Here is a 72089-nt window from a genome sequence, read left to right as displayed (position 1 = left end):
AAATTTCATATCTTTTGTGTAAAAGTCTAGAGTGATTATTCAATCATCTAAGGTGTCTTAGCAATCGTTGTTTAGGACAAACACTTATCATTTCTAGAATTAGAAAGGAGAGGCTGAGTACTCGGTTATAGTACTCAGCGAGAGATTAGGATTGAGTAGAGGTATAGAGGAAGGTACTCTTGTTATACTCAGTTTCTAAGATTGTAAAAGGTTTGATGCTCTACCGTTAAAGAGCTTAGTAGATAATTCGAAAGCTCAGAACGTGTTCCGGGGACAGGACGTAGGCTTAGAGGCTGAACCTGGATAAATCTACTAAGTAACATATTTCTAACCTTAAACTCCTTTATATATATATAGCTTGCTTAAACAAAAACTGACCAAGTAAAGAGGTCAAGCTGAGTTGTGCGCATTGAATATCTGAGCTCAGGAATAGACTCTAAGTGCTATCTCCTGACTCAAGTAAAGAAACTGACCTAGTCACCAGTTGACTAAGCCAGTATCTTGCTATTCACTCAGCGCCGCTGTTAAAACCTTTTTCTCACGAAAAAGAAGTCTGCCCTAACAAAAAATTTTAAATAGTTCCTAACCCCCCCTTGGAACTATACTTGTAACGTTACAAGGGACCAACAAGTGGTATCAGAGCTTAAAAGCTCACTGTAAAAGGTTTAACCACCTTGAGCTGATCCCCACTATGGGCGAAAACAGCACTCGGTTTCTCCTAGGAAACCAAACAACTCAGATCTTACCTGAGGGGCTGTCCATTACTCGGCCTCCCCTATTCTTCGGGTCTAACTATACCTTCTGGAAGAATAGGATGAAAAATTTCATTCAGGCTACAAATATGAGTGCCTGGCTATCCATAGTCCAAGGTCCATTTGTACCTGTCGAAGTTGTGGCTGGCCAAACAGTTGTTAAAGCTGAGGCCAAATGGACAGAGGATGATCTCAAGAAGCTACAAAATCATGCTTTGGCTATAAACATGCTTCACTGTGCGCTCGATGCTGCAGAATATAATAAAATTTCAGGTTGTGAGTCAGCGCAAGAGATCTGGAAGAAGCTGGAGGTCACCTACGAAGGAACCAATAAAGTAAAGGAGTCCAAGGTGAACCAGCAAATGAGACTGTACGAGCTGTTCGAAATGAACAATGACGAGGGAATATCTGACATGAATGCAAGGTTTACAAACATCATCAATGAGCTCAAGAGACTTGGGAAGATCTTCACTGAGGAAGAACAAGTCAAGAAGATACTCAGGAGTCTTCCTAAAGACTGGCAAGCAAAGAAGACCGCTGTTGAGGAAGCTCAGGACTTAACCACCTACAAATATGACGAACTCATCGGCTCGCTGCTGACCCATGAGATATCAATGAAAAACTTCGAGGTGAAGGAAAAGTCTGAGGACAAGAAGTAGAAGTCCCTTGTCATGAAAGCTGACTCCACTGATGGAAACTCAACAGACGACGAAGAGATGGCTATGTTCACCAGAAAAATGAAAAGGCTATTCAGAAAGAATGACAAATATTCTAAGAAGCCTTACAAAAAGTTTGATAAGTATAAAGCTGACTCAAGCGACAACAAATACAAAAAGGACAGCTCAAAGCCTATTACATGCTTTGAATGTCATCAAACTGGCCATATCAAGTCAAGCTGCCCCATGCTGAGGAAAGAAAAGAAGAACGACAAAAAGGCAATGGTGGCAACATGGAGCGACATTGATGAGTCTTCATCAACAGAAGCTGAGGCCACCGAGTCAGCGAAGATATGCTTCATGGCTGATGAACTTGCTGAGCCGTGCGTCTCTGAGCATGCTGACCCCTCCATTGCATCTGACGATGAGGAGCAATCAAATGAGGTAATATCACTACCCTTGCTCAGAACTGAAATGGTTAATGCCCTGAGTGATCTCTATACACTTGTCAAAAAGTGTAATAAAAAGGTTAGAGCACTCATCAGGCGATGTGACGAGGTTGAGGAGGTCAAACTAAGTGACCTTCGATATCTTCTTCAGGACAACTCAGATTTGCATAGTAACATTGGAATTATGCAAAAGCTTGTCTCTGAGGTCCAATCAGATTCTAAAAAACTGAGGAAGGACGTCACATCCATTCAGAACCAACTAAAGGTTACAAACAAAAGAAATATTCCTCTGAATACTCAGTACCGAAGTACTGGTCAGCAGAGATGGAATCCTCAGCGGAATGTCCAGTGTGACTTCTGTGGGAAGAAAGGACACACCACAAAGGTGTGCTGGCACGCTCAGCACTGGGGTGCTGACCAATTAGTGAGAAATCCTAAACGGAAGGTCAGCTGTGACTTCTGTGGAAAGAATGGCCATATTGTCCAAGTATGTCGCCATAAAATAAAATATGATGCTTTACCTGTTGAACCTAACAAGCAAGGACCCAAAAAGAATTGGGTACCTAAAAGTAACTAGTTACAATGCAGGTAAGTCTGAGGTGTGCTGAGAAGTCAAAGATGTGGTATATTGACAGCGCATGCTCGAGGCACATGACTGGTGATGAAACTCAGTTCATCACGTTTGAGCGTAAACGAGGAGGAAGCGTAAGTTTTGGAGACAACAAAAAGGGTAAGATAGTAGGGTCAGGAACCATCGGAGGTAATCCTACTATTGAGTCCATCTCCCTAGTCAGCGGACTTAAATATAACTTACTCAGCGTAGCTCAGCTATGTGACAATGGGAGAAAAGTTATATTTGATGCTACTGGATGTAAAATATACGAGGGAAAAACAAATGAGTTAATTTTAACTGCCCCTCGGATTGATAATGTCTTTATGCTAGACTTAGAGAAAAAGTTTTCAAAAACTGTATGCTTAGTTTCAAAGGAAGAAAATTCCTGGCTATGGCACAGGAGACTTGGTCATGTAAGCATGGACCTCCTGGCCAAATTAGCAAGAAAGCAATTGGTTGAGGGACTGCCTGAACTTAGATTTGAAAAAGATCAATTATGCCACGCTTGCCAAGCTGGAAAATAAACCAAACAATCTTTTCATAGCAAAAACATTGTCTCAACTAAGTGTCCGTTAGAATTACTACACTTGGATCTCTTCGGTCCAGTCCAGCCACTAAGTCTGGGTGGAAGAAGATTTTCCTTGGTCATTGTAGATGACTTCTCTCGGTACACTTGGGTCATCTTGCTGAGTAGCAAGGATGAGACCTTTGAGACATTTTCAAATTTGGTTAGAAAACTTGAAAATGAGAAAGACCCAAAACTGGCTCACATCCGAAGTGATAATGGTGGAGAATTCAAAAACCAACAGTTTGTTGAATTCTGTGAAGCCAGCGGCATTGACCATAACTTTTCTGCTCCTAGAACGCCTCAACAAAATGGGGTTGTTGAAAGGAAAAACAGAACACTGGTTGAAATAGCCAAGACAATGTTGAGTGAGTATAGGCTTCCAAAGTATTTTTGGGGAGAGGCTGTTAACACAGCGTGCTATATTCTTAATAGGGCTCTTGTTAGACCTATACTAAAGAAAACCCCCTACGAACTTTGGAAAGGACGAAAGCCCAATATTGGATACTTTCGTGCCTTTGGCTGTAAATGTTTTATTTTAAATACCAAAGATAGCCTAGCTAAGTTTGACTCAAAATCTGATGAAGCTATCTTTTTAGGCTACTCAACAAACAGCAAAGCATACAGAGTTTTCAATAAACGAACTCAAATTTTAGAAGAATCAATATATGTTGAGTTCGACGAAACTAACCCTGCAGGAAGATATTTGCCGCTGACCGAGGATGATCCACACTCAGTATCTGCTGATCAAGATACAGCCGCTGAGTCATTCCCTCAAGGGCTGACCAAAGGTAAAAGTGAACCTCAAATTGTTTTCACTGACCAGTCTACACCTGCAGAGATTGTTGAAACACAGACAGCACAAGACATCAATCTACCCAAGGAGATAATGATTCCAAGAGGGCACTCAGAGAGTGCAATCCTTGATGCCGCTGAGAATACCCTGATGACAAGAAATCAACTCAGGAGATACCTCAGCAATGTAGCTTTCGTCTCAGTTCAGGAACCAAAGAACTTCGCTGATGCTGAGCACGATGAATTCTGGATGAGCGCAATGCAAGAGGAACTTGACCAATTCAGAAGAAATTATGTATGGGAGTTAGTGCCACATCCAAGAAGTCAGAAGACCATTGGAATAAGATGGGTCTTCCGCAACAAGCTGGATGAACAAGGGAATGTAGTCAGGAACAAAGCAAGGCTTGTAGCTCAGGGCTACAGTCAGCAATAAGGTATTGACTACGGTGAGACCTTTGCCCCAGTGGCAAGGCTAGAGGCTATTAGAATCTTATGCGCTTATGCAAGTTATATGAACTTTAAGCTGTTTCAAATGGATGTTAAGATTGCATTCCTTAATGGAGTTATAAACGAGGAAGTTTATGTAAATCAACCTCCAGGGTTTGAGGATTCAAAATTTCCAAACCACGTTTATAAACTCAAAAAGGCTCTGTACGTCCTCAAGCAAGCACCACGTGCTTGGTATGAGAGGCTGACCAGTTTCCTGCTGACTAGAAATTATGTCAGAGGCAAAGCTGATACAACCTTATTCATTAAGAGAAAGGGTAAAGATACCCTGCTGGCTCAAATATATGTTGATGATATTATTTTCGGTGCTACTAATGAGTCAATGTGCAAGGAATTTAGCAAGCAAATGCAGACTGAGTTTGAAATGTCAATGATGGGAGAACTCAACTTCTTCCTTGGACTTCAAATCAAACAAGGCAAAAATGGCATCTTCATCAGTCAAGCTAAATATGCCAAGGAGATATTGAAGAAATATGAACTTGAAAATTGTAAGCCAATATCCACTCCTATGGGCACTGACACTGTCCTCTGTGCTGACGAGAATGGTAAGTTGGTAGACAGCAAATTATATCGAGGTATGATAGGCTCTCTACTTTACTTAACAGCAAGTAGACCGGACATTCAGTTCTCAGTATGCTACTGTGCTAGATATCAATCTAACCCTAAGGAATCTCATTACATAGCTGTAAAAAGAATCCTTAGATATTTGCAAAGCTCAGTGAACGCAGGTTTATGGTATCCCAACACTCATGGCTTTACACTCGTTGGATACACTGACGCTGACTATGGATGAGATAAGCTTGAACGAAAAAGCACCTCTGGAGGATGTCACTTCTTAGGAAGCTGTCTTGTATCCTGGTTCAGCAAGAAGCAGGCGTCAGTAGCCTTGTCTACCACTAAAGCTGAGTACATTGCTGTTGGACACTATGTTGCTCAAGTCCTATGGATTAAGCAACAGCTTGAAGACTATGGTGTTCAAACAAAGACAATTGAGGTCAAATGTGACAACAAAAGTGCAATTGATCTATCAAAGAACCCAATTCAACATAGCAGGATGAAGCATGTCAGCATAAGACATCACTTCATTAGAGACCATGTACTCAAAGGTGAGATAAAGCTGACCTATGTCCCAACGGATGAGCAGCTTGCGGATATCTTCACGAAGCCACTGGCTCATGAGCAGTTCAGCATACTGAGAGAAGCTATTGGTATGTTTAATCCTCTTCAGTAAATTCCTGTTCTAAACGTAAATTTATGCTGAGTGAATTACTACGCTGAATGATTTATGCAAATGCATGCTGAGTGATTGTTATGCTGAGTACTTAACGCAAAATATATATCAATACTGAGTGTTAGATCCGTTGCATTAAATGCAAAAGCACGCAAATAGCCACCTAGGATAACGTATGCGCCGAATGTGTCATAAAAGCTAGGATCTTTGTCGGTTGACAATCCCAAGGCAAAACTGACACATGCTCTTCACCGCTATAAATAATGGGTAAATCCCCATTTTTATTTTCTTTACACTTATCGAATTCTCTGGCAAAGCACTCTCTCTCTAAAAACTCTCAAAGCTTCCCAATCTTTTTCTGAAACTATGACTAAGGTTTCCGTTAACATCTCCGGTGCCGGTCACCCCAAGACCAGTTCTGATGAACCTTCCAGACAAGCTATTTCGCCTGAAACTACAAAGGTCACTACGCCGAGCAAAGGCAAAGTTGGCCAAGCCACCTCATCTAAGGGAAAGCCGACCAAGGTCAGAACCTACACCAAAGTTTTCGCAGACGTTAGAGAATGGAAGATAGACTTCTCTAGATGGGTCTCAGAAGCCTTCGTAAAAACTGAGCAACCCTTCTGCGAATGGATATCAAAGAATGGCTGGACCGAGCTGTTCTCCATTAGAGATCACACCTACCCTGACCTAGTAAGGGAGTTCTACCACAACCTCCGAGTTGCCAATGATAACCAGGACTATCTGGTAACTGTGGTAAAGGAAAAGTCCATTTTTATAAACCCTACCTATCTTGCTAACTTGCTGAAGTTAAAGAATGAGGGAAAAAAACTGAGGCGGTCTGGGGATCACGAAGGAACTGGGTACAATACCACCTTCTGTAAGCCCCTGGCCACTCTAGAGAAATCTCCAGCACCTCAATGGGTCAGCACCAAAAAATGGCCCACTATCTGTTGACCTACTTCATTTATCCCAAGATCAACTGCACCACCTCAGCAATGAATTTTGAGCAATGCTTCATATGGCATATGCTGACATACAAACCGATCAACATGCCAGTATTCTTGATTGCTGGTTTCCAAAGGAGCACTGGAACTCTCAGGCTGGGTTCGCTCATCACCAGAATCCTCTTAGATCATCAAATTGATCTATCTGAGGAAACTAAGGCTAGAGGATCTGAGATAACCGCTGCTTCGATGAGGGCTTTAAAGTACAATCAGCCAATTAAGAAAGGGAAAATTACTGATGAGGAGTCAACTGTCCCAAAGAAGGGCAAAAGGACAAAGGCTCCAGCTGCCCGAAAGAGGAAAGCTGTTGGGACTCCTTCAAAGAAGGCTGAGCCTCAGGCCAAGAAGCCTAAGGCAGCTGCTGAAAAAGGTCAGGAGAGACCTAAGTCAGATGAGAAGAGAAGCAGACAAGATGAGCCTGAAATAGAGGAAAGAATATATGCTGATGAGCAACCTCAAAAGAAGCAAAAGTCTTCTATGCTGACCCCTATTGATGCTATCCCCGCTGACATCATCGTTCCTGGTGATTCTCACTACAACAAGATGAGCCTAAAATAGAGGAAAGAATAGATGCTGATGAGCAACCTCAAAAGAAGCAGAAGTCTTCTACGCTGACCCCTATTGATGCTATCCCCACTGACATCATCGTTCCTGGTGATTCTCACTACACTCAGTGTAAAGGAACTGAAGCTGAGTATCAAGAAGATGATGTGGAACTGGATGATCACTTCATCACACAGGTGGAAGAAGAACTAGATAACGATGATCAAGATGATCAGGAAGCAGAAGAAGAAGCAAGCGGTCAGGATGACGCTGAGGACGCTGAGGAGACAGCTAGTGAAGAAGAAGCTGCTGACCCAACTAATACTGAGCTGGGTACAGATAAAGAACAAGAACAAGCTGACCAGCTTACTGCTGATCAAGAAGAAACTTCTCCCTCTCACTCAGGAGAGTCTATCCAAACTGACACTCCTCCTCGCAAAAGAAGATTAGTTAAGGCAAGTCAGAAGTCTGTCATTGACCTTCCTATTCAAAAACCAACTGTCCCTGACCTTGTTATCCAGAAGCCGACCAAGGATCCTTCTACACTCAAAGCTGAAATTTTTCAGAAAACAAACATCTTCTACTCCACCGGATTCTCTTGAAAAGCAAGCCTCTGTTTCTTCACCAAAGGAACACGCCGACTTGAATGCTTCCGCTAACTCTACAAGCCAAATGGAGCAAATTCCCGTCAATGCTGTTACTCCAAGCATTGTGCTGACTCAGGACATTCCTGCTCCAGTCAGCACAGACAGCATTCGGATTACTTCTTCTCTAATCAACACTTCTGTCGATCAATCAGCTCTACCCGAAACTCAAGTGCAGATTGAAAACACACTTCCAGTCACTGACCATGTTATTCCTCTGACTCCTCTTCCAACCGGTCATACTGAGGAAACTAGGCAAGTTAATGAAGGCTCTCTCAGCTACTTGCATACCACCGAGTCTGGTAAAAGAATCATCGACTCGGTGCAAACATTAATTAAAGACCTTCATCAAACCACTCCACCTGCTGCTGGGTCTTCTACTGTTGAGACAAGTCAGCTCTCCCACGTAACTCAGCTTCTCAATGAAGTTAAGGGATTCAAGGATTTGCTAAGTGTTATAGTCTCCATTCAAGCACAGCAACCTAAGCAGGATTCCATCACAAAGCTGGCTGAGCTCCAGTTGACAATAGTTCAACATCTCAACACTCTTCAAGGTCAAGTTCAGACCTTGTCAGCTGCGAACACGCGATATGCAACTTCTGATAAAGTCAAAATGCTCTTTGCTCAGCTTCACACTGAGAAAATCAAGACCAACGAGCAAATGGTCTCCTATTCTCAATGCTCAGTGGAGTAAAGTGGAGAGGCTGTTCGATTGCTGAACTTGAACAAACAAGATATGGACACTGACGCCATGAAGCAAAATGAGATATTGTCTGTCACCAAACAAACCTTCAACCATGTACGTCACAGCAACATTCAGCGTCAATACTACGACTCAGCCTTGTTGAAGACATTTCATCTAGTAGTTGCTGGTCTGTCAGATACAATTACATGGATAGGTAAATCTCAAGCTTTCTTAGTAAGCATGCTCAGCGCTGCTGAACTCAATATACCCAAAGAGGTCTCAGATGATGGAGTTGCTGTCTTTGATGGCATCAATGAAAGCGCCGATAGATTTAAGGTGCTGTCCACGGAACTGACCAGAGCCGTCTTAACCGACACCTTTAGGATTCCTCCTCCCGATGCTGACAAAACGGGGGAGAAAGAACAAGCTAGAACACAGCATGAGCCTAAGAAAAAGAAATAGAAATTAGGCTAGCTCAGTTATGCTAAGTTTGTAGTCTCTATGTTTTTACCTATCTTTTGTTGTATACGCTGACTACTTCTATTACTATCAATACTTGCATCTTTTTCTCCAAAACCTGAGTTATTTTATACGATGCTGAGTATTAAGTTATTATGTATCTTCAATTACATCAACTATGTTTAATGCTTATAAAAACTTATTGATCGTACCCAATACTGATAATATGTTTGACATTGACTTGTATGTTTATAAAACATTGTCTTATAAGACTCATTGAACAACAAATTACTCAGCGCCCTCTGAATGTTAAAACTTCCGCTTAAACACTGAGTAAAATAGAATATGTTTCATGAGCTGACCTATATCTGAAAACTGACCTTAGACTTACTCGATTAAACCTTTAAATGTTTAGAGTAAAACTAAGTCAGTAGCTCAACCCTGACGGGGGAGTTTGCTAAGTTATATTAGGTCAACTATCATGGGGGAGCTCAATACTGAGTTCTTCGCTGAATAGTTTTGCCAACATCAAAATGGGGGAGTTTGTTGAAACACCTTTCCACATAATTTTGATTTGACAAAATTGTTTAAGAGTAATTAAAAAATATTCTAAACACACTAAGTTTAAATGCTTTGATTTATTCTACTAATGTGTTTGTTCAATGTTGAGTTAAATTGGTTATAAGACACAAAGATTAAAAGGCCCAAAGCCCAATACGGAAGTCAAAGCCCAAGTCAAACAGTTTAAGGCAACTCGGCCCGTATATGTCAAAACGCTATCGTTATATACAAAACGCAGCTCAGCGGAAGAAGGATCTAGAAGACCTTCGTTGAGCAACTTCGGGACGAAGCTGCTGAGTTGATTCGACAAAGAGTACAAGACAACAGCTGAGCAAGAACAACTTCCAGACAAAGTGTTTCCACTTTGGGTAAAGTTCAGAAGACACAGAATGTTGTTTCCCTCCAACGGTTATTTTGAAATTCGAAATGACCGATGCCTCAGACGTCTCTATAAATAGAGCCCTTCAGTTGCTTCATTCAACACAGAACTTGATCAAGCCATTACGCTGGCCAAAATTCTACTCAAAGTTCTGCAAGAAAAAGCAAAGCAATCTTACACTAAATTTCATATCTTTTGTGTAAAAGTCTAGAGTGATTATTCAATCATCTAAGGTGTCTTAGCAATCGTTGTTTAGGACAAACACTTATCATTTCTAGAATTAGAAAGGAGAGGCTGAGTACTCGGTTATAGTACTCAGCGAGAGATTAGGATTGAGTAGAGGTATAGAGGAAGGTACTATTGTTATACTCAGTTTCTAAGATTGTAAAAGGTTTGATGCTCTACCGTTAAAGAGCTCACTAGAGAATTCGAAAGCTCGGAACGTGTTCTGGGGACAGGACGTAGGCTTAGAGGCCGAACTTGGATAAATCTGCTGAGTAACATATTTCTAACCTTAAACTCCTTTATATATCTATTGCTTGCTTAAACAAAAACTGACCAAGTAAAGAGGTCAAGCTGAGTTGTGCGCATTGAATATCTGAGCTCAGGAATAGACTCTAAGTGCTATTTCCTGACTTAAGTAAAGAAACTGACCTAGTCACCAGTTGACTAAGCCAGTATCTTGCTATTCACTCAGCGCCGCTGTTAAAACCTTTTTCTCACGAAAAAGAAGTCTGCCCTAATAAAAAAATTTAAATAGTTCCTAACCCCCCCTTGGAACTATACTTGTAACGTTATAAGGGACCAACAACTAGTTGTTCCTCCTTGCTAACATGCATTCACAAGCACTTATGTTAGAAGTCATGCACCAAACTAATTAGCTATGAAAATTAGTGGATGTGTACCTTATTAATAGTGGATGCATGTTCGGGATGACTTGTATCTGATTGCTGCGTTATATAATGTTGTTGTATTTTTCTTCGGGTACGTTAGTGGAATGAGTTTAATTTCATGTGGTACTATGCTACCGTTGCATGCACCCTCAACTGCCACACGACCAGAACGGGAGATTGTCATTGTGCATTTAAGTGATACGTACCGACACTATATTCGACTCGATTTATCCATCGATTTTCTGATACCTCCTATATTGTCTCATTGGTCAAGATTTTATCATCATAGCATTGTAGGATGGGACCGATTGTATGCTATTAAGAGAGCATAATGGGATAGATTGGCTAGCTTCGGGTGATTTTAGTAATATTATGATTCTTATTGTATTTGATTTTACCAATATTTTGATTGTTACTGTATTTGTTTTTATTAATATTTTGATTTAATCATATTATGATTGTTATTGTATTTGTTTTTATTAATATTATGGTCGAGCTTAACATGATTCTAACAATTACATATTTAACTTACTTAAATTCACATTATAGTTCATAAAAAAAAGACATAAAATATATAATAAAATCCACAATCTATACATAATCAAATTCAAAATATTTATAATACAATCACAAATCATTTGGCCAAATGTCATTCTTTCATAACTGCTGTCAATCGATCCGCACAAAGAGCCGCCTCCTCCTCATCGAACCGTCTAATCACGTCGATAAAATCTTCGCACAAGCTAGCCATACGACTAACCCACTGCAAAAACTAAACAAAAACAATTAAGCATAATATATATGATATTAATTTTCAAATATATTTGTGAACTTATATAATAATTAAAAAATAACTTACAACTTCATTGTTGGAATGAGAAAGAACCATTGGTGGATGTGAAAAACAAGTGTACCACGCCGTGTAAGCATCAACACATGCTCATGGACGCTCAACGTGCATGCACCGAGAGAATATATGCGTACATGCCTTAAGGAATGATTGCCAACTATCGTCAATAACCACGTGGGGATGCTCAACCCGATACTAAGAGCTAGCCCAAGCCCGTACGACCTTCATTGGTCTAATAATAGGAATGGGAACGATCTAGATAAATCCAAGCTGACGCAGAACTCAACCAGGCATGTACGACTCCATCGCATCCTAGTATTGTATCCATCCCATGTAGGCAGTCCTTAGAGTGATAAATACCATATCCAGATCGTAATTAAGGCAACAACATCACATGCACACGTATACAAGTAAATTAGTATAGTTTAAATATATTTATGTTATAATTAAATTCAATTTTACCTCTTCTGGAGTCAATCTATCAATATGGGCGCACAATGATTGTAGATACCCATTTTGTCCGGGGTAATTTCTCATTTTTTAGTAATTTTATATTTTTAAACCAATTTATTTCATAAATATTTTTATTATAGATATTTACTAAATAACTAATATTTGCGAAAAGGAACTGAAATTATATATCAAAATCCCTATAATCGGTTGAATGTTTATGTTATAAAGATTAAATCGATTGATTAGGATGACCATTATTAATTAAAGGAATGTCATTTCTTTGATTAAATAGGAATAAAACGATGTTTAATTTTATTTGATAGAATTATATTCAAAATGTAAACACGTGTTATCTAGTTATAAAATACCAATTAATTTTTATGTTGTTATTCTTAACAAAAAAAAAAATATGAAATAGATAAAGTAAATAAAAGTTTATTCACAATTTACAGATTTATATTTAATGACCCCAAAGCATGAAGCCCAAATCCAGGACCCAAGCCCAAATCCATTCTAATAAGTTGACACTCACTAATCAAGGTATAAATCCAAATTAATTCTAATTATACTGTATTAACATCTTATTAAGTCCTTAATTAATTACCCAAGTCTCTATAAAAAGAGCCCACTTGAGCTGAGAGACCCAGAGAAAAAAGGGTTGGAGAAAGAGACAGAAGAAGTAACTCGAAGGAGCCAAGAAACCCACTCTGCTTCTCCTTCATTTAATATCTCCATCCACCAGGCAATAACTATTTCTTTTCTTATAATACTTTCTGTTTCCCTCCTGTTATTTATCATTTAGTATACTCTCTACTCTCTTCTTTTATGAAACTTTCGGATCCTTTGAACCCTTAATGGAAAGTCTCTAGGTTCTAGAGACAATCCATTAAAGCTTCAAAAGGTCCTGCCTTTTTTTTTATCTGTAAAAATCTACCCTTTTATAGTATTTATGGTTATTAAATGACCCCAAACTACCTATAATTGTCCAGATCTGAAGATATGGCCTTTTTATCTGTAAAAATCTATGTTTTTTTTTATAACAGTTATTGTTCATTAAAACTTTGGTTGACAAGATAATCTTCTGAAACTTCAAAAAACAACAAGAAAAAGACTGAAAGACCTGGAAAGTATGTTCTACTTTCCAGTTCTGAAAGTCCTCTCATTTTTATCTGTAAAGGTCCATCCTTTTATTACACTTAGGGTTCATTCAAACTTAGGGCAGAAAAATATAATCTACTGAATTTTCAAAGGACTCAAGGCAAGAAAAAGAGGGAACTTTCCAGATCTGAAAGTTCTCTCCTTTTTTCTGGAAAAGTCCTCCCTTTAGCATTTTTTATTCTCTTCATCTTCTCACTCTACATTAAGAAAAGGAACACTAACAAAAAATCATAAAATAATAATGTTCTTGTAATTTTACTATAATTTTACACAGTCAAGAGCAACCCTTGAACCTCTCACTGTACAGAAAGGTAAAAAATCATAAAAAAGGAGTCCTTTTTCCTTTTCCACAAAGGATCCTTTTTGCCAAAAACCACAAGTCCGTAGTAAACCCACAAGCAGGCACGAGATCTGCATTTTTGAGTTCAAAGAACTCAGAAAAAAAACACAAAAAGGTTAACTCTTTATAAAAGAGCAAACACCAATAGAAAAACATGAAAAAAAAACGCGATTTCACCTTAGGATAATCCCGAGTCCATAGTAAACCCTCGAACAGACACGAGATCTGCATTCCGAGTTCAAAGAACTCGAAAAAAAACGCAGAGAGAAGTTAGCTAGACACAAGGAGCAAACAGAAAAAAATACAAAAAACGCAAAGAACAAACACAAAAAAACACGGAAAAAAGCGATTTACCTTAGGATAAGCCATATTCACGAGTAGATCGCACCTCCTAGGGACCTCAGATGAGTCAAATGGTGGATGTCTGATGTGTGTCCGGTAGAGCTCTAAATTTATATTATGATAAGGACGTTACGACTATGGATGTGATCTTCCTAAATGCTCTATCTCTACTAGACGCTACTACTTAGGGGCAAGTGTACCCCGTCGTATCAAGTAATAATCCGGTTAAGACCGGGTATCGAATCCACGGGATTTATAAACACAAGTATTAAACGACTCGGTTTTATACGTTATCTAAGCGGTGAATACTTTGGGTTGATTTGGGAAACAACTACAAACTACTCCTAACTACGGGTGAGACAGATTTATATAACGAAAACTCTACGAAGTGATATGGATGGTGATAAGTTATAAGTATGATAAACAATGACTCCAAATATATACGGTTAATGATTTACTCTTGTAATGACGACTACGTGTAGTGTGATCGACTCGTGAAGTACTTAAACTACGTGGTTCCTAGTCAAGGTGTGTCTAAAGCTGGGGATTAGAAACTAGGGCCCGTAAATTCTATGGCTTGTCAATTCCTACGGTTTTCGGTGCGTCACTTCCGGTAAGGCAACACCTATATGAATCCCTAAAGATAGCCCGAATGGCGTCGAAAATCGCGTTCCCCTACACAATAATCAATTACGAATATCAAAACAAGTAGCAAGCATCAACACGTATAGAGAAATAGAGATTGTAAATCATAAATTATAAATATGGAAAACGTGAGTACGGAATACAACCAAGCCTAGTACATAGGAAGAGTACAAGCTAATTAGCAAGTGAAAAGGGAAGAATCAGCCCTCGGAACTAGCTAACCGGACTCAAGGCCATCTCTTAGGTCTTGGAGGTGGAACTCTTGAGCTTGGTGAACGAGGATGGAACGGAACTTTCACGGAGTAACGAAATACACGAACAAGCTCTCAAGGTGATAGAGTTTTGCTATGTAAAATCTGAATATCTAAATGAGTGCTAATCACTCTTATTTATACACATTAAGCTATGGATAAAATTGTAAATCTATAAGATACAAGCATGGAGATACATTATTTCTGCAGTTGCACCATGATACGCCACGCGTAGGGTTGAGGACGCCCCGCGTATTGACCCATTTCGTCAATAATCTCTTGCATATGGGCCAAATTCAGATTTTATTGTCTCAACCACGCCCCGCGTAGACTGGGGTACGCCCCGCGTGGTTGAGCTTCTGAGATTTAATGGCTTGAATTATGTCTTTTACGCCACGCGTAGCCTGGAGAACGCCCCACGTATATGAGTCCCTGGATCTTTTAGATTGATGAATTTCCATATACGTCGTGCGTGTAAGGTATGACGCCCCACGTAGAACCTGTTGACTTGGGAGACCATGCAGTCTGACCTTCATGATTGAGACTATTATTGCTTCTACGCCCCGTGTGGTGGTTCATACGCCTCGCGTATCAGTTGGTGAGTCCCACGTGGTGCCTGTGGACTGGGCAATCAGTTCTGACCAGATATCACGCCCCGCGTATGTCGGTGGGATTTTGCTCCTTACTCGTACCTGAAATACAATTCTCGAGAGCCGAGTTAGCTTGACGTTTTAGTTTCTAAATTTAATCAAAAATAAAGACAATTAACCGAAAGTATGAAATTTATTTTTTATTTCGTTATTTTATTAAAAACTCCTTATTTTTGTAATTAAACTTATTTATTTAGTCCTAAATTGAACCGTAAACCACGCTAAAAGATAGGGACGAAACGCCCCTATCACTGTCCGCCCTCCAAAGGTGTCGAACCGCCTATAAACCCCGTAAACAGAGTAGATCGGAGTTCTTCACCTCCGTTTCATCCGTAAAAAATGGAGAAAACGGTCACCGGATGTCGGACTAGAGCCGAACTATGTCCAAAGGAAGAGAGAAGGACAGGAAGGACGGGAGCCGCCATGAAACTACCATGATCGGAGGTCTTCCTCCTTTTTGCCGGAAATAAGAAAGAGGAGAGGGAAAGGTTAGGGTAGAGAGGGATGAATAGCATAAGTCTATAAGGGAGGGGGTTTGTCTGTCGGCCAAGGAGTAAAAGAGGGGGGCTAGGTCAAATATGGTTAGTGTAGTGGTATTTATATTAGGATCAATTAGGGTTGAGGGTTGGGCTAAATAAAAGGAATCCGAAAATCATGTTTTTGGGCCTAGATAATAGTGGAAACAAATTGATAGATATTGTTTTAATGTTCAACTTATCCTTCACATGTTAATTAGGCGAGTCTGCTCTCAATTTAATTTGAATTAGGGACTTAGTTTGCCTAGATTGAAATTAATAAAAAATGCGTTTTTAAATTAATTAGGTCTTGCATAATTTGTTTTTTTTCCTATCTTAATGATTACTACATCATGCTTCAATTTGACCAATTCGGTTTAATTAAATGGTTTTCATACTAATTGGTCTTTTTACGTACTAATTAGTCCGTCCAATAATTATCCGCTTCATCCATGCGTCTACGTTTAGAGGTATGAAATCGGTCTAAAACAAAATTAATTAAAACGGCTCGATTCGTACGTATGTATTATGAGGGCGGTCGAAATAAAATAATTAATAAAACAAACAACCCGATTCATACGCCTATGTCATAGGGGTATAAAAAAAATCGGTTAAAATAAAATTAACTAAAATTAAACGACTTGATTTATAGTCCTATGTTATAGGGATATAAACCAAACGTGTACACATTAATGAAGTTAAGACGAATCGATTTACACCTTTATGTCATAGAGGTATGAAAACAATAAAAAATAGGGTAAATTCCAAAAAAAAAACCCTTGTGGTTTGATGTTGTTCCAAAAAAACTCTTTTGGTTTGTTAATAAAAAAAAAAGGACTGTGGTTTGCGCCGTTACCCGAAAAACGGAAAATGGCTTAACATCGTTAAAGTGCTGATGTGGCACAGGGGTAAGGTTGGACATTCGATTTTTTTTATTATTTTTTTATTTTTTTCCCTCTCTCTCTCCTCCTCCTCCTCCTCCTCCTCCTCCTCCTCCTCCTCCTCCTTCTTCTTCTTCTTCTTCTTCTTCTACTTCTTCTTACTTCTTCTTCTCTCCTTCTCCTTCTCCTTCATCCTTCTTCTTCTTCTTCTTTTCTTCTTCTTTTTTTTTTAATTTCCGATTTCCAGATTTCCATATTTCTTCAGAAATCTAGAAATTTTCTCTTCTCCGTTTGTTTCCATCCATTGACACCTCCTTTCCATTCTATTAACAGATTCACAAATGTTAATGTTTACACTTTCCATCATTGTTTAAAATTTCACTATTTGTTATCTAAAATCTAACACCAGTACATATATAAAATTTGAGCCAAAATATGCATATGCAGATGAAAATCGTTTTATTTTTTCAATTTCTTTTGCTTCCTCACAATTTCCCATCTACTAAACAACAGATAATATCAAGATTCCAACCTTTCCACTTTTTAATTTTTATTCAGAACTTATTTGGTTGCTGAGAACAAGGAAAAAGGAGGAACAAAAATGGCATTTGGAACAAAAATAACATAAACTCACATTCTCTCTCTAAAATTTTGCAGGCTGTCAAACAATAGATTACACCCATAAACAAAATCCAATTCCACTGATATTTTGAAAACTTCACAATCTCTGTTTGGTTCAGAGAAAAAGAGAGAAAATCGAATTAACAACATTCAGAGAAACTATATTTGAGGTAGAAGTAATAATTAAGAATGGGGTGGAGTAAGTAACAAAGCAATGGCGAGTGGAAAGCGGAAGGAGAAGGAATGGAGCAGGAGTATCGTTGCCGGCGGTAGTTTTCGGAGAAGGATACAAATTCTGATTTTGAGAAAATTAAAATTATTATATTTTTAATTATTATTTAAAATTAATGCCACTTGTCTCTATTCCATTGGCCAAAAAAAATAAAAAATAAACAAAATTTGAATTTCCAACCTTACCCCTGTGCCACGTCAGCACTTTAACGGTGTTAAGCCATTTTCCGTTTTTCGGGTAACGGCGCAAACCACAGTCCTTTTTTTTGTATTAACAAACCACAAGGGTTTTTTTGGAACAACAACAAACTACAAGGGTTTTTTTTGGAATTTACCCTAAAAAATAAAACATAATTAACGCGGAACGGTTCAATTTATACGTATATGTTACAAGGGTATAACAAATGAAAAAAAGAGTAACGAGATAGTTCGTAGTTCTATGTTATAGAAATACGAACTAAACGTTACAAAAATAAAAAAATAAAAACAACTAAACAAGACAGTTCATAATTCGACGTTACGGAAATACGAATTAAAACGTCATCGAATTAATAAAAAACGAACGAATTAATTCATAGCTCTATGTCATAAAAATATGAATTAAACGTTACTAAATAAACAAAACTGAACGAGTTAATTCACAGTTCTATGTTATAGGAATATGAATTAACAGTTACCAGATTATATAAAATTAAGCGTTTTAATTCGTAGTTCTATGTCATAAAGATGCGAATTAAATATTACCCGAATTATTAAAATTAAAAGGATACAATTAATGATCCAATGTTACATAAATATTAAATACCTACGACATTAATCATGTAACAAAATTATATGCCTCTATTACATAAAAAAAAGTATTAATAAAATCGAGATAAATCAAATACATTTAACACAAAAATCACATCTTTTAGTACCAATATTTGGACGGGGTAGGGTGATTAATCAAGTTTTTCTTCTCTACACGTAACCGACAAACGAACCAAAAAATCTCTATTTCCCAGACCTCCTTACCCGTTAAAATTCAACCATTTTCGGTGTCCAATCACGCCTTAATTCTGATTGGTGGCGACTCTAAAAAATAGTTTTAATTAGGAAGAACTATTAACCGAGTTAGCTTCCGGCGTTCGTGCCTGAAAAATCCGGTAGCGACAATGATCTCAATCGATCATCTGACTTATCGTGGATAATGGGAGTCCACATGTAAGCTTGAGGTACATCTGCACCAACTGGCAGTCCTTCCTGTTGAACTCAGAAGCACAAGAAGTACTCATATATCCATGCCTGAAGAAGAGTCAAACATCCGGTCATCTGCTGACTATCTCCTCTGCTAGTAATACCTAACTGAAGATACATGTATGCTAGTGCGGCTGAGTCCCATGAGTATGAAGGCACATCCTTTAACCCTTCCTTCACCTCTAACAAGCACGAGGGGCGGATCTAGTTGCCACTCTTATATATAAACAAGGTGGAACCTAGCATCAACCACATCCACCTGATCACCTCAGTCTCGGCAATCCGCTTTGTCAAACACATCTCAATGACGAAACTAGAAAATATGCCGCCACCTCTATAATGCTGACTCAACAACTCCTCCCTACTGACCCCAATAGCTCTATACATGCTGTTTGAAGCTCTTACAACTCCTCGTTAGAAGTCACCATCTGCCCCTCCACTGGAATACGTAGAATATGCCACACATCATGCAACATGATGGTCATCTGACCAAAGGGAATGTGAAATAATGAAGATTCTGGCTACCACCGCTCCACAAAAGCAGATATGAGAGGCATATCGATGTGGGAGAACATTGTCGATGAGAGGTGTGATATCCAAATGTGTCTATCATCTGCTGGACCTGTCGAGTCGAGTGTTTATACCTGATAACAAGTGGAGAAATTCCGATCAACGTCCGTCCCTGTGGGGGGCATCGTTGGGTTCGACGGGGGAAGCTCCGATGCCAAAGTCAGTAAGATGATTCAAGGAAAACAAACTGAATTGACAGAGGCTATGAGAATGTGTGTGTGTGTACCTTGATAGCCTAGGGGATTGGGCTATATATAGCTGGGAAGTTGTAACCTTCAGGTAACTAGAAAGTCTCCATTAATGTTTCATTAATGGCGGTTACGAGTTATCCTTAACCTGGCGTTTTAGCTAATTAATAACTCATTAATGTTCTTTTATGGCCAAATTGGCAGCCAACCATTATAGCGGCGAATGGAGAGATTCGCCCTGTAGGTCCGCCAGCGGATCTCTCAGAGCTGATCCGTGGAGATCCGCCTGCCGGCTTCCCTTTGGGGATCACTACGTGGCGTACTTTGAGGTGAATATCCCTTTTGGTCCTTGGGATAATATCTCGATGTTATCAGAAGCCCCCACAAAATGCTCTTAAAGTCCTTTAGGGCTTTTGAACTTCCGCGCGCCGTCATAAACATTTGCATTAATGAGCATGCTGTTCAATGCCAGTGGATGATCAACACGTGTAGTGGACACACTGTCCCAGGAAGGAGAAAACTTTCTTCTTCCTCCCATGCTTTCTCTTTATTCCTCACTTCTTCGATTTTTCTCTTTTGCTCGAAGCTTTTTCTGGGATTTCTTCAGAGTTTCGCATCAAGCTTCCGATTTCTCATGTAAGTTCATTTTCTTTCGCTTAACTTTTTCCTGGATGTTTAAAATTTCGTCTTCATCTTTTAGATCAACTTCAGAACTTTTTAATTCAACCTTCCATTCTGAAATAGAAGTCGATTTTAGTTGGACCACCTCGTTATCGGAGAACTCCCATTCTTCAGAAGACACGATTAATTCCGATTTAGCTGAGTTTAATAACTCGGCGCGTAATCATTATCAGACTCGTTCCACTAGAAATCCATCTCTTTTTACTTCTATATCCGGCGCCGTTCCGTTCGGTGCCCATTGGTGGTTTCCGGGATCAATGGCCTCTTCTTCGATTCCTCCTAAGAAAAAGAATCCCAGAGCGGAGTCCACTCCGTCTCGTATGAGTGCCGCGGATCTAGTGGATCTAGCGAATCGTTTTCCCTGGATTAAAAACTATGAGACTCAGCTTGCCGCATCTCACCAACGTCCTTCCTGTCCGCCTAGCGGCTTCCTTACAGTGTATTGTAGTCATGTGGAGAGAGGGTTCCGACTTCCTCTTCCAAAGATGATGGCGGACATCCTCTCTTACTTTGACATCACAGTCAGCCAGCTACATCCTAACTGCTGGTTGGACATCGCCTTAGACTGCTATCTCGCCTCGAATTTAGGAGTTGTATATACGGGCCGTATCTTTAGAGCTTTTCACAAACCCTCAAAAAGGAAGTCCGAATCTTATCTCACGTTCGGCAAGTTCGGAGTATATTCGCCTTTTAGCGACAAAATGTCTAACGTCCATTGCTGGGATGAGAAATTCTTCTACGTGAAGATAAAGGATGGCGAACCATTGGGTTTTCCTTCAGTCTGGAATCCCAGGCCGCTACATATGGCGGGTGACATGCGTATCCTAACGGATAGTGATGAGAAGGTGGCGGAGCTCATGAAGCAAATCAAGGCGGATGCATGGACATATGCGGATGCCTTAGCCTTCATGATGAGTGATATCCCATTGATTCGCCGGGAAGGGGATCAATTCATTTACTCAAAGATTACGCAATTTGACCAAGGTACCTTTCATTTCTTCATGAACCTTGATTATTTTAATGTTTTCTTTGGCAGGGGTTTATCTAAGGCCAATCACGCTCTTGCAGAGACGCGTAGGAAGTTTTTGGAGGCTGAAGCACGCAAGAAAGATCAAGCGGCGAATCCTCAGACTATTACTGGCAAACGTCCTGCGGAAACGGGGGTTGAGCCGCCGTTGAAGAAGAGGAAACCTAACACCACTGGAGTTCCTAAGCTTATGGCGGATGCCATGAGGTCCGCCAGGCCTGCTGGGGAAATTGCTCAGGTAGGTTACCTTTGATTTTGTTCATCAAGCTCTGGACCGGAGTTCTGACTCTTTCATGTTTGTGTAGACAGCGAAGCCCGATATTGGTGGGTACTGGTCCGCCAAATTGGGAGCCTGATAGGGGTCAAAAACCCCTATCTTTGGGTACGGTTTTAGGACGGGTTTTAGAGTTATTTGGTTAATAAGCGAGCAATTCTCGCATTTAAATGCTTTTGTGTGAGTTAGTTAGGAATTGGAAACGTTCTATTTACTTTTCGTCGTTTAGGCTCGTTTTATGATCAATTTAGGCAAATACGGCCGAAATAGCATGCATAGTAGAATTCCGTTATCTTTTGAAGCTAATTGGTCCGTCAAAAGTCGCACCAAACGAAACGTTTGCTCAAAATAGGCGATTGACGGATCAATTTGGCTTTTGGACTAATGTTTTCTGGAGTTTTTATGCGTGTGCAGGTGTAAGTTCGGACGAAAAAGGGCATAGAAGTCACTCGGGATGAATCGAGCACGCTTCGGGTGAAAACGCTCGGCGAGCAGGGCTCCACGGGCCATTTCTGCTCGCCGAGCAGGCCGCCAGAGGCCTGCTCACCGAGCAGGCCACCAGGCGCCTGCTCGGCGAGCAGGGGGCTGCTCGGCGCGAGCAGCCCTGCTCGCCGAGCAACCTTCTCTGCTCGGCGAGCAGCCCTGCGGGAATTGGTCAAAAAGACCAATTCCGCCCCCACGAAGCCACGTTCGGCCCCACGTCTTCCTACACCAATAAGGACACGAAAATAGGTCAAAATGAGGCCCGAGACGCGTCTATAAATAGGATTTTTCCATTGTAAATTAGACATCTTTTTCCTTTGTAATTTACTTAGCTTTTCACATTGAGAAATCCTCTCCACCTCCTCCATATCCTTCAAACCTCCATTGAAGACACCTCCGAAGCTCCATTCACCGAGGATTACTCAAGCTTCATCCTTAAGTCCTAGAAAGACGCCTGCATTGGTAGACAGGTTCCCTGAAAGGGATTTTTCTTCTTTTACATTCTGTCTAGCCTCTGATACATGCTATGAATTCTAGGTTTATTGTAACTTCGTGACAATGTTTCCATCTTTGATATATATTATAGTTCTTGTTTATTCAATTGTTTTGATGTTTTAATCTTTGTCTTACACTTTGTCTGATTGGTTTAACTCATTCGATAATCCCAAAATTAGGTTGGCACATATTGCGAGCTGAATCTGACCTAGTCAGTGCCTATAGGATTGACAACCCTATAGAAGATTAAGCCCAAATTACTGAGCCTTAGAGCTAGTTTCGGCCTTACAAAGGAATCACGAACTAGGGACTTTAGGAGGATAGGTCGGGTTAATCGCCTTGGACACAAGTGACTTAGTTTCAATTCAATTGTTTAAACATTCTATTTTCATTATCATCGTATCCCTTTATGTTCATTCGGTTAATTGCATTGGTAAAAGATCAATTAGGGGTAGAGTAACTTAGTTAGGCGTAGAATAACTTAGCTAGAATTAGATAACTTAGTTAGAATTAGATAACTTAGCTAGGATTAGTATAATTCAACCTAGGAGTAGATTAATATAAACAAACCAACTCAAAACCCCCTAAGCCTAGATAACATCCGAGATCGAGTAGCTCGGTACTTGTAGAAATAAATCCTGTGGACGATAACCTGGACTTAAACCAGAAATTTATTACTTGATAATGACGGGGTACACTTATCCCTTAGTGAGTCTTCTCCGAAGGCGCATCAAGTTTTTGGCGCCGTTGCCGGGGATTTATTTCTTCTGCAATATCGAACCAAAGGTCGACTTGTTAGTTTAGGCATTCATTGTGAATATCCTTTGTTAATATCATATATACTTGTTTATAATCATGATTCTTTTTATTACATATCTATACCGTTTATACTTGTTTATATACACATATTTATATATACTCATTTATGATAACCATCCTTGTTAATACTTACGCTTGTTTATATTCGTTTGTACGAACATATAGTTATTAATTTCATCTATACATATCTGTATGTGTTTATTTATACTGTTCTTATACTTGTACAAAACTGTATGATTTGTATGATTTCCCTTCAGCTTTCATTTATTTCTATATTTATCTTTTCTCAGCGTATGCCTACGAGATCAGCGAAAATACCGGTTGTCCCTCTTAACCCTGAACTTGAACGTACTCTTCGCAGGAGCAAACAGATCGGAAAGCTGAAGCAAGACGAGATCATCGAGCCTATCAAGATGAATGACAATGAACGGAACAATGAGCGAAACCCTGAGAACACCGGACCAGAAAACGACACTCGTCTGATGAGTGAGATCCTGACACCGCACCGACATCAGCATCTGTCAGGCATTGCTGCTCCAAACATTCCGGCAAACACATACGAAATCAAGTCTGGTATAATTCACTTGATCCAACAGACCGGACTGTTTGGAGGAGAAGCACACGAGAGCCCGAATGATCATCTGGATCGCTTCCTAATGTGCGCAGACACTGCAAGGACCAATGGGGTCCCCCAAGATGCTGCTAGACTGAAACTGTTCCCGTTCTCTCTGACGGGGCAAGCTTTGGAATGGATGAGAACACTGGAGCCCGGTTCAATCACGACATGGGCAGGGTTGGAGAAGGAATTCTTGTCCTACTACTTCCCTCCCTCGAAGACAGCAATGCTCAGGGGTGAGATCACATCCTTCCACCAACCTGAGCATGAGGCGCTCCACACATCTTGGACTCGATTCAGGAAAATGCTGCGCATGTGCCCTCATCATGACATACCCAAGCATCAGTTAGTGAGCGTCTTCTATCACGGACTAACACCCACCAACAGAGCCATTGTGGACTCCGCATCGGGTGGAGATTTGTTTAGAAAGACAGCAGCAGAGGCATATGACATGATTAACGAGCTGGCCAGGAAGAGTGTGCAGTGGCAAGAACAGAAGCTCACCGGCCCCACAAGGCAGCGGGTATTTACTGTGGAAGAACATGAACAGAATCCGGTTGTTGCGGATTTGAGTAGGAAAATGGACGTACTGTTGGCTACGCTCAGCCGACCTCCCACCTGCGTGCACTGTGGCGGCGACCACAATGGAAAGGATTGTCAAGCAGGTAGCCCTTTCGTTGGAGATGGGGTGGAGATGGTCAACTATGTTGGGGGGCAGCCGAGATACAATCAGAACTATAACAACTCCAACCCCAACAACTACAACTCCTACAACAACAACAACAATGGCAACTACAGGAGGCCTCAGCACCCGAACCTCTCTTACGGGAATTCAAATCAAAATGTGCTCCGACCTCCTAGCGGATTTGTTCAAGAGCATAGAGAGCAGGGGCTTGGCATGCCCCCATACCAACAGCAAAATCAAGGGCCAATGCAACACCCTAAGGAATTTGACGAAGTGATCACTCTTTTGAAGGAGATCTCGGCTAGGCTTGCCAACAACGAAGCCTTCTGCAAGGATTTGAGCAATCAGGTAGCTCAGATTAATAGGGACAGGCAGGAAAGGCCACAGGGTTCTCTCCCGAGCACAGCGGAGAAGAATCCAAAGATCCTGAGAAAGGATTGAGTACGGGGGAGAAATCGGGTTCTCCTCGGTTTTTAATTCAAAGTTTGAACAATTCCATTATGCATTCCCTTTTCTTTTTGTTTTTATTTTCCTTTATTGAGTATTGAATTTTAATCTCGTTGTTTATTTGCACTGTCAAACTTTGTTCCCTCGCACTTATTCAAAAAAAAAAAAAATTCGCCCAACTCGAGCGAGTTAGGCACTGCCCAGCTCGCCGGGCTGGCCGACCGAGTCAGCCGGCTCGGCTGACACGGGCTGTTCGGGATTTTGAAATCCCGAACCAAAAAAAAAGAGAAAAAGAAAGGAAGAAGAAATATAAAATAAAAGAAAAAAGGAAGAAAGAATAAGAAAAAGGGGGGTGACTCATCATCCCCTTCCCCACCTTCTTCTTCCCTTCTCTCTTCTTTCTTTTATTCTATTCTTTTCTTCTTCCCTTCTTCTTCTCCTTTTGCTTCTCCAAAACCTAACCCCCAAATCCACCATTGTAACCCGAATTCAAGATTTAAGGTATGAATCTTTACCTATTTTTGATTTCTAACATGTTTCTAGGCTTAGATTTTAGCTTAGGGTTATAATTTTTGAGTTTTAAGAAAAACCTAAGTTTTAGGTTTCTCTCTCTTTTCTCAAATTAATCTCTTGTTTGCTTTTAAATTCTTGATTTCCTTGCAATTTGTGTTGACATGATGATTAATTTATAGTTTGGGTGTGATTTCCATTCTCAATTTGTGGATATTTGGAGAAATTGCTCAATTTGGGTAAAATCCCATTTTGCTCAAAGTTCAACTATTCAAATTATAGTTAGAAACATATCAATGGAGTTGTGAATTGCATTCTTTTTATGTTTTAGTCATTGGGTATCTCCTATTTTGCATGAATTTGTGAATTTCGGGTGAAACACTTAGGGACCAAATACTTATGGTTTAGTCCCTAAGTTCCTAAAGCTATGATTTTTGCCTATGAATGGTTGTTTGGGGGTTTATGTTGAAACTTGTAAATATGTTCTAACTCTTCCATTTTTGGTCTATTCCTCAAGAACTATGGGACGGAAAGGCAAAGCTAAGGTCGTCGTCGAGAATGAAGCCGAATCTGAGGTCGAGTTCGACGAAAGCCTCCAAGCTAAGTATGATCCACCATTTGGTCTTATTGATGAACGTGAGGGAATATTGTACGATAGGTTTTCCAAGCAAGACCTTGCCACACACATAGTTGTTGATCAAACTTATTTATCGAGTATAGGTTTAAAAAAGGATTTCAATGAAATCCTCAAATTCCACGGCTGGTATAGACTAGCCACCAAACAGACTCCAGTTTATCACAACTTTACCATGGAATTCTTGACCACTTGGAAAAAAGAGCTACCCTTGGACGGTGGGAAACACTCTTTTAGACTAAACGGTAAACCCTACCGTCTCGATAGCACCACACTAGCAGCCCTAATGGGAGTTTATAACGACCCAGAGGCAATCTCAGACTTTGAGAAGCCTATAACAAAAGATATAGCTTGGGAACAACTCACAAGCATATCAGACTTTAACTCCCAGACTGCTAGCCCAGTCGCTCTCCTAGACCCACTTCTCAATCTTGTTCACAAATTTGTGGCCCACAACATATTGGGCAAAAACGAGAGCAATAAAGTCTCAAAGACGAAATTGCTCATACTATGGTGCGTGGCCAACCATAAACAAGTGGACAATATCAAGACCATATTTGAAGGCTTCTCAAGCCAAACAAGTAGAAAACGCGGTTCCCTAGGCCTTGGGCACTTAGTTACCAACCTACTTGAGAGCCAATTCAAAAATTTGGACAATCCCGAAATTGCTATTTACCCCACTTTGCTCAACTCCAAGTTTTTGGGGAAATCTACTTTTCAAGAAGTCTTAAACAGGAACCCAACCGGAGGAGCAAGCTCTAGCGCAGGGGGAAGAAAAAGAGCACGAGTTCCATATGAGCAAAGGGATGAAGAACCTGAGGAAGAAGAACCTGCGACAGCAGGAGACCAAAGGGAACACCAAGCGTCGGGGACAGAGGCCCAGTTCCAAGCCATCAACACTATGATGGCAGAAATGCGAGATCTTAACCTACGGACCTTTAACACTGTTCAGCAGATGGACCAACGGTTCACCAACTTTGAGCAGAACATGGACCGAAGGCTTTCGGGTCTTGAATACGTAGCAGCAGACTACTGCGAGTGCTACAACATACCTTGGCCATACCCCCCGGTCGATCAGTAAGTTATCTTCTCCACCCTAACTCTTTACACTCGTACTTCATGATTTGTGATGCAATGTTGGAACTTATTGCATGTTTTAGTGTGAGGAGGAGGGGTAGACAAACTTACAAAAATTGTATAAATTTTAAATTTTTGTTGCGTCGTGTCTAGTTTAGTTTAGCGTTTTTAGGTTTTGTTTATGTTTTTGCATGTTTAGGACCTAAAACCGTGAACCTCCTTCGAATCTAAACTTCGTTATTTGTCTTTGAGGGCTGAGAACCGAATCTAAAATTGCATGACAACTAGTTTAGGCGTAGGACACAACTCTTGTATCTGTAAAAGCATGAGCTACAGTTTGCATTTAGACCCTACTTTTGAAGAAATGCTAAAATCATTACTTAGGTAGATAACTTAAGAATTGAAGGCATGTGATATTAAACTTGAGTTTGGGGAAAACTAGTAAACACAAAATTGAAACCCAAAATTGAAACCCAAAGAATTATGAGCTGAATTTGAGCCTAAGAGCGAACATCAAAAAGCTCTTTTTTCTTGACATTTTTGTGTGAATGCTTTGACTTGTGGAAGATTACAGATTTTGCACCTAATACTGTGTTGAACCTACATGCAATGATTTGAGATGATAAACGATGAATCAGCCTCATTAGAATTAATCCTTTTCTTTACCTTATTTTTTCTTTTTCATCCACTCTAGGAAGCCCCTTTGAGCCGACATTCTTGTAGTTTGTAGATTTTTCTTTCGTTCTAACCCGTTTTTGCAAACCACAACTTGGTTCGCTATTTAACCTCTGTTTTTGCAAAGCTCGAAATTGAGCCTTTGCTTTCTTCTAGCGCTTTACCTTTGTTTATGGCATTTCAGTAACAAGCCAAAAGGCTAAGAAGTGAATGATCATCACTACCCCAAAAAGAAAAAGAGAAAAATAGAAACAGAAAAAGAAAAGAAAAGAGACGAACAAAAGGGGAAAAACTTCATTCCCCAGTTCCTAAAAATCAAAAACGTCTCAAGAAAACATCCCAAAAGAAAAAAAATATAATAAGGGATGAATAAAAAGCTCAGTCACTTCGTATTTGCTAAAGCCATTTTAACTTTGTTTTTGTAGCGCTAGAACTTTTAACCCTTGTTGTACCTTTAACCCTCTAACCACATTACAACCCCAATTAGAGGCTTTTTTTGATATCATCGGAGTCATATAGCATAGTAGAGGAACTCGGATGAACGTGCAAAATCAACGTAATCCTAAGCAAGAACATAAGCCGAGAGTAAACACTTTAGCCACCAAAATTGTGTGAATGAGTGAACTACCTATGGTGAGGTGTTTTACTTAGCGATCCCCTTAAACTCGTTTAATTGAACATGTGTCCATTTGCTTAAAACTATGACCCATGATAATTGAAATGCGGCTTTTGGATATCGTGTCTCTACTTTGTATTTCCGAATGCATGTAATTATAGATGCTCGAAGTTGTGTCAAGCACCTAGTCAAACCGGGAGGTTTTCTAGCTTGCTTGTGATGGCGGGTTTAGTTTTTAGTTTACTTAGGGACAAGTAAAGTTTTAAGTGCGAGGAGGTTTGATAGGGGTCAAAAACCCCTATCTTTGGGTACGGTTTTAGGACGGGTTTTAGAGTTATTTGGTTAATAAGCGAGCAATTCTCGCATTTAAATGCTTTTGTGTGAGTTAGTTAGGAATTGGAAACGTTCTATTTACTTTTCGTCGTTTAGGCTCGTTTTATGATCAATTTAGGCAAATACGGCCGAAATAGCATGCATAGTAGAATTCCGTTATCTTTTGAAGCTAATTGGTCCGTCAAAAGTCACACCAAACGAAGCGTTTGCTCAAAATAGGCGATTGACGGATCAATTTGGCTTTTGGACTAATGTTTTCTGGAGTTTTTATGCGTGTGCAGGTGTAAGTTCGGACGAAAAAGGGCATAGAAGTCACTCGACATGAATCGAGCACGCTTCGGGTGAAAACGCTCGGCGAGCAGGGCCCCATGGGCCATTTCTGCTCGCCGAGCAGGCCCCTGGAGGCCTGCTCGCCGAGCAGGAGCCTGCTCGCCGAGCAGGAGCCTGCTCGCCGAGCAGGGCGCCAGGCGCCTGCTCGGCGAGCAGGGGGCTGCTCAGCGCGAGCAGCCCTGCTCGCCGAGCAGCCTTCTCTGCTCGGCGAGCAGCCCTGCGGGAATTGGTCAAAAAGACCAATTCCGCCCCCACGAAGCCACGTTCGGCCCCATGTCTTCCTACACCAACAAAGACACAAAAATAGGTCAAAACGAGGCCCGAGACGCGTCTATAAATAGGATTTTTCCATTGTAAATTAGACATCTTTTTCCTTTGTAATTTACTTAGCTTTTCACCTTGAGAAATCCTCTCCACCTCCTCCATATCCTTCAAACCTCCATTGAAGACACCTCCAAAGCTCCATTCACCGAGGATTACTCAAGCTTCATCCTTAAGTCCTAGAAAGACGCCTGCATTGGTAGACAGGTTCCCTAAAAGGGATTTTTCTTCTTTTACATTCTGTCTAGCCTCTGATACATGCTATGAATTCTAGGTTTATTGTAACTTCGTGACAATGTTTCCATCTTTGATATATATTATAGTTCTTGTTTATTCAATTGTTTTGATGTTTTAATCTTTGTCTTACGCTTTGTCTGATTGGTTTAACTCATTCGATAATCCCAAAATTAGGTTGGCACATATTGCGAGCTGAATCTGACCTAGTCAGTGCCTATAGGATTGACAACCCTATAGAAGATTAAGCCCAAATTACTGAGCCTTAGAGCTAGTTTCGGCCTTACAAAGGAATCACGAACTAGGGACTTTAGGAGGATAGGTCGGGTTAATCGCCTTGGACACAAGTGACTTAGTTTCAATTCAATTGTTTAAACATTCTATTTTCATTATCATCGTATCCCTTCATGTTCATTCGGTTAATTGCATTGGTAAAAGATCAATTAGGGGTAGAGTAACTTAGTTAGGCGTAGAATAACTTAGCTAGAATTAGATAACTTAGTTAGAATTAGATAACTTAGCTAGGATTAGTATAATTCAACCTAGGAGTAGATTAATATAAACAAACCAACTCAAAACCCCCTAAGCCTAGATAACATCCGAGATCGAGTAGCTCGGTACTTGCAGAAATAAATCCTGTGGACGATAACCTGGACTTAAACCAGAAATTTATTACTTGATAACGACGGGGTACACTTATCCCTTAGTGAGTCTTCACCGAAGGCGCATCAGAGCCCAAGGTTCTTTCGAGAACGAATCCATCCTAAATGATTTGGATGAGGCCTTGGGTCAGGTGGGCAAAGTGCAGAGGAACTATAACCAGATTCCTGGTTCAATTCACGTCCAAAAGGGGAAGACGGAGCTCCTTTCGGTGAGTTTCTTTCGAAAGGATGCAGAAAATACTAGTTCCTTAATCCTTTTTGCCTTTTGATTGAATCGTTCGTTTTTGGACAGTTGTATGCTTGCCTACGTACCATGGAAACTGAGCTCCTTCAGAATGTGGCGGATAAGGCAACTATCGAGAGATTAGAGAAAGAGATAGTGGAAGCCAATTCCACTATCGCTTCTGTTAATGCAGGTCTTGCTTCTGCGAATGCAAACCTTGCTTCTGCCACAGCCGCCTTAGTTCTCAGGGATGAGGAAATTAGGAGTTTAAAGGCAAAGATTGCATCTGATGCCAAAAGCCATGAAGACGCCCTTGGAGAAGCTGAATACACGGCGTGTGTGCAAGCTTTTTATTACGGCGAGATGCTTATGGCATACTTCTCCTTGGCGCATCCTGAGACTAACTTCACGGATCCGCAATTCGCCGTCCCCGAACCAGAAGATGTGGCGAAGTTTAATAAAATGCCAGACGCTAAGGAGTACCTCCGTGATTACGTTCGGAGATGGATGAAGGGGCCTGTGGAGGAAACCAAGCCATCCACTACTGTCACGTTGGATGAGGTTGAGGAGGTGCCCCCTAAGGCGGGTGAAGGACCGATTCCTGATCAGACTCTTCCCCTTGATCCCCCATCCTCTGCGGATAAGGAGGTATCTCCGACTGGCGTATCTGTGGATGTGGAGAAAGAAGATCACCAAGCAAGCGCCATGAGCAAGGAAGACGCGAAAGAGGATGCTCCCATTGTTACTTAGTTTGTTTTTATTTGTGACATTGTAAAAACGCTTTTAAGTACAATTTGTTTTAATCCTTTATGGAAGCCATGTTATTTTACCTTTACGTTTGCGTAAGGAAATATATAGGCGTCTAGGATTTGTGTTGGAGTAGGTGGCCAGCCATACTCCATTGTATGAACCTTTGTGAAGGTTAGAAGCTGTTCTATTCCTTCTAGAGGAAGTAAAGCTGCCCAAGGGATCAATTTGCTACATATCTTTGAGGTGAAGTGATCCGCCCGTAGGACTTGTGAATCCTTCTCTGGGAAGGATAAGAGAGTGTAAAGACCTTGCGTCCAAGGATCATTTTAACTCTATTGGAGATTGGGGTCCGCTTAGAGATGGACCCGCCCATAAGATTGATTCTCTTATGCCTTTATCCCGAAAAGAACGTAGCTATAAGATAGCGATACATTGTAAATATGGAGAGCGTTGGGTGCCCCCCTCCTTTTAAGACTGGAATATTGATATTGCTGCAATAAACGATAAAAAGAACATAGATAATAGAACAAATGATGTTTATTAATGGGAGAAATGCTTTATTACAGCAAGTAGGTCTTATAGGTGAGCCTCGTTAAAACCTTTAATAAGAAAAACCACATGGGAAAAAGCTTATTAAAGGAAAAAGAGTACTCAAGACCGTATGTACACTTTATTTTCTGACAAAATATTTGCGGAGATTTTGGAGGTTCCATATGCGTGGCAATGTATTGCCCTCCATGTCTTGGATTTTAAATGTGGCGAATCCCATCTTGTCCACTATCTGATATGGACCCGTCCAGTTGAGCCCTAACTTGCCTTTGCCTTCTCGAGACTGGACTTTGTCCGCCTTTCGGAGCACAAGATCACCCACATTTAGATCCACAAGCTTGGTGTTTTTATCATGGTAAGCTGCAATCCGCTGTTTATACGCCGCCATGCGCACATAAGATTGATCCATGCGATCCTCTATCTGATCAAGATGCTCCCTTAGCCGTTTGCCGTTGTCCTCTTCACAATAAAAGGCCACTCGATCACTGGGGACCTGTATTTCAACTGGGATCACGACTTCAACACCATGAGAAAGGGCGAATGGTGTTTCCCTTGTGGCCGTCCTTGGGGTGGTGCGATAAGCCCATAGAACACTTGTCAAATGGTCCGCCCATTTCTTATCATTCTCTCCCAATCTCTTCTTTATCCCCTTTACGATCGTCCGATTGGTAACTTCAGTCATTCCATTGGACTGGGGATAATAAACGGAGGCGAATCTGTTCTGGATGCCCAACCCTTCACAGAAAGCCTTGAATTCGTCACAGTTGAACTGTGTTCCATTATCGGTGATGATGGTATGTGGAACACCGTATCTTCCCACGATGTTGTCTTTGACGAATTCCACCATTCGTTCTGCAGTAATGGAGGAAACAGCTTCGGCTTCTACCCATTTGGTGAAATGGTCCACTGCCACTACCACGTAGCTTCTCTGCCGACGAGTCGGAGGAAATGGGCCGACAATGTCTATTCCCCAGAGGGCGAATGGACGTCCTTTTATGATTGGCCTCTGAATGTGTTTGGCAGTATGTGATTCATTCGCATGAATCTGACAATTGTGACAAGATTCTACTAATTTTTGGGCATCCAATTCAGCCGTGGGCCAGTAGAAACCTACTAACCTGGACTTTTTCAAGATGGCGGCGGATGCCTCATGTGCCCCACATGATCCCTCATGTAGCTCCTTGAGGATTTGTTGTCCTTCTTCCGGTAGAATGCACTTCAACCAAGGATGACTAAAGGACTTTCTGTAAAGGCAGTCGTTGATCACGGAGAAATAAGCCGCTCTCCTAACTATCCGCCGTGCTTCTTCTTTGTCCTCAGGTAAGGTTCCATTCAGCAGATATTGGCGGATGACTGATCTCCAATCATCTTCCACTGTTGTGAGTAGAGAAACTTCCTCTGAGGCGAATGCTGGAGCTATTTTAACTTCGAAGGGACAATCCGAATCCGTCCAGTTCTCCTCACAATAGGCCATTTTGGCCAAATGATCTGCCTCTGTGTTGGACTCCCTCAGTACGTGAATCAGTTCCCATTTAGTTTCCTTAGCTTTAAGGTGATCCAGCAACTTTTTGACTTTCGCTACATATTTGGCCAGAACCTCGTCTTTCACCTCGTAATTCTTGATTACTTGGTTGACCATTAGTTTAGAGTCGCTATAGATCACGATCCGCTCCGGAGTGATTTCTTTGAGTAGGCGTAATCCCAATATCAGAGCTTCATATTCAGCAGCATTATTAGTGGCATGGAAATTTAATTTTGCTGCGTATCGTAATTTTATATATTGGGGACCCTTGATCACAACGCCTACACCAGCTCCATCCGCCGAGGAGGCGCCATCGGTGTACATCGACCATTCCTCTATCGGAGGCTTGGGATGATCTATCCCTTCGTCAGTGAATTCATTCACGAAGTCCGCCAAGACCTGACTTTTTAATGCTGACCTGCTTTCATACCTCACATCGAATTCACCCAGGCGGATTGCCCATTCCATCAGCCTTCCCGAAGTGTCTGGTTTCTGCAACACCTTTCTCATTGGTATATTTGTTCGAACCACTATAGTATGCGCCTGAAAATATGGCCTAAGGTGGATTGCCGTGGTTACAACAGCCAGTGCCATTTTATCAAGCTTTGAATATCTGGTTTCGGCGTCTTTCAGAATCTTGCTCACATAATAAATTGGAAACTGCTGGCCATCTTCCTCTCGTATCATGACCGTGCATACGGCTTTATCCGTAACCGATACATACATGTAGAGGTCTTCTCCTTTCAAAGGTCGACTCATCATGGGTGGCTCTGTGAGGAACCGCTTGATTCCTTCGAAGGCCATTTCACAATCTTCATTCCACTCGAATGCCTTCTGCTTCTTAATGACCTCGTAAAAGGGCTGACATCTGCGGGCTGAACAAGAGATAAACCTGCCCAAGGCTATGATACGCCCATTAAGGCGTTGTACTTCTCTGATATTCCGTGGTGCCTGCATTTCTAGGACAGCCTTAACCTTGTCAGGATTTGGGCTAACTCCTTTTTCGCTGATCATGAACCCTAAGAATTTTCCATACGTTGCACCAAAAGTGCATTTTTCTGGGTTCAGCTTAATGTTGTGGCGTCGGAGTACGTCCAATACCTCCTTTATATCATCCGTATGCTTTTCTATGGTCGTACTTTTGATGATCATGTCATCTACATAGACGGAATAGTTATCCCCTTTACTATCTGCGAATATCTTGTTCATCATCCTCTGATAAGTTGCACCTGCGTTCTTAAGCCCAAAGGGCATAACTTTGAAACAATAGGTGGCCTGGTGTGTTACGAACGAGGTCTTGATTCTATCTGAGGGTTCCATGGGAATTTGATGATAACTTGACTTCACATCAGTAAAGGAGTACATTGCGTGACCGACGGTTCCATCTACAAGCATGTCAATACATGGCAAAGGATAGTTGTCCTTGGGACAAGCTTTATTGAGATCTGTAAAGTCAATGCACATGCGGTAAGATCCACCAGCTTTTTTCACCAAAACGACGTTCGCCAACCACTGAGTGTAAAGCACCTCCTCAATGGCATCCGCCTTCTGGAGCTTGGCGATCTCTTCCTCTATCACCTTCTGCCTTTCCGGGCCATGATTTCTCCGCTTCTGAGCCACGGGAACTGCATCTTTATCAATGTTGAGCTTGTGAGTGATCACGTCTGGACTGATTCTAGGGAGAATTTCATCCTTCCATGCGAAGACATCTTCCGCCTCACAAAGCACTTTGGTGATTGCATTTTTAATTTCGCCTTTGAGCCCTTTAGCCATTCGCACCTGCTTTTCATCCGCCATAAGGTACATTTCGGTCTCGCCCAAGGCCATTGTGACGTGCTCCTCTTCATCTTCCTCCTTAGATTGTGGGCGAATCATTAGTGATGCCGAATATGTCTCCTGGGCCACCTTTTGGCTACCTCTGATCATTACACCTCCCCTAGCCGTGGGAATGTAAAGTGTTAAGTGGCGAATGGAGATAAGAGCTGCAACTTCGGAGATAAAGGGCCGTCCAAGGATGATATTGTAAGCTAACTGACCATCCAAGACAGAAAATTCTAGATCTCCCTTCCAGATTTGATCATCATCTGTAAGCTCACAATCCAGAGTGACTTGGCCTTTTGTTTGAATAGTATGTCCCGTCACTCCCAAGATATCGACCACAGTTGGCTCTACCTGAACAGGATCAATCATGAGTTTGGCGAAAGCACCTCTGGTGATGACATTGCACGAACTTCCCGTATCAATCATTACTCTTTTCATCTCCCAGCCTTCTACCATCATAGTGACGACCAGTGCATCCGCATGGGGAGGTATTTCAGGACCTATATCGGAAAAGGGGCGATTTAACGACGTCTTGTCAAAGGCCACAGTCCTTGCCTTTTTTAGCATTGGCTGGTATCCAGGTCCGTCTGCTATGACATTGATGGTACCCCTTCCCTTCTTCTTTGGGTCCTCCTTGGATCTATCACCATCTCCTTTCTTGCCCTCAGTTTGGATGAACCGATCTAATTTTCCCCTCTCTATGAGACGCTCAATTTATCGAGCCAACTCCCAGCATGCGTCAGTGTCATGGCCATTTTTCCTGTGATATTTACAATAGTTTTTAGGATTTTTACCATTATTGGTGTACTCCCCTCCCTTTGGTTCGGGGTATGAAATGATCCGTTTGTGTTGACTGTTCTCGATCCACATAAGAACTTCACTTTTAAAAGCATTGAGAGGTGTGAAAGAGGTGACAAACGTTGATTTGCCCTTAGAATCTCTTCGCCTGTTTCTAGAGGAAGAGTCCTGACGCTTGTCCCTGTCTCTATCTCGAGGACGAGATTCGCCCTTGTCCCTTTTCGGCGATGATGGCGAACCTCGGCGAATGTCATCCACCTCTATGAAATCCTTACAACGCTCCATTAACTCTGCCATGCTGGTGGGTTTCTTTCGAATGAGATCTTCCTGCAAACTCTTACAGGTGGTGTTTCTTACGAAACATTCCACAGCTACGGAGATATCTACATCGACAATTTGTATGCACAACTGGTTGAAAGTGTCCACATACTCCCGAAGGGACTCGTTCGCCTTTTGCTTTAACTCAAAAAGCTTTCCAGATTTCACCACTGGAGGAATACAGCCGGCGAATTTAGCACAAAATTCCCTGCTTAATTGATCAAAGTTGTTTATCTAACATGGAGGTAAAGATTGAAACCACAAATAAGCTGGGCCCCCAGCGTGGTAACAAACATTTTGCAGAGCACGGGCTCAGTGGCACGGTTGAGTCTAAGCAGTATTCGATACTTTCTAACGTGAGCTTCTGGATTATCATTTCCTGTATATATTGCAAGATTGGGAGTTTTAAAAGCTCTGTCTGTTTCCTCCGCCTCAATCCAAGCTGCGAAAGGCGAATCCCTATTGGCGAATGGATTATGCCTAGCATTTTCTTCATTCATACGGAGCACCAGGGTTCTAACTCTATCATCAAAATTTTCTGGATTCGCCCTTGGGCGACCTCTTCGTGGCGATCTGCTAGGAGAAGAAGAAGAAGAAGAACTTGAATCAGACGATGGATCTGATGGCGAACGCCTTCCTCCATTACCGCGTCCACTTCCTCCTCCGCCTCCTCCTCCACCACCACCTCCTCCTCCGTTTCCTCCACCTGGGGGAGTCGGACCGTTTCCTCCCCCCTAGCCTCCTGACGGGATGTGCCCAACCGTTCCTGAAGGCGGCGGCGGTGGTGGTCCACTTGCATGGGATGTCTTTTCTGGCCTTTTACTTCGTCTACGGCCGGTAGATGGGGGCGATCTTCCACGACGGGAGGATCTCGCTCGCCGGGGCGAAGGTGACCCGGTCCGCCTACCTTTCTCTTTTCTATGCTTCTTGTGAGTTGGCCCTTTAGATCCGCCAAGGGATAAATTCGTCCGTGGACGCCTGGGTACATTGGACCCACCAAGATTCAACCCCAGACCCCCAGATCCGCCAGGAAGGGTCGTATCATTTCTTTGACTTCCTTCGCCAGGGAATAATTCCCGATTAATTGGTCGCTCGCCACCTAATGTCGTGGCAGTCATCATGGAATCCGTGTTGTGAGCTTGAAGGAACGAAGAGCTATGGGCACCTGGTCCAAGGCCAAAGTTTAAAGGCCAAGATGAAACAGTCGATGTAGACGTCGTGCTCCAACGCGGAGGAAGAGTCATGAATGTTCGAAGGCGATTCCCTATCTCAAGTCCTTATCGCGCCTCAATATCTTGAGCACACATATTGATAAAAGCAGCTGCAAGCATGTTACTGTCGACGTGCGTTATAGGAGCAGTTGTATCGGTGCGACCAGCACTAGATGGTGTAACTAATGGCGTTTCAATCCCTGAGGAGGGATTTTGACCTCCGTTGATCATTGCGTTTTCAGTGTGAACGAAAAACCCTTTATTTGATTAAGGATTCCACCTTCACCGCACCAATTGATAACAAGTGGAGAAATTCCGATCAACGTCCGTCCCTGTGGGGGGCGTCGTTGGGTTCGACGGGGGGAAGCTCCGATGCCAAAGTCAGTAAGATGATTCAAGGAAAACAAACTGAATTGACAGAGGCTATGAGAATGTGTGTGTGTGTACCTTGATAGCCTAGGGGATTGGGCTATATATAGCTGGGAAGTTGTAACCTTCAGGTAACTAGAAAGTCTCCATTAATGCTTCATTAATGGCGGTTACGAGTTATCCTTAACCTGGCGGTTTAGCTAATTAATAACTCATTAATGTTCTTTTATGGCCAAATTGGCGGCCAGCCGTTATAGCGGCGAATGGAGAGATTCGCCCTGTAGGTCCGCCAGCGGATCTCTCAGAGCTGATCCGTAGAGATTCGCCTGCCGGCTTCCCTTTGGGGATCACTACGTGGCGTACTTTGAGGTGAATATCCCTTTTGGTCCTTGAGATAATATCTCGATGTTATCAATACCAAATGGCTAATTTTTTACAACCGGCCGATCTAATATGGAACTTGAGGAGGCTCCTCATCCGCCCTATCCATATCCCAACGGCAACATGCCCATAAAAGTTGGGAATCATGCTACCATCTACCAGACCGTTGGACACCTGCTCCGTCACGAGCCACACATCGTCCTCAGCATCCCTAGATGTTTGTTGCTCCCTAAAATTATATTACACATATAACATATAAACGATTACAACTTTATAATAATAACAAAGGTAAACTAATAACAAAATAAAACAAGAATGTAAATTATTTACCAGTTGGCGACTCTCCAGTAACAAAATAGTCGTCTCTCCCATTCGTCACCTGACGAAGTGGGATCCTATCCATCTTCTAATGACCCGAGTCATGCATATCGATCTCATCCACGTCCATGTGAATGCTGACATCATCCACATGCTCCTCACGAGCTGTGTGCTCCTCCTCAGTAACTCTAATGTGCTGTCTCGGTTGCTCAGTAGGCCTCTGCTGCCTCAGTGTCATCTGCTGCCTCAGTGTCATCTGCTGCCTTAGTGCCTCCTACTGCCTCTATGCCTCTTTGTCCCTCTGAACAGAGGCAGTGACACCATGGCCGGTCATATCCCGCTGTTCGGAACTCCCGCATAACTCAAAACTCTGAAAAATGACAAACCAATCGAATAACGTCAGTTCTTATTTACTCTCATTGAAATTCGTTCCTGAATCCTAAGCAATTCCATTATTATTTACTATAATTCGATTATTATTTACTCTAATATTCTATTTCTACGCACTAATTGACGTCAATTAATGAAAAATATTTGCAAATTTAATGAAAAAACAATAATCAAACGTTTCCCCAACTTGGTAGAGGCAATTTTTTCAATTTCGCCCCCCAAAAGGGGAACGGACAGAAAAAACGCCTTGGTGACCGCCTAGGATTTCAGCCTGCCCAAGGGGCAGGGGGAATAAGTAACCGCTTATCCAAAGGGTAGGCGGAAAACCGAACCGCTTGCCTTCTGGGCAGACGAATTTCAAGTTCCGTTTTCCATTCGGGAGACTTTTTTTGTGTTTTCAAAGTAAAAATTTGAAAAAAACGTACCATATCAGTAATCGGTCCTTTTCCTTTGCCGTGCTTCATTCCCGACATTATTTTCGTCCCGAAAGGTGTTTTGAGAGAGATTGGAGAATTGAGAGATTATGAAAGAGAGAATGAGAGGTTTTGAGAAATTTATATGAAAATGGCAAAATTGTCAAAGAGGGGTGGTAAGTAGTAAAATAGAGACAGTAAATAGCAACACCTTTAGTTTATTGTTCCATCTCTTTTAAAAAACATTTTTACCCTTAATTACTGACCTTTAACACGAGATAAAATATAGTCACAAAATATAATTATCTTTATTTATCATTTTACACAAACAACTATTAACAATTAACTAAATTTTAATAAATAAATTTACACAATCGACTAGTAAAATCGGAGCGGTAAAAAAACAATTAGCTACCAGTTATTTTGTCAAACTCTCAATTCGTTTCGTAGGTGAGAATTGAAAGATGCCGTAGTTTTTTTTTTTAAACAGTGAATTTTTTCATTTTTGCTTTTTGGCAATTTTTTTTAATATCACATATACATATTTTTGTTGACTTTTGGAGGTGTAAAAAATTAAGACAACCTTCATTCTCACCTAGTAAAATTTTCCTAGGAAACGGATTCTCTTTCAACTTTCTGGAAACTTCTCTTTCAACTTCCTTCTCTATCGCCCGTCGTCCATTCTATACCGTCGCACGTTCACCGCTACTTATCTCAACCGGATTTAAGATCCGCCACCGACCTTCTTTCCCTGATCTTCATCATCATGTTCATCTCGTCGCTGTTCCGATCCCCATTGCTGCATATGTTCGCGCGCCGGCCTCGCCGCTGCTAGGAGTCACGCCGATCTCCACTGCCGTCGTCGATGCTGTTAGGATCTCGTGGCAGGGGCAGCAGCAACATAAGGTTTTACCTTATGTATAGAGGAATTAGCTGCTTCATCAGCTCATTTCTCAAGTTCTAAATTGGAACAAATTCAGTTTGATGTTTATCTGAAAGTAATCCGATGATGAAAAGTCTATCCAACAATCATCAAACCCTTATTCTCAAATCCGCAATCACCTCTAGACTTCTTGTCATTGCCTTAATCATTCTCTGGCGCACTCTACTTGCTCCTTATGACACTTCCTCTCCCCTAAATCCGAATTGCCTCCTCTCAAATTCCTCCTCCGACCAACATCAGAGCATTCTCTTCCCTCGTCTTGCCTCTGCCGTTGAGGACAGTATAGTGTGGGATAGTGTTTACTTCGTTCGAATTGCTGAATGCGGTTACGAGTATGAACAGACCTATGCCTTCTTGCCTCTGCTTCCCTTGTGTATTTCATTTTTGACTCATACAGGTTCCTTTCTTGTCCTCAAATTTATGTGAATTGTATTTAAACTTAATTCTAGTTAGTTGATTTTGAAATTTATTGTTACAGTTCTTGCACCTTTGGTTCCTCTTATTGGGCTCAGGGCTGTACTGGCATTGGCAGGATATGTCGTTAATAATTCCGCGTTTGTGCTTGCTGCACTCTATTTTTACAGGTGCGCTGTTAATTGTTACTATGTTGACTGTGACTAGGGCTGATACATTTGTATATTCTGGTTAAAGTTGTGAATTTTCTTTTCAAGGACTTGAGACGTTGAGAGATTCAAATTTTATTAACTATTTTACGGAGCTGTACTTATTTAGATTACTAATCATAATGCACTTAGTATCATTTGAATATTCTCTGCTGTAAATGATCTCTACTATTGTGGTTCTTTCTTCTTAGAAAAACTGATTCTTGTTATTGCCTTGGTTGTACAACAGGCTTTCAGTTCTTATTTTAAAGGATGCTGATATGGCAATGCAGGCTTCAATATTGTTTTGCTTCAATCCAGCTTCAATATTTTATTCATCAATGTAATTCTCTTTAATTCACTTCAAAAGCTTGGTTAAATGAAATTTTGAAATAGATTGAGCATAATAATGTCTTTCCCTGTCATTGCAGATACACAGAGAGTTTGTATTCATTGTTCTGCTTTGGAGGATTGTACCACTTATTAACTGGTGCAGATAATATTGCTGTCCTTTGGTTTGCTCTCTCTGGTTGTGCAAGGTCTAATGGAGTGCTTAATGCTGGTTATCTCTGTTTTCAGATTATGCATAAAGTCTATAATGATGTTTTCTTGAGAAAACGCGCTTCTGTGAGTTTCTGTATCTATGCACTCAATAATTATCCTGCTGTCTTTTAGTAATATTTTCATTGTTATAACTTTATTTTGGCATACAACATTCATATTTCATATATACAAGAATCACTTATTTAATGGATCATTTGTACTGCCATTTTCTAAATATATAATTTCTTTGGAAAATTGCCGAGTGCAAATATAATTCTGGTGTAAATTTATCTACCTATCTATTCATGTATGAATAAGATGGTACCATTGTGAATTTCTTATTTCCATGCAGTTGGCATTACAGACTATAATCATTGGAGCACTGCGTTGTATATGTACTTTTCTTCCATTCATTGCTTTTCAAGCATATGCCTTCCGCAATATTTGTAATGGACGTTCATTGGATGAAATAAGGCCTTGGTGCAAATATAAAATACCTATGCTATACAATTACATTCAGAGCCACTACTGGTATGCTGACTCTTGAACTTGGGATCCTCTGGTTTCTTGTCCATTTGTTTTTCTATCTTTCTTATAGCAATGTTTATCTCTATGGAGTCTGCTAAAATTTAAGTTCACTAGATATCAATTCACCTTAAACAATTGGTTTCTCACCACTGAGAATCTTGTTTGTTTTTGTTAGGATTTGTGTTTTAGTAATTTTACCCACGATTGCTTTTTGGTACGTTCAATTTTCCCATGGTATGATGCGGTTCACTTGCTTTAGTAACATATTTGGATTATCAATTTGGTTTTCTTACATTTACATGTTCTTTTGGCCCCAGGGGAGTAGGTTTCTTGAGATATTTTCAGTTCAAGCAGTTGCCGAACTTTCTGCTTGCATCACCGGTACTGTCTTTGGCAGTTTGCTCAATTGTTCATCACATAAGGTTACAACCACAGATTTTTTTCTCACTAGGTCTTAGAGCTGATAATGGGCAAAAGAGTTCCATAGATTCAAAATCTTCTGTAGATACTGTTCCAGGACCAAATGTTACGCCGTTAAAGGACAAATGCATTACTAAGACACGAGGTACGATTTTAAATTCACTTATTGTTGTAATGAACATGAATCCAATTTAGTCAATTGATATGCATGTTTGTCTTATTTATGGTCTTTTGAGCCAAGTCGCCTTTTTGCTGGATTTGATACAAATGTATTTCAATTCACAACTTATAATTAGTTACTGTGCTCATTGCAGAAAATCATAATCTTAGAGAAAGGAAATCGACAGTCGAAGTGGATGATTATCTTGCATGCCCTGAAGAGCACAATTCTATCCAGAGACCAGGATCCTTTCACGCCTTCATCATTCCTTGCACTTTGCATTTGGGCTTCATGGCAATGACAGCATTCTTTATTATGCATGTGCAGGTTAGACTCATCTTCAAATAACATATTCTTCATCATACTCAGGATACGGAATTGACTGATTCCTCAAAGTAATGAACATTAACAACTATATGAACTTTCTTTTAGTTGTTTTGTTAAAGGCAAAAAGCATCACGAGGCCTCATATCTTTCGTTTTTTGGTTCATTAAGCCCTTTGATCTTTTATTTTGACACATTATGCCCTGATCTTTTATTTTTGGTATGACTGAAAAAATCAGCTTTGAACATAAAACTCGGTTAACGTATTATTCATTTCACATGCATTCGAAATTTGTATTTTTCAAGTTTAAAAGCATAGGAAAACTGCAAAATCCTTATTTCAAACGGTAAAAAAATATAATTTTAAACACAAATGAATAACGGCTTTTTACCTGAATTAGATGTTCATAACTAACTAATTTAGCAACCAATTACTGCGACCAAAAATAAATGATCAGGATCTTAACGTGTTCAAATAAAATAAAAGATCAAGTGTTTAATGAACGAGAAAATGAAAGATCAGGGGCCTTAAGATGCTTTTTGCCTTTGTTAAATTTGTTGAAGTAAGATTGTCATTCACTTATGGTAAAAATTATCTGTCATTTTCACTGCACTTGTCTGCTGACACGTAGAGCTCACAATATGTCATATTTTAAAGTTGTGAAAAGTCTATATTAATTTCACTATTTCAGTTGAGAGTTGATATGCTCAGTTTTTAATGAGCTCTAGAAATAAATTAGAGGGGTTTTAACTGAATGCTTTACTCTGTTAACAACTTAATGTGCACCACTTTCCAAGGATGATGTTGTATAAGTAACTTTCATTTTTGTCTCACTATCACCACTGTTGCCTAAATGTTTGAAGAATGAGTTGCTTGCAAACTTGTAAGGAAAAAAAACATCTTTAAGTCCTGGATGCTTCTGATTTTTATTGATCGAGTCCCTGATCTTTCAACTTGACGCATTGAGCCCTCTATCAATTATAATAGCACTCATTAAGATCCTACTTGCCAAATTAGTTAGCTGCGAACATCTAATTCAAAGAGCATTACTCATTTCATTTTTATCTGAAATTGTATTTTTTATAGTTTGAAACATGGTTTTTGCTGTTTCTCTAGGCCATATCAAACATAAAAGAAAGTACCAAGTTTTTATTTTTAAAAGCCAACTATTCTGGTCATCATCAGGGGCTTAATGTGTGCAATTTTCATTCATCAAGGGCTTCATGTGTCAAATTGAAAGATCAGAGGCTGAATCAACAAAAAAATCGAAAAGATCAGGGACCTCATAATATTTCTTTCCCTACTGTTAACTGTGTCTTTTCTTGCTTCAGCAATTTATATGCTAGAATGTAGTTTTTATTTTTATTTTCCCTAAAATGTAAAATTAAATTAAAGTTAATTCCAGTGGTGAAGCCCTTAGCCTGTTGGTTGAGAGCTTACCTATGACTCTAGAGGTCATGGGTTTGAATCACATTGGGGTGGGGTGAGTTGGAGGTTTTCCTTTGTCTTTAATGTAATTTTCCTTTGTTTAATGTAAGTGCATTGCGCACAACTTTTAAAAAAAAAAAAAAATTAAAGTTAATTCCAGCCATATAATAGTATTTCTGCACCATCCATCAGGAAAGATGCTACTTTTAACACATTATTGAACTCATTTGAACTAAGACTTGGTTGTTAATGTTGTACGTTATTCCATATTCCAACAATTAAGTATTTTTCGCTTCAAGTTTCATCATCTAAAGATTGATTAACAGGTTGTTTGATAATTAACAGGTTGCAACACGATTCTTGTCTTCAAGTCCTCCTCTTTATTGGTTCGCAGCTTATATAACGACGTCTTATGGTGTTGCTAACAAATGGGGATACTTGATTTGGACATATTCTACAGCTTACATCCTTCTTGGCAGTTTGCTATTTTCTAACTTCTACCCTTTCACTTAGGCTGCAATTTCAATTCGACCGAGATGAGAGTTTCTAATGTTGGTATGGTTTCTCTTGATTCTTTTTTTAACTTGCTAGTTTCTACCAGTAATAGCAATTTCCAGTATTTTTTTAACCCTTGAGAAACAGTTGGATTACAGCATTTTGCTATAACCAATTTGCTTGTGCTTGCCTGTTGCTAACATTTGAAATTTGATAGAAAATCTAACAGGCTATGAACTGGTATAGAATTAACAGCAACTTTTCAGGTCTTTATTGAATGTTGAGGGCTGCAATTGGGTTTCTTAGCGAAGCTATCGTATTTTAAGGTGATAATATCTACTTGAGATCTGTTAAATTTCTCACAACGTTTAATTAGAGAGTTTTATATCTCTTTATATATGTGTGAAAATTCTCTCCTTTGAGTATCACTTGGGGTGGGTTACACTTCCATTTACATGGTACCAGAGCCATGTATTTAATGTTGGATCAGTCGTTGATATTTGTTTCACGTTTCGTGAGGCGTGAACTATTTCGCATTTTAGGAAACTATGCTCAAATAAGTGTTAAGGTTCAAATTTGCCCTTAATGTTTTTGGGAAAGTATAATTATTCCTCTAACTTAAGAAATGGTGAAATTTTGTCCATAGCGTTTCCAACTTGAAGCAATTTGGGGTCTGATAACGGTACATGGAGTAGCTAGAGGCGGAGTGAGGGGGTGGCATGCCCATATCAGTTTGGACTGACCTCTTATAGGGGTGATTTTGACCTGCATACCCCCTATATATTTACTTGTAGGGTGTTGTTGTTGAGTGCACCCGTCAAATGAAGGAGTTGTATATTTTTCTTTTAGTTTCTTTTTAAGCTCAGGCTAAAACTATGTCGTTTAGGCCTAAGTTGGGGGAGAATAAATTTAGTCAGTTTACATGCGCTAGGTTTATTGTTGCACTCTAAGCAGTGAAAGATTGACTTTGCTACTCTTTGGTTCAAAATTGTTCGACGTCGAAAATGTTTGAAGATGATGTCTCTCAATCTACACAATGATCACGACCGGACTTGAATGGATCTGAAACAATCAACAAACTCTTTGGAGAATATTGTGTACCTTGTGACCTTTATTGATGAACTATCTATAGATGTTAGGAAACGTACATGTGACTGAATACCTTTCCATGTGTAAGTGGTTAATTGGTTCATATGTGTTTACCTTTTTAATTTTCTGCATGAGCGTATTTTTGGAATCCGGAATGCTTATTGGTCCACATGTCCGGTTAATTGTGCTTTATGTTAAAGCTTTTGATTTACACATGTCCAAGCTTATTCTTTATTCCGTGTGATATCTGATCTTCCCCTAGCTTTTATGAAAGCTCTTTGGAGAAGTGGGCCTAATTTATAAGAAGCCGATTCTTATTGCTGACATTTCATCTAGGCATATGACTACCACTGTTTCAGAATTTGTAATTATTGCCATAGCTTTTGAGAAGATAAAAAAGAGTAGGTAATAATTACTAATTTTTAGCCTTCTTCGTCTATATTTATCGAAGAAGTGAGATTTCTATTTCTACATTTTGCTTCATCTTCCTTTCTGCAATCTCCTCTAAGTTTTTTGCCACTTGCTTCCATTTTCACTCATTTCTTTTATTTCAACTTTTATTCCATGGCTCCAAAAAGCTCATCTTCTAAGAAGCCCTCTGCTTCTTCCCCTTCAAAAAACCTTAAGAGTTTCATCTCAGCCTTTAACTTTGACCCAAACCCTCCTAGATGAAACTGTTAATCAATATCCCTGGTTGGGACAAATGACTGTTAGTTTACCTTTAGAGAACGAAAGAGCCAATCATCCATCCACGAGCACTCTAGGTATTTGATGCAGCGCGGAATCCACTGAGAGTTTTAAACCGTAAACTCACAAAGGCTAACAACTTATCTAGCTAAACTAGAAGGAGTGGATCCCAAATTCATGGACTAAATCCATAGGAATAGTGAAATCCCCATTGTTGAAGGATAAAACCTTAACAAACTTCACAAGGAAGAAGATGATAAATTGTATTTCATAAAGTTGTACAATACAAAGAGAAAGAGATGAATTTATATCATCTCAAAAACCTAAATGTTAAATTACATAAAAGGGTAAAGAGTTTAGCTAATTAAACATAAAGATAAAAGGGTAGATGGGGGTAAAGGTGAGTGGAGGGGTGTCTTTTGGAAGTGGGGAAGGAGCTGAGGGACCAAATGTGTAAATAATAAGGGAGCTGAAGTAAGGAGCAAGTTTGCTGAAAGTGGAAATACGCCCTGCATGTCCAACAGTACTCCCTGCGTGTCCAATAGTACGCCCTGCGTGTCTTGGCTGATGAGCTCTTCTCAAGATCAGACACTCAAATACGCAGGACGTGCTCAACAGTACGCCCTGCGTGTTTTGGCTGCTGACTCTTCTCCGGATCATTCCTTTTTACACGCGGGGTTTTCTTCATTTCTCTTGCTCCGGATTCACGCTCCGCGTGTCCTCTCTTACGCCCCGCGTCCAGGGACAAGATGCCCTCATCGTATGCTATGTCTTCCTTATGATCGCTTGAGCTTCAAGGAAACGGATAAAGAGTACGTTGTGACGCCTCTAGGAAGGAATGAGATTCCTAGCATGTGCACATTAGGAATGAGCCGAGCCTCCCACTTGGTAAATTCGGAACTTGTTATTTTGTTCTTGATTGAGATGCATGTGTTGGGATATATGTTGTGTTTGTTGAGGGAATGACAACCCTATGAGGAGTCAATAGGGCGTGATCTTATGGTGAAGAGAGTGAGCTTCATAGAATATTTGGTGAACGGGAATGGCCGACCGGATAATGTTGAGAAAATGGGAGGAGCTCAAGAATGGCGAGATAGTGGCCAAGTTAGTGAAGGGGCGACTCGAGAAGCCGCGAGCTTGTTAGCCCAAGAAAAAGAAAGAATTGATATGAGTGTTCTTGGGATCACTACAAAATGGGTTGACAAGTGTCGTCGGGACATCCCATTTGATGTCGGCTATGAGCGGAGTAAGGTTGTGTTCCATGTCCGTGTTCGTGAAGCGGGGGAAGAGGAGACCCGGGGTTGGTTGGTTCGACATGTCGTGGGAGTGTGGAGGAGCTTCCAAGACATTGTGGGGGATTGGTTTGATCAACTCCGTCGAGATATTCCGTTCGATGTCGGTCGGAGATCGTGGCGAGTATTACGGGGGATGAGCACCGGGGACAAGACACAAGTTGGGATGTGGGGAGAGTTCATAAAGAGAAGGAGAAGCCGACAATATATGGAGTGGCTAACCCTTACCGAGCACAAGTCTTGTTCTATAGTTGAGTTGGGGTCCAACTCTTTTAAAGAAGAGGAGAATGATGAGGGCATCTTGTCCCTGGACGCGGGGCGTAAGAGAGGACACGCGGAGCGTGAATCCGGAGCAAAAGAAAGGAAGAAAACCCCGCGTGTAAAAAGGAATGATCCGGAGAAGAGTCAGCAACCAAAACACGGAGGGCGTACTGTTGGGCACGTCCTGCGTATTTGAGTGTCTGATCCTGAGAAGAGCTCATCAGCCAAGACACGCAGGGCGTACTATTGGACACGCAAGGCGTACTGTTGGACACGCAGGGCGTATTTCCACTTTCAGCAAACTTGCTCCTTACTTCAGCTCCCTTATTATTTACACATTTGGTCCCTCAGCTCCTTCCCCACTTCCAAAAGACACCCCTCCACTCACCTTTACCCCATCTACCCTTTTATCTTTATGTTTAATTAGCTAAACTCTTTACCCTTTTATGTAATTTAACATTTAGGTTTTTGAGATGATATAAATTCATCTCTTTCTCTTTGTATTGTACAACTTTTATGAAATACAATTTATCATCTTCTTCCTTGTGAAGTTTGTTAAGGTTTTATCCTTCAACAATGGGGATTTCACTATTCCTAGGGATTTAGTCCATGAATTTGGGATCCACTCCTTCTAGTTTAGCTAGATAAGTTGTTAGCCTTTGTGAGTTTACGGTTTAAAACTCTCAGTGGATTCCGCGCTGCATCAGTATTTTTACCCAATATCTGAATGAGAAATGCGATTTCCCCTGCATAGTAACGTTGTTTCTGTTTTTAATGAATTCAATTTGAGTCCTTGCCAAATTTCCCCCCAATGTCTGGCGTGAATTGATTTCTTTTGAAAAAATTTGATCTGACTTAGATGTGAATCTGACTGGTCCTTTGTTTCGGTTCTTCTAGCACCCAAGCAAGAAATCTGACAAAGACATGATCTATTGGTCTGTCAATTCTTTATGCTGTCCTTTGTTGGAAAAGAAAGTTGAAAGTGTTAAGAATTTTAAATTGAATGTTGTAAACCCCGAATATCCATATCCACGAGGGTTTCCTTTCGCTGCAAAGTGGAACGAAACCCCTTGCGATCCAGCCTCTTGGAGAGCTGCCAATACCTTAAGCTCCAGGGAGAAAGAGCTGCCAATACCTTAAGCTCCAGGGAGAAAGATGGAGCAACTTACCTTGATATGCTTGCCTTGATTCGTAGCGAAGGTTTTTTCGCCTTTGTAACAAAAAAGGGAAAATTGTTTACCACAGATCAAAAAGATTTCAAAAAATAAAAGGTAATCTCCTTTTCTCCTTTTTCTATTTTGGTATTTGATTTTGCTGGATGCAGGTGATTCAGACAATATGTCTGTTGGTTCTCAATTCGTAGCTCGAATTCAAGAGTTGAACACTGCCTAGAAGTCTTCGGGAGCCCCTAAAACCTCAATTGTGCCTTACCTTTTGAGGGAATGAATGTGGAAAGCTTAATCGAAAGTAACCCTCTTCCCGAAGCTCAACATTCGTTCCCTCAACAGGCAAGGGAGCAGTTGAGGTTTCAAGGGCTCCGAAGACTTCTGGGCAGTGTCCAACTCTTGAATTCGAACAGAAATATTATCAGAATCACCTGCATCCAGCAAAATCAAATATTAAAATAGGAAAAGGAGGAAAGGAAATCACCTTCTATTTTTTGAAATTTTTTTGATCCGAGGTAGACAATTTTCCGTTTTTTTTTGTTACAAAGGCGGAACAAACTTCGCTAAAAAATCAAGACAAGCATATCGTGGTACATCCATCGCTTGCCATAGGCCTGAATAAGTGTTGCTCCTTCTTTCTCCCTGGAGCTTAATGTACTGACAACTCTCCAAGAGGCTAGGTCGCAAGGGGTTTTGTTCCACTTTGTAGCGAAGGGAAACCCTCGGGAATATGTACATTCAGGGTTTGTAGCATTCAATTTTATCCAAAACCACTTCGGTTTAAAATTCTTAACACTTTGAACTTTCTTTTCCAAAGAAAGGACGACGTAAAGAATTGACAGATTAATAGATCATGTCTTTGTCAGATTTCTTGCTTGGGTGCCAGTAGAATCGAAACAAAGGACTAGTCAGGGTTACATCTAAGTCAGAGTAATTTTTTTCAAAAGAAATCAATTCAAGCTAGGCATTGGGGGAAATTTGGTAAGGACTCAAATTGAATTTATTCAAAACAGGAACAACTCCTCAAGGTAGGGGAAATCACATTTCCCATTCCAGATATTGGGTAAAAATACCTAGCACGCTCGTGGGTAGATGATTGGCTATTTCATTCTCTAAAGATAAACTAACAGTCATTTGTCTCAACCAGGGGATATTGATTAACAATTTCATCTAGGAGGGTTTGGGTCAAAGTTGAAGGCTGAAACAGAACTCTTAAGTTCACTTTACGAACTTCAACAGGAGACTTCGTTGGGTTTTTTTTTTGAAGTAAAAGGTTTCTTAGAAGTGGAGTTTTTTTTTTTGAGATTTCGAAGCCATGGAATAAAAGCTAAGTAAAAGAAATGAGTGAAAATGGAAGCAAAGGGCAGAAAACTTGTAGGAAAGTGCAGAAAAGAAGATGAAGTAAAATGTAGAAATCCCACTTCTTCAACATATGTAGACGAAGAAGGCTAAAAGTCACTAATTATTACCTACTCTTTTTTATCTTCTCAAAAGGTAGGATAATAATTTCAAATTTTGAAACAACGTCTGTCACGTGCGCTGGATGAAACGTCAACAATAAGAATAGACTTCTTATGAATTGGGCCCACTTCTCGAAAGAGCAAAACCCTAAAGAGCAAAGCCCTAAAGAGCTTTTATAAAAGTTAGAGGGACATTTGATATCACACGTAATAAAAGAACAAGAGCATCTCCAATGGAGTATAATGAACCACTTATTATTCTCTTTTATTAAACTTTCTCCCATTGGAGTGAGTTTAATATATTGAGTACTTATTAACCACTCAATAGATATTGAGTAGTTGATTAAGCTTTTGTTTATTTTTATGTATATATTTGTAATTTTTAAAATAATATGATAGAGTTTAATTAATTGGTGGATCCCTTGTGATTGGTGGTGGATCCATTATAATTAGGCGGTTATAGAGTTTAGCCATTGGAGTTAGATAGTTTAACCATTAGAGATGCTCTAAGCTTAGAGATGTGTATCAATAAAGAGCTTTATCATAAAACACAATTAATTAGGCATGTGGACCAATAAGCATTCTGGATTCAAAATATCCTCCTAATCCGAATAAAATGTCGGATCTTGTAGAAAGGTAAACGTATATGAACCAATTAACCACTTATATGTGGAAAGGTATTTAGTCATAGGTACATTGCCTAACATCTATATATAATTCATCGACAAACGTCACAAGATACGCAATATTCTCCAAACACACTCTGCTTTCAAGTTAACTTACTTTCTTTAAATATGTTACTGACTTAAGCATAGGAAAGGGGATTCTGGCTCCTCCTGATCGTTTATTGATTGTTCCAAAACCTTTTAGTGGCTCCTCAAATCACTAAGAGCTTTTCCATTATCTCTATTAATAGATAGTATCTCTCCATCTCTTAGTGTCTCTTTAATTCATTTTTTATTAATAATTTATTATTGAGGAGTTTTTCTCACTATTGGTAAATATATCACTTATTAATAATTTTAATGATAAAATAATAAGGGTGGTGTTAAACATAGCCTCAATTTTCCACCTCTAGCTCCGTGAAAGGACGAAAATACCTTTTGAGGCTTTGAGGTGGGAAATGGGGGAAATTTTTTTCTCCCGGCACGCGGGCGTGAGGTAATCACGTCTCACCACAGGGTGAGGCATGGGGTAATCACGCCTCACCACAAGGTGAGACGTGAGGTTATCACGTCCGCACCTATGGTGAGGCGTGACAGCCTCACGTCTCACCCTATGGTGAGGCGTGATTACCTCCCCGAAAAAAATGGTTGTTGATTTAACTTGAATTAACCTTTTAGAAATAAAAATTACGACATTTTAATTTGGATTACCCTTTAACAAATAAAATATAACAACATAAACATTAAAATAAATTAATAAACATAAATGAGTACATATAATCTCAAAAGTGTTAAAATGTAATAAGTTCTAATAAAATAATTTAGTTCGTCCGACGCTACGCATCCATAAACTCATCCATCTCCCTCCTAATGAGTGGAGCCTTCTCTTTAGATTGGTTGGTAGCCGCTCGTTGGGTGATACGCTACAACCAGCTAACCCACTGTAAATAAATAAATAAATATTAAAAAATAAACACCTGTAAACTAATATTAAATAATAATAAACTTACAAATTCGCTATTGGAGCGAGCATACTGGACCGGTCCATCCTGTGGTGCATGAAGAAGATGAGGATGCGAATATCACATGTATCAGTCCATGTAAGCAGCATCACAGGCAGTGGGATCATATCCAACTGGCCGACATCTCCTCCGATCAATGCCCCGAGCCGATGGAAATCTCCACCAGGCATCCTCAACCGTGATAGAGGAATGCGTGAACCTATACGATAAAGACTTCCATGGTCGTACTGCTTTATTAGGTCTAAAACTATACTAAAAATATAAAATTATACTAAAATACTAATACTATATCAAAACTATACTAAAATTATAAAATTATATTAAAACTATACTAAAATTATAAAATTATACTAATACTATACTAAAACTATAAAATTATACTAAAATTATACTAAAATTATAAAATTATACTAAAACTATATTAAAATTATACTAAAATTATAAAATTATACTAAAACTATAAAATTATACTAAAATTATACTAAAATTATAAAATTATACTAAAAGTATAAAATTACTAAAACTATATTAAAATTATACTAAAATTATACTAAAAGTATAAAATTATACTAAAATATTAACACTATACTAAAATTACACTAAAATTATAAAATTATACTAAAATACTAATATTATACTAAAATATTAACACTATACTAAAACTACACTAAAATTATAAAATTATACTAAAATACTAATACTATACTAAAACTATACTAAAATTATAAAATTATACTAAGTTATACTACTATACTAAAACTATACTAAAATATTATACTATACTACAATTTAAAATACTAGGTCTCAAATTAAAAATACCTGTACTCGCAAAACGACCACCTCTACGCTGGGTCGGCTGTCTGTCCTGGGTCGGTTGCTCATCGCCATCCTCACCCTCGCCATCACCAACAGCTGCAGGTTGTTGCAGTACCTGGGCTACCACCTACAAATAGTCATCCACATAATAGCTATTACGATCTCGGTCATCATAATCCGCTGTCGCCTCTGCTCCACGAATATCGGGCTGATCCACAATCGGACCCCTCCGCACCTGCTCCGTCGCAACCCCTCTCCGCCTACGACCCGATATATCAATACCACGCAGTCTAGTATGCCGTGGTGTATCCTCCTCCTCGTCCATATCTAGACGACGAGCAGATGACGGGATGGATTTCCCCCCGATAGTAGGCTGCTCCGTCTACAAAATTACATTAAATTAATCTAAAAATTTAACATATAAATTATAATCAAATTAATCTCAAAATTTCACATATAAATTATAATCAAATTAATCTAAACATTTAACAATTTAATCAAAATGTAATTATAATTTTTAACAATTTAACCAATCGGGCGTATGAACATCACGCCCGACTTATGGTTCGGCGTTTGAACATCACGCCCACACCACAGGTCGGGCGTGATGTTCATACGCCGGAACCACAGATCGGGCGTGATGTTCATACGCCTGACTGCGATTCCGGTGAATTTCAAAAAACGAAGCGTAAATCAACAAAAAAAAAAAACCGTAAATCTTACCATTTTCGCTTTCCCTTTACGGCCTCTGTCACGATCCATATTTTGGTTCACAAATTAGTCCGGATTTGATCGAAGAGTCTATAGGGATTTTGAGAGGTTTTGTGTTTTTTCAAATTTTGGGTAAAGGGTAGTTCGGTCTATTTCCGAGGCTAGAGGTAGGAATAAGTAGCTAGGTATAGTAATTCACAATAATAAATAAGAAGTCAATATAAGAAGTATTGTTGGAGATGATATGTCTTAGATAGTCACTTTTAATGTAGCAAGAGTTAATTATTTTTATTATTTTTGGGAAGTGCAGTCCCTTGAAGATGCTCTAATGTAATAACATATAATAAATATTTTAGACATAATTGATATTTAGAATGTCAAATAAAAGTAAATTAGTCTGTTTAAATTTTTTGCCGGATAAGGGTAGATTAATTTCGCTTAAAAACATTATGGTAATATTTTATTTATTTATTTTTTGAAGTAAATATGGTAATATTTTATTATTTTATACTTTAGGAATAAGTTTGTATTTTTCTAAAAATGATAGAGAATTTTTTAACCCTATCCCTATTAATATATTTAACTGTTATCTAAAAGTGGGTAGTGTTTCCTTTAAAAAAAGGTGTAGTGTATGTAAACTATATAGCAATTATAGTTTTTACAGCATAGCATCGATTAATATACTTATATTTAATTTAATAGATATTTTGGCTATATTCTAACAGTTTGGTCATTCAGGTGCAGCTGCACACTGTCGTTGGGAAATATATTTTCATATTAGCAATTTTTTTTTACTGCTAGTAAGAATTAGGGTTAATTTCAAATATAACCTCCGTGGTTTCAAGTTTTAGCAAATAAATACCTATGGTATTTTCCGTTTTTCAAAAACGCGGAAACGGATGATGACGCCGTCTATATGCTGACGTGGCCGAGGGTAATTTATCAATAAGAGTTAATTTCAAATGAATTGTTGTGATTTACGTGTGTTTTGCAAATAGGTACCTGTGGTTTGGATATTTTTGCAAATAGGTACCCGTGGTATAACAAATCATAAACAAAAGCTTAATTTAGACAAATACCCGTGGTATAACAAACCATAAACAAACGCTTAATTTAGGCAAATAGGTACCCGTGGTATAACAAAGGGTAAATTTCACGAATGATGTACAACTTTCACCCAATTTCACACTTTGGTGTACAACCTTCAATTTGTCTCACTAATATACACAAACTTATAGGTGACCTACCACTTTGGTGTATGACCGGTTAAAATGACCGGTCAACGTGCCACATCACCTCTTTTTCATCTCTTCCATTTAAAAATATGGGATCCCTAAAATTGAAATGTCTAAAATACCCTTTCTCCATCTTTCCCTTCCTCCTTTCTCTTTCATCTCTCCATTTTTTCTGTAAATCATTTCTCTCTCTATCTTTTGCTTTCTCTTTTTAACTCCCTTATCTCTCTTTCCTTTTCATTTGTAATTAAGCTTTCTCTCTCTCTCTTCAACTTATTTATTTCTTTCTCTTTTCAAATTTCTTTCTCTCCCTTAAAAACCACAACTCTTCTTCAGCTAAACCCATGAAGAATTAATTAGAGTTAATATCCACTTAGGACTCTACCCTCGCAAATCACACCTCTCACTGCATATTCCTATCACAATTATACCTCTGATATTCTTATCTCTATTAGAATTAATTACTAAACCAACTAGTACTAGGTTTATAATTAATTAGTATAAATAGTTTGCTGAATACTATCAATAGCAAGACTTAATACCTTTGTATCTCAGATTATCAATATATACAGAAACTATTCATAATTTCTCAATTATTACAAGTATATGCCTTTAATTTTCCCCACCTTTAATTTTTCTCACCTTTAATTTCTGCTGCTAATTTACAATCAAAGGAAAGGTCGAAAATAATAAAACCAAAACAGGTGAAGTGAAGGATTGCTGTATGTATACGAAACAGGTGAAGTGAAGAATTTGGGAAGAATCAAATTTGGGTTTTAAAGCAGCGGACGAAGAAGAAGAGGAAGGAATTGAAGAAGAAACCTGAAACAAATTTTGAGAGAGAAGGCCAAAAGGCACATGCGACGTTAACGATCTTATCTTGGATGAATTCTTCCAGCCATTCATGATGAAGATGACCTCCAATAAAAAAAAAAAAAACCTTTTGTATCAAAGCCAATAAAACTTAATTACTAATAAAATGTAAAGAGAGAGGGAGATGGGAGTTAGAGAGAGAAATGGAAAGATAGAGAGAGAAAGGATTTGCTCACAAAGGGAAAGATGGATAAATGAAGGGAAAGATGGAGAAAGGGTATTTTAGACATTTCAATTTTATGGATTCATATTTTTAGTGATTTGTTTCACGCCGCCCTTTAATTCCCACATACCGTCTCCAAATTACAATTTTGCCCATTCCCTTATATTTGCAATATTAAGTTCAAATTCAATTTCTAACTTCCAAACACTTTAGTTCAAACCAAAAGAAAACCCGGACTAATTATGGCTGGACGTGGAGGTAAAGGAAAGTCAATCGGGCTCATTTCGGTACATGTTTCTAATTTTTTTCAATTTTTTTTTAAGTTTTCTGTCTCGAAATTCGGGACAGAAAAGTTTATTTTGACGACTATGGCGGGTCCAGGACCCGCCATGGTCATATGCGTGGCGGGTCCAGGACCCGCCATGCTCAAAACCGTGGCGGGTGCTGGACCCGCCTTGGTTTTGAGCATGGCGGGTCCTGGACCCGCCACGCATATGACCATGGCGGGTCCTGGACCCGCCATGGTCTTAATACTGGCGGGTCCTGGACCCGCCCGTCAAGAGATAGCGGCGGGTCCTGGACCCGCCGATGTAATTTCGAAGTCGTTTTCTGTCCCGATTTTCGGGACAGAAAACTAACAACTAAAAAAAAAATAGAAATGTTTAGCGCATTTATTTTAGAAATATTAACGTGTTTTTTTAGAACATATTTAGCGTATCTTTTTTAGAACATATTTAGTGTATTTTTTTAGAACATTTTTTAGTGTATTTTTTTTTGTAGAACTTTAACGTGTAGTTTTTGTAAATATTTAGGGATTGTATTTAGCGTATTGCTTTTAGTAACTGTTGAATGTTTATTTTCCAGCGTGACATTGAAGAGGGTTCCGGACCTCGCCATCCTGCTAGACGTGGTGTTACAGCATCTGTTCGGAGGGACCGAGAAGCCGAGAAGCTCATGGCGGATGCTCAAAGGGCGCACGTGACAGTACAGCGGCCCATGAGTGACGATGAGGATTATGCTACCATGGATGATGGTGAGGACCTTCCCGAGAGCGACCCTAGCCCAATTCGTTGGGCGTCGAAGGGGAAGGGTGCTCGTGCCGAGTCATCGGGTAAATAATTTACATTTTTATCATAATTTTTATTTATTAATTTACTTTACTATAGAAAAATGGTATAAATGTTATATGTTTAATACTATATTGTAGAAAGTAGTAAGCGCTCGAGGAATGTTGTAGAGGATGACTGGATTGTCACGGATCCGGTCCCCGGTGGTCCAATTGATGGTACTGTGATTCCCAGCTTCTTGGGACATGTCGCTTCTACCATATGGACCGGACAGCTGAGGTCGGAGCTCAGGGGCCACACTAGAGGGACATTCTGCAGAAAATTAAATGACTGGTATAAGAGTGCTCGTCCAGAGGTCAGGGCGCTTATACGGGGATCGCAACTATCACACCTCCCATCTACCATGTACACACACATTGATATGCCCCTTATATGTGCTTTTGTGGAGCGGTGGCAGCCAGATACGTCATCATTTCACATGCCATTTGGGGAGATGACGATTATGCTGCATGACGTCTGGGAGATTCTTGATGTTTAAACAGTATTACTAGTATGTTTATTTTAGTTGTTTCATTCGTACTAAACAGTAATATTAGTATGTAATAGACAGTATATTTTTAGTATGTTTATTTTAGTAATTAGTAATTCCAATTAAACCGTAATTCCAATTACACAGTCATTCCAATTACACAGTCATTCCAATTAAACAGTAATCTGCAGTTAAGTAATTTCAATTAAATAGTAATTCCAATTAAACACTAAATGCCATATCCTGCAGCTCTTGATAATCTATCCCACTGTATTCGCCGATCTGCATACAAAAGGTCCCATCCTTCGACACTATTGTCACGACATATGTTCCAGTTAAGTAGTATCGGTGGCACTGGAAAATCACTGGATAAGTCCAGCCGAATATAATGTTCACACCGACGACCTAAATGAGCAATGACAATTTCTCGTTGTGGTCGTGTAGCAGTTGCGGGTGCATACAGTGGCAGCACAGTACCACATGAAAATAAGCTCCCTCCATTCCCATATCCGAAAAAGAATACAACAGCATTGTATAATGACGCAATCGGATACAGATCATCAAAAGTTATCATCCAATGGCCATCTGTACAATTCCCACCATCCCAAGCAATCCGCTTAACTGCCGCTGCAATCCCATCATAGTAAATTGGCTCGTATAAAGAACGTTTAGCAATTAGTTCATTCACTATAGCCGTTCTAACAAAATACCAACTCTCTTCATCACCGAATACTCGGTCTGCCACAACACGGAACCCACAGTTACCATCACCCTTGACATCGAGATAGGATTCAATATAAGGCTTTATGATTTCAACGATTTTGTCATAATTATGGTAATCAGTAATATCACATTCAGTGGCAGCAGAACCTATAATAGTATAGATCTGGACTTAATAAACATTTAATAGTAGAAGGAACACAAATGATTCTATACACAACTATTACGTAAATTAAAAATACCTGCTGATCGGTTAGAAGAGCGCCCACGACTTCGAGACGAACTGTAATTCCGAGCCCGTCCACGACGACTGTCACGATACTCCCACGCACTGGGCATACGTTTGGTTGATGATCCTTTTGGTCGTCCTCGAACATCGGCTTTGACTTCCGGTTCACAATACCTAGCTTCGTCTGGATGAAGTTGCCGGTGAATAAATTGAGAAACATTGCGTATACAGGTTGGATCACTTTTATCGACCTCGTCAACAAGAGAGTGAAAGTATTCCCGCTCTTCGATCCCATGAACATACTCCAAATTGCCACTAGTATCAGGTTGACCAATGACAAGTGTTTTCCAAAATGGATGTATCTTTGAAATACTTACCGATTTACCTGAACGACACGCTCGGCTAATCTCGCATGCACACGGAATCTGGTAAGAGGTCCTCAACATATGACCGCAACGTTCGTCCACTTCATAACTCAACTTTTTCATTCGCAAATATTCAGTACCAAGCAACACCAAACAGTGGTGGGAAACTTTGCACGACAACATTTCGAACGGAGGTCCGGAATGCGATACAAGCTTTTTCTATCTTGAAGCTTCAAGAGTGCCCCTGATACGAAGAAACATATAGTATGAATCAAAATACATATTACTAAATTCAAATATAATAATAACAGTAATGAAATGGAATAAATTTATACTTGATTTTGACGACTTGCAAATCAATTTCATGGTGAACCTTGGCCCAAACTGTATCGAGGGATCCAGTAGAGAAATTCAGCCATCTCTTCAAAGAAGAATGTTCACTCTCCACTCTACAGGTTGTTGTGTTGCCAAAATGTAAGAAATCTTTAGTCCACGCAACAACAAACTTCTCTTTGTGGACTAACCATGTATTCTCAACATAAGCTACCACATTACCTATCTTTCCCATTGTATCCTTCATCTTGGCCACTTCCAACTCATATTCATCTACTGTTTGAGAATTTATTATTTTCTTCCATCTGCCATTCTTCAATTTTGAAGCAAAATTCATGTCTCCACCCATGAGTTTGTAGACTCTGTTTTCTACATCCTTGTTAATGTGCCAAGTACACAACATGTGTGCAGAATCTGGAAAAACCTCTCTAACAGGCCTCATCAATCCCAACTCTCTATCAGTCAAAATAACTGTCGAGTTCATGTCAAATCCAATCAAATTCCTCAAACACTCCATAACCCAACGGTAGCTAGATTCGGTCTCATCCTGCATAATCGCATACGCGATTTTGAAATTGTTGTTGCATGGAGTCATCCCAACAATTTCGAAGAATGGCATTCTGTACTTGTTGGTCTTGTATGTTGAATCCATGCCAATATACCAGTGGTATGTCCGTAGTAATTCAACAGAAGCTGGATGTGCCATAAATACATGTGTTAACACATTAGTTTCCGAATCAGCAAGCGAAGCATGATAATACTTGTTCGTGACGGCAAGGTGGAAAAACTGACTAATCATATCTCTACCCTCAAACCCATCCTTCCTCAACCGGTCTCTATAATTGTATACATGCTTTATTGTTGGGTTATCTTCTGGATGTTTCGTACGAAGTGCCGTCATAATAGCACACGGCTTTGCTTGATACGAACTCATGTCATGCACAATTAGCTTCGCTGCTGGACTAAGACCGCTAATCTGTCGGTGTCCCTCCGCATAAACTATCATTTCATGATTATGCGTACTCTGCTCCCCAGCATTAGCAACAATCTGTCAACCCGAAAAATCTTGCAACTGCCTGACTTTTAGCCGAAATGGACAGCCACACGCTTTAGTTTTTGTTTTCCTACTTAAACCATCTTCTAAGGGAATAGGCAATCCTCTATACCGTTCGCCACGTGAACATCTCAGAAGAGTTTGTTTACCTCCGTGTTTATACGAAGAAATAACGATCTCGAAACCATTTTTGATTGCAATGTTTTTCGCCCATTGAATTGCTTCCACATTTGTTTGAAATACCGTGCTCGTTATGAAATAAGGACTATAATCGATTCCGTCGCCAACCCAAACTCTAGCTGCCTCCTGAAAATACATGCAAAACGGACTAATGTTAGATTAGTCGCAAAACGGGTCCTTGGACCTCCTGCACATAGGCAGGCGGGTCCAGGACCCGCCAACATTTAAAAGGAGGCGGGTCCAGAACCCGCCTCCATTCAGACGCGGGCGGGTCACGGACCCACCCCCCTTAAGACGAGGGCGGGTCCAGGACCCGCCCCCCTTCAGACGAGGGCGGGTCATGGACCCGCCTACGTCTGAACCGGGGCGGGTCCTGGACCCGCCCAAGTCTTAAGGGGGGCGGGTCCGTGACCCGCCCCTCACAAAATTAAAAAAAATAAAGCAATTTATAACTTAAATTTAAAAAATTTTAAAAAATATTAAATCATTACCTCATCTTCGGAGTTTTCGTGTTCCGACGTTCTCGGATCCATAATTTTTTGTTACGTGCTTTGTTCGGGTGTGAGAGAGAGAGAGAAGGGTGATTTCAAATTTTTTAAAAAAATAATGGAAGGGGCATAATGGGTATGTAAGGGGCGGAGGCTGTAAAAAAGGGGCGGTGTACGGTAACGCCCTATTTTTAAATGGAATAGATGACAAAGAGGTGATGTGGCACGTTGACCGACGTTGACCAGTCATTTTAACCGGCCATACACCAAAGTGGGAGGTCACCTATAAGTTCGTGTATATTAGTGTGACAAATTGAAGGTTGTACACCAAAGTGTGAAATTGGGTAAAGGTTGTACACCATTCGTGAAATTTACCCGTATAACAAACCACAATATTTGCCTAAATTAAGCATTTGTTTATGGTTTGTTATACCACGGATACCTATTTGCAAAAACATCCAAACCACGAGTATCTATTTGCAAAAATATGCAAACCACATGTACCTATTTGCAAAAAACACGCAAACCACAACAATTTATTTGAAATTAATTTTTATTGACTAAATTACCTTGGCCACGTCAGCATATAGATGGTGTCTTTACCGTTTCCGCGTTTTTGAAAAACGGAGCATACCACATGTATTTATTTGCTCGAAATCAAACCACATGTATTTATTTGCCAAAACTTGAAACCACAGGGGTTATATTTGAAATTAACCCAAAGAATTATTTGTTCATTAACCATATTCTCTCTAAAAAAACAGTGCAAACATATACTATTTATTGAGAAATTGTATTGTATGACAAACGCACTGTTAAAATTCTGAGAAATATGCCATAGTCAATGAAGTTATGCCGCATGTTAAAAAAAAAGCAAGAATCAAAGAGAATTATTTACTTATTTATTAGAATCTTTAGAGTGAAATATCAAAATTTAACTCAAAGTACTGGAATTCTCTTGACTTGTCGACCGAGTGGATGTGACGGTCGATGGATAACGAGTAGTGGTGGTGGGCGGTGAAGGAGAACGAACAGAGAAGTAAGGTTGTCGATGGTGGTGTTTTGTTTTGTTATAGCCGACGGTGGTGTCTTAGAGAGAAAGATGAGTTGAGAGAAGATATTTGTTATAGGGGAAGATGTAGAGAAAAAAGAGAGGTCATGCGTAACATGGAAAGATTAAAAATGAACATTTTTTTGCTGTTGATAATTTTGTTGGCTATGCCATATTATGTTAGGATTTTAATGTGGTACGTGTGATATATATAACATATCTACCATTAATTTATCTAGTAGTTTCATTTACAGTTTGATATTTATAAACGACGTGAGTTTGAGACACAAGGAGAAAATTAGAGAACCAATATATATATATATATATATATATATATATATATATATATATGTGTGTGTGTGTGTTTGTGTGTGTGTTTGTGTGTGTGTGTTAGATTTAGATCCGTGCAATGCACGAAATATTTTTTCATTTTAATTAAATTATATTTTTTTATTATAATTTTATTATAGACATCTATTATAGATTTGTAATAATACGTTATAAATTAAAAAAAATTAAATAAATTTATTTAAAAGTATACAATAAATGATTCAATTGATATTATTAAAAACTTCCTTGAAAACTACATTCTGAGTACAATTTTTTGTTTTATTTTCTTCATCACAAATAAGGATTTTCAATCCTCATTTACTTGTAACTCTAGAAACTGCTACATACATTTGACCATGGCTAAAAACTAGTCGAGTAAGATATAATCCAACATGTGCAAGCGACTGACCTTGACTTTTATTATTGTTATGGCAAAGCAAACAACCAATGGATATTGTCTTCGTTGAAATCTGAATGGTAACTTTATATCTGAGGGAGTCAAAGCAAGTCGAGTAATGAAAACCTTTTGTCCAATATTACAACCCGTAATTTTCCTTGCTTCAATGACATGTTTTCCTAATTGAGTTACCACTAAACGGATGCCATTACATAAGCATGGAGTTTGATATATATTGCGAAGTAGCATGACAGGTATTCCAATTTTCAATTTTAACTTGTGATTCGGCAAACCCGATGATTTTATACTATTTAGAAATTCTGGAGTGTAGACATCATCCTGACTTGATGAAGCATTTTCAACTCGACAAATAGTATCTGAACTTAAATAGCATATTTCATCATCGGGCCAAGCAGACAACATGTATTCATTGACTCTATTTACAATATCCAATGTTGGTGCAAGAATTGCACGTTCTTGTAAGTACTTTGGATTGGCGCTATTCTCCAACAGACTTGGATATGTGCTTTGGACAATTGCTCCAATTGGATCCCCTGTATCTTTAATGAGCAAATCTTCAGGTATGCAAAATGTAACTTCACCATCATTTGGCTCACCAACGGTTCCATTCCCAATGCTTACAATCCATTCAGAAAACCATCTTAACTCTTATATATCCTTAAGTGTATCCCCAGATTGAAGTCGCATGTTTTTCGCTAGCTTAAGCACTTTATAGTATTTCCACAAATAAGAAGCATTTATAGTAGCTGATACTATATTTTGTCTACTTCTTTTTGGAATGACAGACAATATTTGTCTGAAGTCTCCACAAAAAACAACCACCTTTCCACCAAATGGCAAACTCATGCTATTACTGTTATGAAACCGTAGGATATCTCGTAAAGTTCTGTCAAAAGCTTCAAAACAATGTTTATGTACTATTGGTGTCTCATCCCATATAATAAGTCGTGCTCTAATAATTAGCTCAGCCAAAGGACTTCCTTGCTTAATTTTGCAAGTTGAATCTTCATTTATAACAATGGGTATACCAAACCTTGAATGTGCAGTCCTGCCACCAGGCATAAGAAGTGAAGCTATTCCGCTTGATGCTACTGTGAGGACAACCTTTGGATCTTAAAACAGATGAAAGAGTTCTCCATATGATGTCTTCCCAGTACGTTCATATCCATAAACAAAAAAAAAAACCCCACCATCTTTCTTTCCTATTGCATCAATGATTGTTTGGAAAACCATTCTTTGATCATTGTTCAACAACAACATAAGATTTTGACTTTCTTCTGCCAATGACCGTCTATCGTAACAAAGTTCATCTTGAATGAGACTGTTGCTTCCTTCATAGATAAGATCTACATCAGGATTTTCTCTATCTCAAAAAATGCAAGGTTCTTCAATTGCTCATCGTTCATCAGTAGATCTATAAAAAGAAATATGAAATATTAGTAAATATTCTACTTCTACACTGCTTAGTGTATGATTATATTATGTATATATGTTTGGAAATTAATGTAGCCTAAAATGTATCACCTTGATTATTAAGGAGATTTCGTTGACAATGTAGAATGTCATCGGAAAGATGTTGCCATGTCTGATTCCAAACTATTTCAGGGCTTGTGATGCAGTTAGAAAACAACAAAGAAGCAAACAATAAGCAAAGAAAATGACATATTCCCCAAAAAGATGCTTCTTCTATATTCTTAGATAGTATAATTCTCCTGCCCCAGGATGGACGTAAAATATTCTACCTACATTCAATCTGCATTGTCTAGGACACCATTTCTTGATCTTTTTCACTGTGCCGGCAGTGTGATCATTTAATTCAACTACTTTCCAAACAAACTTATTTGGAAACTCAACATAAGTCAATTGTCTTGCTTCTGGGTATTCCTCATTTGCTTTCATCCATTGCAAAAACATAGTTTGTAATTCCCCACCTTTTTTAACAACATCCTCAATTGGATCATCATCATGAAATATGATACTTTGTTGATCTGGAAGATGAAATGTAAGTCTTTCCATAGCAGGTTCACGGTAATTAATTGGAAATGCAAATATTCTCCAAGCTGCCTCACAAGGAGAAATGTATCTGCAATCATAATACATTTTAACACATCCTTTGTGTGTTCATTATCCCCGTGTCCTTTTTTTTGATAAAACGCAGTGGTTATCCGATCATTGCCTTTGTTTATGTACTTGAACAAATATTTGATTGCCCTATGTTGGTTACACCATTCGACATTGATATGAGCATTAAACTTCAATAACATCTGACTATTGTATGGCACCACAAATCTATTATCAAGAAGAATGTGATTTTTCTCAACCGTCCTCCCATTATCCCTTCTCATATACACTGGATATCCATTTTCATCAATAGTCGTCTCCTTATTAAACTTCTTGGGGAAGTGTTTGGTACACCTTCCATCTTTCATGCATGGTGACCGTACATTATCAACACCACAAGGGCCATGAATCATAAACTTTTGTACTATATCATATAATTGCGGCTTCTCTAGAATATCGGGAATCTCAGCACAAATAATATTTTCAATGTCCTTTCCAGATGGATGCTTATCTTCTGGGTGCAAAAACAACAGTATATGCGCATGAGGGAGACCACGTTTCTGGAATTCAATTGTGTAAATTACTGGAAAAAAAGAAACCTGTAAGAGTATATAAAGTAATATATGTTTTCTACATTATAAAAAAAATGTGTAATTTTTTTAAAATGTCTTACATGCTCATACTCTTCCAAATATTGTCTCATTTTTCAAGTCACGAATAATCCAACTTCATCTTAAAAACTCTTGTTATTATATCAGGCCTGTCTTCTGGTCTCAAGCTATCTTTCTCAATGCATATTTGAATTTCAGGCCACTTTGAATTGCATGTGAAAGTAATAAAGATGTCTGGATATCCAATCCATCTACATATTGCCATAGCATCTTGATAGTTTTGTATCATGTACCTTCGAAAAGTGGTAAATATTTATATATCAAATAATTTTAAAGAATTATGTTGTACCAATTATTTATATACCATATGTGTCAACAATTTAAAAAATACCATATGAATTGTTAAGCATAATTTAGAAAATATATGTACCTGGCACTGCCAACATATGACGATGGAAGAATGATCCTTTTCCCACTTGAAGATGGATTGGTTTCACCTCTCAATACAGCTTCTGATAATCCCTTACATAAATCCGCTCTCAGATGTTTCTGGTTATATCTAATAAAGTTCAATCTTTCAGCCTCTATCACTGTGTAAGCATCAACCAAAAATTGCTGAAATAACTTCTTTGAATTCAAAATTGATGAACGTTCATTGGTTCGTTGTTGGATCCTGAAGCAAAAAAATTCATGCATACTAATTGTCTCTCGCTTTCCTTTCTTATCTCCACTAAACAAAATATCTTTTCGAAAACCATCTTCACCACGTGGAAAAAGCAATGGATATTGCATCGGAAGATAGGAGGGGTGCAACTCATTGATTCTCTTGAGCATACCAGTCTTAGACTCCATTATAATATCTCTAAAGTCTTCCGCAGTATCAACATCTCCTACTATTAACCCTGTAACTTCTGAAGCACTTGGCAAATTATACCTACGACCATCTATTTTTCTGCCACCAATCAAATGTAACTTCAAATCTTGACATTCATAAGCTTCTAGTCTGTCCCTAGCTAATCGAAATGATTGTGCTAAAACATTATTATGGTCTAACATGGTTTGAAGATCCTGAATAATGGAGTGGTCAAAATCCTTCTTTGATTTTGAAGAACTGTAAACAACAAATTAAAAATGTTATATTCCATTAAGGTTTTTTTTTTATTTTATAATGATAGCAATAACAAATCAATTAGAATCATACCCAATAGATCCTGCTCTGTTCGAAATCTCATTTTCAGTGTCGTAGATATATAACTGAGCGAACTTTGGATTTGACCCACTTTGTGGCAGGGAGGCTACCAATCTTATGACAGTTTTGACCGCTGAGTCTAAATACATACAGACCATTTCCGTTGTTTAATGAGCCCATTGATGTAAAGGAGAACATCATATTATATGCTCGTATGTTTTCTAAGAACGTTTTACTTATGTGATCCATTCCAAACAGGAGATTCTTCAATGTGTCTGGTACATCTCTCAAGTATGGTATTTTAATTTTGCCACCACCACAGCAGAGTGTAAATACAGGTGTAACACACTTTTGATTCTTACGAATTCGCTCATCAAACCACATCAGTGCGCCACAATTTGAACATGAATATTCTGGAGCGCCCAAATCCAAAATATCTAAATTGCGGAAAAAAACACAATTGAAAAAAATAAAAACTTATACCGAGATTAGAGTCATTATCACCTTGGTTGATATTGTTTGGATCTTTTACTTGTTTAGATGTTGAGGATGAAGAAAAACAATGTTTTGCTGCATACGATATATAGAATTTGAAAACTCTTAAAAAAATATCAATAAATACCCGTATTATTATGTAACTAATTAACTATAGTAATTTTTTTTTTTGTTTTTGAAATTAACTATAGTAATTGATGTGTGCAAATAAATAGAAGGTATATACAAAATGACTCTATTTAACTCTAAAAAGTTACCTGTTTGTAACATATTAATGTTGAAGATGTTACTTTGTGAGGACGGTTCTGATATTGATAATGGAGAAAAATAGCGTGTCTCTACAAATGAAGGTTAAAATTCATTATTAATACATAAAATAATAAAATATTTTCAAAACAAATAAAAATATTTATTACCATTAGTTACGTGTTGTAGATGAATTCGTTTGTATCAATTCTCTAGAAAATTGGTGAGGTTGTTGCAATTAACATTTCCATCTTCTAAAAAGTACATTTTTAAGAACAATTCCAAAATTAGTTAATAATTAGTAGTGTTGTCTAAAAAATATATATAGGTTATAAAAAACCATTGATTTTATGTCACATACCTTCATGCTCCAAAACATTATTGATTTTTCGTTTTCCTCGCATCTTATTTTGCCTATTCATCATTGCTTCGCGATATTGTTGTTGCCAATTCTCCTTTGATATTAAAATTTAGTCATTGGTGATATATATTAATCAAATCTTGTAAAAAAAATATACTATATTCTATACTAGGTCCATTATTATGATGAGTTCCTTTATCAATAATGATTATAGCTAGATTAAACTCAAGTATGCATATATATATAATAGATTTTTTCTAAATATTAGTATGTATATTTACTTGTTCAGACGTAGAAATTTTTTTCACTCTGTCATCAATACTTGCAAAGAACGAAGGAAACAGTAGAAATTTGACATTAATTTAGCAATGATCATTAGTTAGTGATTTCATTAGCCCATACAGGGAATGTAAATTATTAAATAAGTGTTTGATTTAAATGAAAAAAGAAAAAAATTAAAATATTGAAATTATTATAATTAAAAATTCCAATTCCTAAGATTCTGTGCATAGAATAAAGCATATTAATGTAGTTGAGAAATTCATATTATTTTTTTTTTTTTTTTTTGAATGAGGAATTCATATTATTAAAAACTTATAATCAGGACTTTTAAAAAAATGGAAATAACTATTATAATTGCACTTAGTTAACAGAAACTTGAACCCCTTATTAAGGGTATCCTGATTATAGGTTTTTTGAAAAGATATTGCACGGATTGGAAATGAAAAACCTATAATCAGGATTTTTTCACGATAATTATGAGGATTTTTTTGGTGCCATAGCCTGAATGTAAGGGTTCAATTATCCTTAAAAAAACTTATAATTAGGATTTTTTCACTAAACCATTTTTTCCTCCAATTACTAAAAACCTATAATCAGGACTTAAAAAAAAGGGTTAAGGTGCAAAAATACCCTTAACGTTTTGGGTCAGGAGCAATTTTACTTTTAATGTCTAAAATAGTGCAATTTTACCCCTAAACGTTGATAAATTGGGTCAATTTGAGAAATAATTCATCAAACTGTCTTCTCAGTTATTAATCTTGTTATCTACACTTCACACGTTCGTTATTTTATTAGTAACAAATCACAAACATGTGTTGGGATGTGAAAAAAAATATTGCCTTTTTGTACGAATTAGACCAAAAAATTAAAAAATCCACCGAATTTATAAATATTAATCTCTAATTCTATTATTAAATTATAAAAAACATGAAATCCTTTTTTTGGAACGAAGTTATGCAATTGATGCAGAATAAGGAACACAAATATCTGTGTTTTATAATAGTATCTGAAATGATTGAAAATATTAACGTTAGGGGTAAAATTGCTATTGGCTTTCAACGTTAGGGGTAAAATTGCACCATTTTAGACGTTAGGGATGAAATTGCTCATGACCCAAAAGTTAGGGATATTTTTGCACCTTAACCCTAAAAAAAACTATAATCAGATATATTCTTATAATTTTCTTATTACAATATTTAATCAAATGGTTTTATATTCAATTATTAATTTAAAAATTGAATTTTTTTAAACCTAATCAAATAATTTAATTAATACGTATTTCAGTCGGTTTGGTTATTTCCGTTATTTTAGCATAAAAACCGAATCGACAGATATTATCGATATATTTCAATATTTAAAATCGGAACCGAATCTAATAGATCGAAAAACCGAAATTCATCGGTTCACTCGGTAATTTTGATCCGCTTATTTTTTAATACAGTAAAGCTCCTTCTTTGGACACCCCTAAAAATTATTGAATTATGGGCCATTAAAGTGTTTTGCAAGTGTGAACTTTACGTGTGGCTTTACTATCGGGATGGTGATCGTTTTTGTTATAGTAAAAGTTTGTTCATGCAATAATAATTTATCACAGCCTATCTTAAGAACTATCTACCAATTATAATATATTCAGGCACAATTATAATTTATTGTTAATGTGAAAGACCCATCTAACAAAATTAATTACCATCATTAGTACATTAAAAAATAAAAGATGAGGGGTCTTAAGATGCTTTTGCCTAACTAATAGTAATAAATAAATATACTTAATTTAAATATTTACCTATTTGATCCACTTTAGTTTTTAAAATTCTTTTTTGTGAGCAAAGTTCCATCAGCTTATTTTTCCGATTAATCTTTGCAATACGACTTTGTAATTTTTTAATGTCATTGGATATGAGATGTTAATTACTTGATGTCATCTGATCACAACATGTATCCATAAATCAATAATAACATAATTTAATATAATTCAAATTCAAATTAAAGAAACAAAACATTAAAATTCACAGCATACCTAAACTTTGTAGTTTTTCACCACTGTCAAAATCAATTAAACTCAACAAACTGAACATAAAATTCATATAAGCCAAACATAATTTGATATGATTGAAAATCAAACCAATAATTATCTGAACTATATGAATATGATCTTTTTTTTAATAAGAGGAAAAATAGAAAATGAAAAAAAATCAGACACAAAGCTAAGCTAAATAAGAAAGCCACGTACCTAAACTGAGCTTTGAACCAAAAATCAACCTGCAAAAAAAAATGTTAGATTAGGAAAGACACTAAGAAATAAAAATAGAAAAAACAAATAAAATATTGTCTCATTATAACATCACTTACGAAAGATGAAACCTTTAATTAGTTGATGTCAAATAGTATTATTTATAGGTACAAAAGTGTTTGGTTCTATTAAGGATCGTAATTAGTTTAGAATCTATTGTTGTACATATCACTAAGGAATATTATTTATTATATTTGGGGTATAAGTGTTTGGTTGCACTAATATCTACATACAATAGATACGGTAAATATTGTTATTTATTTTAATTTTTTTAAAGAGTTTAATTTGAAATATACATAGCTAGTGTAGTGTAGATAGATTAGACTGCATAATTAGTTTCAATGCTTTAAGTGTAAAAAACTGTCAGTGTAGATACTTTAGTCCATCTATTCTACTATAGTTCTCTTTTCTTTTTTAATTTTTTATAAAAGGTAGTTTATTAAAATAATAAATAACAAAATGCATGTAGGTACCTTAGTCCATCTATTCTACTACATTTCTCTTTTCTTTTTTTAATTTTATAAAAGGTAGTTTATTAAAATAATAAATAACAAAATGCACTTTCGGAAAATTAAATTAATTAATATGTAAAATAATAATATAGGTACAATACTTATTTAGCTCACAAACTAAGTAAAATCATCAATTAAGTTTTCATTCTAAATAAAAATCATCAATTGAGGCCTCACCGAAAATCAATGAGTTAATAGTTTCAAACCCTCTTTTCGAAGCTAATTTTGAACCAACACAGAGATTATTACAGTCTATATCTAATAGTCACATTTTCTGATTTTAAGATATGATTATAACTTAATTAATGATTTTTACTTAGTTTAAGGACCTGATTGATGATTTTAATAGTTTACGGTGCTAATTGACTTTGAAACTTTAATTTGCAAAGATAAATAGATGTAATGCCAATAATATATAATAGTTTAGAGTGATAATTCACTAATTCATCTTTGTCCAATTCATTCTTTAGATTGATTAAAATACATAGCTAGTTCCACCTCTTCAACTACATGAATAATATCTATTTATATATAAAACATAAACACTAACAACAATTTGAGATATGCAAGTATACATTATCACGGAAATGCACGGGATTAGCAAGTTGAGATTAATATCAATAGATATATGATTTATATTAATGGTTTTAAAATTCTATTAGACTTCATGTCTCTCAGCCTGCCACATCAGATTCGAGATTTCATTGTATTTTTTTCATTTGATCCATAATATATTATTTGG

The 72089-nt window shown here is 38.6% G+C and overlaps 1 protein-coding gene and 1 pseudogene across 6 annotated transcripts; one reads left to right on the top strand and one right to left on the bottom strand.

Annotated features, from left to right (window-relative positions):
• Window positions 1–40231: 40231 nt before the first annotated feature.
• Window positions 40232–58202, top strand: LOC136222491 (uncharacterized). Of its 6 annotated transcripts, XR_010685663.1 has the most exons (12): window positions 40232–40992; window positions 41074–41179; window positions 41448–41540; window positions 41629–41824; window positions 42093–42271; window positions 42444–42482; window positions 42586–42833; window positions 43003–43175; window positions 44947–45156; window positions 45363–45422; window positions 57401–57647; window positions 57744–58202. XR_010685663.1 is itself a non-coding variant. In XM_066010270.1 (10 exons), exons 1-9 carry the CDS (start codon window positions 40659–40661, stop codon window positions 45112–45114), a joined length of 1536 nt encoding a protein of 511 aa, XP_065866342.1. In that variant the 5' UTR covers window positions 40232–40658; the 3' UTR covers window positions 45115–45156; window positions 45363–47070. The 6 variants fall into 6 exon arrangements, 3 of the variants coding, with proteins under 3 accessions (XP_065866342.1, XP_065866341.1, XP_065866343.1); XR_010685664.1 differs by lacking the exon at window positions 45363–45422 and having other exon boundaries at window positions 57744–58200; XR_010685662.1 differs by lacking the exons at window positions 57401–57647; window positions 57744–58202 and adding an exon at window positions 45743–47066.
• A 4901-nt stretch (window positions 58203–63103) lies between these two features.
• LOC136222571 (uncharacterized) lies at window positions 63104–68327 on the bottom strand (annotated as a pseudogene).
• Between the last annotated feature and the right edge of the window lie 3762 nt (window positions 68328–72089).

The sequence above is a fragment of the Euphorbia lathyris genome, chromosome 3, assembly GCF_963576675.1.
Source record: "Euphorbia lathyris chromosome 3, ddEupLath1.1, whole genome shotgun sequence".
Lineage (NCBI taxonomy): Eukaryota > Viridiplantae > Streptophyta > Magnoliopsida > Malpighiales > Euphorbiaceae > Euphorbia > Euphorbia lathyris.
This window is presented reverse-complemented; position numbering and strand designations above follow the sequence as displayed.

What these genes read in the sequence shown, in the direction of transcription:
- LOC136222491 (XM_066010270.1), top strand. Translation starts at nt 40,659, where the DNA reads ATGATGAAAAGTCTATCCAACAATCATCAAACCCTTATTCTCAAATCC. An exon ending in TCAATATTTTATTCATCAAT is followed by an intron (nt 41,541 to 41,628) that starts GTAATTCTCTTT and finishes CTGTCATTGCAG; the next exon opens with ATACACAGAGAGTTTGTATT. An exon ending in TTACCCACGATTGCTTTTTG is followed by an intron (nt 42,483 to 42,585) that starts GTACGTTCAATT and finishes TTTTGGCCCCAG; the next exon opens with GGGAGTAGGTTTCTTGAGAT.